General features: G+C 32.2%; 7 protein-coding genes, 1 long non-coding RNA gene and 1 pseudogene across 8 annotated transcripts; 4 read left to right on the top strand and 5 right to left on the bottom strand.

Annotated features, from left to right (window-relative positions):
* Positions 1-1,534, top strand: part of LOC106368382 — a 3,014-nt pseudogene extending 1,480 nt beyond the window's left edge.
* A 1,510-nt stretch (positions 1,535-3,044) lies between these two features.
* On the bottom strand, positions 3,045-4,596 carry LOC106366451 (uncharacterized protein C119.09c). The gene is made up of 3 exons (XM_013806051.3): positions 4,236-4,596; positions 4,024-4,172; positions 3,045-3,420 (listed from the first exon to the last, which is right to left on the bottom strand). The coding sequence occupies exons 1-3, from the start codon at positions 4,413-4,415 to the stop codon at positions 3,282-3,284; spliced, it is 468 nt and encodes a 155-aa protein (XP_013661505.1). The 5' UTR covers positions 4,416-4,596; the 3' UTR covers positions 3,045-3,281.
* Positions 4,597-26,976: 22,380 nt separating this feature from the next.
* LOC125577823 lies at positions 26,977-29,047 on the bottom strand. The gene is made up of 5 exons (XR_007316210.1): positions 28,906-29,047; positions 28,669-28,805; positions 28,488-28,604; positions 28,015-28,409; positions 26,977-27,304 (listed from the first exon to the last, which is right to left on the bottom strand). It is a non-coding gene; the product is annotated as an uncharacterized LOC125577823 (long non-coding RNA).
* A 245-nt stretch (positions 29,048-29,292) lies between these two features.
* On the top strand, positions 29,293-32,197 carry LOC106366450 (transcription factor bHLH157-like). The gene is made up of 8 exons (XM_013806050.3): positions 29,293-29,723; positions 29,893-29,982; positions 30,063-30,126; positions 30,214-30,255; positions 30,342-30,401; positions 30,508-31,290; positions 31,382-31,483; positions 31,656-32,197. Exons 1-8 carry the CDS (start codon positions 29,626-29,628, stop codon positions 31,989-31,991), a joined length of 1,575 nt encoding a protein of 524 aa, XP_013661504.2. The 5' UTR covers positions 29,293-29,625; the 3' UTR covers positions 31,992-32,197.
* Positions 32,198-35,848: 3,651 nt separating this feature from the next.
* On the bottom strand, positions 35,849-36,655 carry LOC125577822 (mavicyanin-like). Its single transcript, XM_048739732.1, has 2 exons — positions 36,423-36,655; positions 35,849-36,343 (listed from the first exon to the last, which is right to left on the bottom strand). The coding sequence occupies exons 1-2, from the start codon at positions 36,592-36,594 to the stop codon at positions 35,958-35,960; spliced, it is 558 nt and encodes a 185-aa protein (XP_048595689.1). The 5' UTR covers positions 36,595-36,655; the 3' UTR covers positions 35,849-35,957.
* A 7,535-nt stretch (positions 36,656-44,190) lies between these two features.
* LOC125577821 lies at positions 44,191-47,369 on the bottom strand. The gene is made up of 4 exons (XM_048739731.1): positions 47,188-47,369; positions 45,697-47,069; positions 44,554-45,626; positions 44,191-44,469 (listed from the first exon to the last, which is right to left on the bottom strand). Exons 2-3 carry the CDS (start codon positions 45,826-45,828, stop codon positions 44,565-44,567), a joined length of 1,194 nt encoding a protein of 397 aa, XP_048595688.1. The 5' UTR covers positions 45,829-47,069; positions 47,188-47,369; the 3' UTR covers positions 44,191-44,469; positions 44,554-44,564.
* A 1,268-nt stretch (positions 47,370-48,637) lies between these two features.
* On the top strand, positions 48,638-50,475 carry LOC106366448 (methionine gamma-lyase). Its single transcript, XM_013806049.3, has 3 exons — positions 48,638-49,109; positions 49,283-49,684; positions 49,794-50,475. Exons 1-3 carry the CDS (start codon positions 48,659-48,661, stop codon positions 50,342-50,344), a joined length of 1,404 nt encoding a protein of 467 aa, XP_013661503.2. The 5' UTR covers positions 48,638-48,658; the 3' UTR covers positions 50,345-50,475.
* Positions 50,476-58,036: 7,561 nt separating this feature from the next.
* On the top strand, positions 58,037-60,561 carry LOC111215923. Its single transcript, XM_048740297.1, has 10 exons — positions 58,037-58,180; positions 58,276-58,549; positions 58,633-58,723; positions 58,834-58,926; positions 59,027-59,107; positions 59,198-59,315; positions 59,394-59,551; positions 59,621-59,735; positions 59,823-60,002; positions 60,084-60,561. The coding sequence occupies exons 1-10, from the start codon at positions 58,037-58,039 to the stop codon at positions 60,273-60,275; spliced, it is 1,446 nt and encodes a 481-aa protein (XP_048596254.1). The 3' UTR covers positions 60,276-60,561.
* On the bottom strand, positions 60,325-63,034 carry LOC106392928. Its single transcript, XM_048739730.1, has 2 exons — positions 61,662-63,034; positions 60,325-61,576 (listed from the first exon to the last, which is right to left on the bottom strand). Exons 1-2 carry the CDS (start codon positions 61,772-61,774, stop codon positions 61,387-61,389), a joined length of 303 nt encoding a protein of 100 aa, XP_048595687.1. The 5' UTR covers positions 61,775-63,034; the 3' UTR covers positions 60,325-61,386.
* Positions 63,035-71,725: the final 8,691 nt, after the last annotated feature.

Below are 71,725 nucleotides of genomic sequence, written 5' to 3'. Positions count from 1 at the left end.
TGTGTTATAATTTCTTGATGCAGACAAGTGTAAACCAGAAGCAGAAGACTATTGTTACGTTCCTCACCAGTTGTAGAAAGGGAAAGAGACGTTCTTTACTCACCGTTAAATCAGTTCTGAACAATACAATACCAAGCTTCAAAGACAATGGAACAGCCGAGGAGCATTCAAAAATTCTTTTGGATAAACTCTTCGCTCGGACACATGAACATACGAATGAGAACTTGGTGTATCCTCCTGATGAGGCTCTGTCCTACTCAAGCCTTGGGGGCTTGGGTCTGACCTTCAAGCTGCGCTAATGGCTTTGTTGAAACGTGAAGAAGACTTGCAGGACGCAGAGAGGAAGGTTCTCTCCGAGAAGAAGAAACTAAACCAAGCAAAGGGAACGGTTGGAGAAACGGGAGAGAGTCATCCTCCAAGCTTCTTTGAAGCACAAGATTTTACAAGAGAAGCTGAAGCCGGCGAACGTGGAGTTAGCTTCACAGGCCAGAGAGATCGAAGAGTTAAAGCATAAGCTTAGGGAAAGAGACGAGGAGCTTGTCGTTATGCAAGCGTCATTGACTTTTAAAGAGCGTGAGCTGGATCGAATGCGCGTTGAGATCTCAATCAAAACCAAGGAGGTCTCTGTGGCGAGTTTTGAGTTTGAGAACAAGTCACAGCTCTTGAGCCAAGCCAAGGAGATTGTGGAGAGACAAGAAGATGAGATAGAAGCGCTTCAGAGAGCTCTCAAGGAGAAGGAAAAAGAGATAGAGATTGCTACGGCGAAGAAGAGACTTGAGCAGGAGAAGCTCAGAGAAACAGAAGCTAACTTGAAGAAACAGACGGAAGAGTGGTTGGTGGCTCAGGAGGAAGTGAGTAAGCTTCAGGAGGAGACAGGGAAGCGGCTTGGAGAAGCTAACGAAACCATGGAGGACTTTAAGAGAGTGAGGAAGCTTCTAACCGATGTGAGATTCGAGCTTGTTTCTTCTCGGGAAGCTTTGTTATCTTCAAGAGAGCAAATGGGAGAAAAGGAAGTGCTGTTAGAGAAACAGTTAGAGGAACTCAAGGAGCAGAGGAGAAGCGTGTTGTCGTATATGAAAAGCTTGAGAGATGCTCGTGGTGAAGTGGAGAGCGAGAGAGTTAAGCTAAGAGTCGCCGAGGCTAAGAACTTTACACTCGAGCGAGAGACATCACTCCAAAAGGAACTGCTCGAGGACTTAAGAGAGGAGTTGAAGAAAGAGAAGTCTCTGTTGGAGGAAGCTATGCGTGATGTCTCCACCATCCAAGACGAGCTTGACAAGAAAACAAACGAGTTTCAAGTTTCATGTCCTTCGTCCACCAGTTGCTTAACTGGGAAAAATCATCAACTGGTTTGCTTCTTGCTTACGCTGAAAAAAAAGAAAAGTCCATCTGTTTTGCTCTCTTCTTTTTCGGCTTTCTCAGTTTTATCGTTGCTTTTGTTTTATCATGTTATGGTCGTATGAACAACTGTTATCTACTGAACAATGATAATGTTATGAATTTATCAACTCCAATTACTTGGCGCAATGTTATCTATTTACATGTATATTTAAGTAGAGTTTGGCAGATGTTCAAACATTAATACATAGAATGTGTTTTTTTACTTTCTCGCAATCAGAATTTGAAAGTACAGAGAGACTGCAAGAACATGATCTGGAAGAGGTCCTTTTAACCAACCTGTGAATTGAGTTTTGATATGTCATTGTTATTATGATCCTCTAATGTGACAGCTCTTGATGAACCTGTCAGAGGAATCAAGATACTTAGCCCACAGAGGGCATAGATGAGGAAATGCTATATCAAGCCAAGGATTGGCTCTTCCATTGAAATGAACAACAGCTGCACTTTCTGCATCAGAAAAGGTTGTTTTCTCTTGGTACCCGAGACCAAGCATATGCCAGAACGGATCTATTGTCTGGACTTGGCCGTGGAAAGCTATCAACCCTGGAGGCAAATGGCCTAGCATGTACTCATAAAATTAGTCATTAGTTCACGATCCTAAATTCTTAATTGGCAAGAAAAATAATTCAAACTCGACTATACTAACAACTAACGGATACAAAATGAAACTAATGACATTCAAAAGAGAAATCAATGTCCGAACCCGGCGCGTAGCGCCGGAATACCCCTAGTAATAAATACTACATCCATGCTATGAAGATAAATGTTTTGAAAAACATTGTTTCACAAAATTAGAATTTTCTATTTATATAAATGTTATATTATTTAAGAATAGGACATTGTAATTTTTTTTAAAAATAATTGAATTAAGTTTCTATTATATTTAGGAAAAAATTCATAATTAAATATTCAAACTAAATTTCATTGAACTTTTTAATACTCATATTTCTTTGTTAACCGGTTTAATAACCAAAATAATTATTAATTTTCCTTTTAGTACACTTACTTTTAAATATGTACTTATTTTAATACTCAAACTATTTTTTTAATCAAAAATATAAGTAAGTTTTAAACAATTTTTTCATTACAAATATCTAAAACTCAAAAACAAATCTCAAAAATTCCAAATTTTGTTTTAAGTTATAGGAATAAAAGTAACTAAATTGTCGATAATCTTAAATGTTTTCATAATATTAGTTTTAATTTTATATTTAGTTTGTTTCATGAAGTTTAAACTATTTTATTTATTTATTCATAATTTGTTTTTCTAAAATTTAACCAAAATTTAGTTAATCGTATTCTTAAATATTAAATTAAAATTTGAAATATTTAAGATTTAGTTAAAAAATTAGAGATTTTTAGGTTTGGTTTAAAATTTATTAATGTTTTGATTAAAATAAACATTGTAGGGTATTAAATTTTACAATTTTTGAAGTAAGTTTATCAAAATGAGCAAAATATTTAGTTTTGGTATTAAACCGGATAGCAAAAAAAGTTTGAGTATTATAAAGCTGAGTTATAGAAATTTAGTCTGAATATTTTAATGGATAAGTGTGAACAAATGAAAAAAAAAACTATTTTTATGGAAAGGAAGGATTCAGATGAAATGCATATAAGCAATTTTAAAGTCGAAAATGACTATGTCGACTGTATATCATGTATATTAGTATTAGTATATGATTTTTGAAAAAAAATCACTAAACCACGGGTTCAGACTTACAAACCCACTCTTGAATGACTTATTTGGTTTTTACATAAATAAGTAAAAGAAAAAAAAATCTAAAGAGAAGAAGAAGAAGACAAAAGTGGCATATGTATTTCCATTTCAAGGCCTCATGATCAGATATTGATTTACCACAACATATCTCATTTGGTGCTTTTCACTGGTCTGCATTGATTCCAAAGATGCGAACCTTGTGCATGTGCGGGAACTTTGCAACCACCATTATAAATACAGCAAGCGTGTTCAGAAACAGCATGGGATTCTGATAGTCTGTCGTGTGCGATGCTATCAAGTACCTATGAGTAAAAAAACACACAATTTTCACTTATAAGACTTGTCACCAGTAATAATATGTGGTTATGTCCAAACATCCTAACAGTATATCTAAATTATCTTGTCTTGAGATGGGCAGAAGAACCCATATGGGAGAAGAAGCCTGGTTTAAGAATACTATATCTATAAATGTGTAATCCCACGAAGTATGGTTTAATATTCCTTACAGCTCTCAGAGAGCTTTCTGTGGGAATCCTGAGCAGCAACGCTAAAATCAAAGGCTAATAGGAGCTAGATCCTAAGGAATGAGATTGACATAAAACAAGGAGAATGAAAGAGGTTACTGATGCACACCAAAAAAGAAAAGAGAGGAAGTGAATAAAATAGCTATGGCAATGCTCTAATAGCTATGGCAATGCTCTAATAGCTCTCAGCAGTGCTATCCCAAAGGAAGACAATCATATATATAAAGGAAAGTGAGAAAAGGGAAAAGAAGGACATATATTGCCTCTTTGAGTAATTTGGAAATAATATTGCAAAGGCTTTTTATACTAATGATAGGCACATAACAACGAAGAGGTTCCCAATTGAGCTACACAAGAGAGAGAGAGAGAGAGAGAGCTTACAAGACAACGGGAACAAGAGTGAGGAACTTGCGATTGCGAGTGAGTTGCTTGCCGTTGTCAATCTGTTCCCACCAAGTCAGCCTATTGTAGATCCCCTGATCATCCCCAAACGGCGTTCCCTTCTTCCAGTGAAACAAATGATACGTTGCCTATAAAGAAGAAGAAGAAGATGAGTAATCGAATTGAATGAGATCTTTGTTTGGCTTGCTTACGGCGAAATGGGCGAGGTGGACGATGGTCCAGGCCATGCCAGGGGAGCAATTGAAGATGGATAGAACGAGGAGCCATGAGAAGAAGAGGATGAGGATGTAAGTCGTCCACACCCCTGGATACGTGAACCACTCCGTGTTCCGGTTCACGTCCGTCGTCGGCAACGCTCTCACGTACATCATTCCAACCCCCACACACACAGATCAATCAGATCTCTCTCTCTCTCTCTCCGATTTTTACGATCCTTTTCTTCTGGTTTTTTTTTAATCAATTTTTCCCCCTTCGTTCTCTGATCTCTCTCTCTCTATTCAGAGAAGGAAGGAGGAGGAAGAAGGAAACACGTATCGCTCTTCTCTCTCAGTTTTCACAGTCCGTTAGGTTTGGGCTGGGCCTTAAACTTATTGGGCCTTTCAATAGCACATATTGTTCAATCCCTCTTATTATTGGGCCTTTTAATAACACATACTCTCTCCGTTAGGATTTTTTAGATATATTTTTTTGTTCCATAGATTTTCTAAAATTTTAAGGTACTTTTAGTAGTTAATATTAAAAAGTTTGTATATTTTTAAGAAACATTAATTGAAAATATTTGAAATGATTGAATACTATTGGTTGATATTTATTGGAAAATATATAGTAAAATAAATAATAAATTCAATTGTAAAAAATTAATTGTTTTCTTAATATGTGTGAATACCCTAGAAAATCTTTTTTTTAGGAACAGAGAGTATTATTTAATCCCTCTTTTTTTTAACATCAAATATTATTACTTAACTTGAATGTATGTGATCAACATGTAACAGAGAATGTAGATATTGAGGTACATAATAATAAAATTTGAAATTTAATCCCTCTTATTATTAATAAAAAGCCCATAGTTATTGCTAAACTGAAACAGTGAGCCTTCCGCCGTCTGAGATTATAAATTTACTATATTTTACTATACAGCTAGCGAGTTAGTGACACTGTCGATTCTGCGGAAGAACAGTAAAAGTCCTTTTTTATTGTCTGGAATTATGATTTGTTTGGAAATTTGTTTTGGGGAAAAAAGATAATTTGACAGGCTGGGCTGAGTTTTGCCTCCTCATATCCGACACCTTTTACCCTCATTATCAACATCGAGCTCTCATTCTGCGGAGGAATCTTCGTCTTCGTCCCTCGTGAAACAGGTCCCCCGTTTTTTTCTCGGATACGTTGCATTTTTTTTTTATTATCTCTCTGACTCTCTCCCACTCTTCTAGAATTATTAGTATTCACATCAAAAGTATAAGTACATACTAGCTAATCATCAGTATATGTATACCTGAATACGTGAAAATAATCCATCAATCATCATATTGGATTATGTCCCTCCTTCAAAATATTTAACAGTAACATTTCCAAATTACTTTTGGCTAAAGCTTACAAGGAGTATTGTACTAAGCCTTTCGCAAAAATTGACAAATTTATGTTCTATATATTTTTTTTTGTCACAATATGTTCTATATATCTAAAACGCTATTTTAGCGGCTAACCCCTCCAAAAGTAAACAATTATGTCTGAATGAGAGGATTTTGAAAACAAAACAAAATAGACGAGGGTCAACATGGAAAAACAAATGTTCGGGAGTGTAATCGCGTAGATGATAAGCTATGGGGGCAGTGTGAAATCAAATGAAAATATAAAAGACAAAAAGAAAAATGTCACTCTCTGACAAACAGTGTCTTGTCCAAAGTAGGAAAATAATTACGATCTTGTTCCGTAACTCAACCTACTTCGATGTTTGTGAATATTCATCATAGATTTTTCTAAAATTAATGGGGTAAAATTGCTAAAACAGAACAAAAAAAACAACATAGTTGTTCTTATGGTATAAAATCATCACTAAGTTGTCCTTAAAGTATAATATTTTTTATAATCCCAAAACTAATATTTCCTTAATCAAATTAAATATAAATTAAAACCATTTAAAAAAGTTTAATGGAAAAAGATTAAAAACATAAGGTAATCCCATCATGTTTTAGAAAAGAAAAAAATGTAAAAATAATTTTTAAAAAAAAGAGCACATGACACAAATAAAAATTATCATGTAACCTAATTGCATTTGGTTTCTAAAATCCTCTAAACTATTCTTTTAAAATCCTCTAAGGTAGAACTTAATTCCAATAACAGTAGTCTTACCCCCTTTATCACCAGCCGAAAAAATCCATCTCGTACTTGTATTAAATTTCCAAACAATAAAGAAGAAAATCTAAAATCATTTTTTTTTGATAAAGAAAATCGACTAGAACACGTTTTAGGAAATTAGAATATTTTTAAAATATTTTCTTAACTGAAACTTCCTTAATTTTCGGGAAAATTATTTTTTTTTATCCGTAGAAAGCACCTTCTACACTGTGTAGAACCATAACAAAAAAATTTGAATACAATTTCTACTTTTTGTAGACGTTCGTGTTAAGTTTACACTTCGCATACCCGGAATTTTAAAATACTTCATAAAAGTAGAAACTGCATTCAAAAGAAAAGTAGCGATCTTTACAATTAGTAGAATTCACATTCTCCATATTTAAAATTTTAATAATTTTTAGATTGTTTCTTCTAAAAAAAGTAGATGGACTTGTTTATTCTGGAATTCGTTTTTTACAAACCCATTTTCCGTAGAATACGAATTCTACTTTTAGTAGAAAGTAATTTTAAAATTTTATTTATCATGTTTTTTAACCAAAACAAAATATGTGTTTGTGTATATAGGTGATTTATTAATTGTTTATTTTTTAATTTTTTTTTGGATTCATAAAACTATCTAATCTATTAAAACAGAGTCCTAATTTAAATATACTTAAAAATGTTCATTTTAAATTTTGGACTCTTTCAGTTTTGATAGTACGTTACATATGTTTGTTACATAATATTTTTCACCCATAATAAATAATATAACCAGATTACTTAAACTAAACCAAAATCTAACCTACTAATGTCATCCGAACTTATACTAACTAAACCGATAGGTTCTTTACTATTAGAATAAAAATACAATAACTCTAATTGGACCAGGTTAGTATAGGAAAATAATACAATAATTCTAACTGGGTATTATATTTGCTTCTCTTACAATCACTACCTGCCACAGGAAGAAATCAATTTCTTTCATAATTTGATCATTATTCACCATACCAAACATTCTCATTTATACAGAATTCTATTATGAACACAATATTATCTGCATATAATTTTCGATCATATAAATTACAAAAATTATCATTGTTCACCTATTACATTAGATATGATTTGTTTTTTTTTTATCTATTCAAGCCAAAGATACAATTCCGGACTTTCGTTCATTTCAATTTTTTAATTTCTATTAGTTAAATATCTATTGTTTCTTATCATAGTTTAGTTATTGTTGTCAAAAAAAAATATCTATTGATTATCAACACAAAATCAAGTGGAAAAGAATATTCTAACCACATTTAGAATAAATTTACTCAAATCTAAACTAACATGTCTTGCAAACAAAGTAACCTCTAATAACTTATTTCGATTTATTTATAATAACCTCTAAAATTAATACTTTTTCCCCAAGATATCAATACTATTAATACAGAATAAATTTCTGGGTATTTATCTGGACATTCCGATCTGTTTTTTTGGGTTTTCGGGTTTGATTAATAACACTTCAGGTTCGGATATGTTTTGTACCACCCTACAAAACTTATTCTGGTATATCTTACATTTAAGACTGGATACATATCGATTTTTTTTTGGGTTCGGTTCGAACATCGAATTACAGATTTTATGTCCAAATCTACTTAAATAAAAAAATTTGATTATATAAAAAAATTAGTCCACGCTTTTGAAAGCGCGTGTCAAAATCTAGTTTATTTCATTAAATTTCAGAAATGAAAAAAGATAAAAGGGAGAACAGATGAACAAATATGGTTTTATATCATAGGAACAACTATGTTGTTTTTTTGTTTCGTTTTGGCAATTTTTCCAATTAATCGCTCCAAAATATATTGGTAACAAAACATTTTCTTATAGATTTAATTGTGACTGAACTTTCGACCCAGATTGGAAATCAGAAAAGTACAAGGATCCATCCGATAAAATGGAAAAACATTGATGCCTAGGTTATTGGCTGAAATGAGGTATAATAGATTTATGTTTTTGACCGTAGAATTTAAGTTGCAGATTATTTTGTTGTATTTTTGTAAAACACTATTTTCTTGCTCTTGAAATAAAGCTCTATACAACTATATTTTAATTTTGTAGAGATTTTTTTGCTGTGAGTTTTTTAAATAAAAGAAAGTTTGATTGATAATCTATAGTCATAGACTAAATTTTGACTGTCTAAAATATTTACAGCCGCAACCAATCATCCTCAAAAATTATCAGCCTGTAGATCTGAGAGAATAAGAAGTAGGCATTGAAAAGAAGAATGGAAACAAAAACTTTCAACTTTGACGAACACCGGCTTCTAAAAGCACTTATCCATTGGAATCCTAAAAACACATGTATATGTATGTATAACATACATATATATATACACATGTTTAGAATTTTAATGAATAGAGCCTTCTATTGGAGGTGGTCTAACCAATCAGACTTTTCTGCATCATCCCAGACCGGCATGTAGATCCATCCACGGTTAAACCGTATGAGATATAACTACGGTGAACAGGTTTTGCAGTCACAACGCCGATTTTCAAAAGAAAATCCGACTCCCAAAACTCTAACGCCGCAAGTTATTTTGGAGCCTCGCCATCACACATGATCTAGAAACCGCGCATGACTCTAAATTCAACCAGGTCAAGAAAGGAATCCGTGGTCAAGAGGTTACAAATCCAAGAGAACCACCGTCTCCAAAAATAGACATGTCGTTACCATATTTCCCCATAACAACGGGTACAAACCCAAGCCATGATGTGTAATCTCAAACAGCCTCTCCATCATTCTCTAACAGAGAGTACCAACCGTCAATCGACGAGCCACCAGGACCATGAAGCTTTCGTAGAGGTTCACTGTGCCATATACCTACTAGTGTTTCAGAAAAAAAAAAGAGATTCACCTCCAAAAAACTACCAGACTTGTATATTCCGCCAGATCTAAGGAAAGACCAAAAAATAAAAAGAAAAAGGTTGGAGAAACCTCCACAAGGTCGTGCGAGAAATACTTTAACCAGAAAAGCCTCCATCCGAGTACAAGAAAAGTGAAGAACTCTAGAAAAAACCAGAAAAAGCATGAGATCCACGCCACTCATAGATTCCTTTACACCACTCTATTGTGGTAATGAAACGTTTGATTTTCACGATCCAATTTGGATGAGCTACATAGCTGGAGGGTTTCATAGATTTATCAACCTGGTACGAAAAGATACACTGTCACTATTTTGGAGCTTCTACAAGACTATGACGAAGGACACTGACACACAAGTCATTTGAATGCACCAAACAGCACAAAGACCAATAAAGAAAAATGTTTCATCAAGTTACATCATCTTTGACAAAAAGAGGACAATTCAAATTTTAAATTAATTTAGATGAACTTTCAACCAAAACTAATTGTTTATAATTTATAAATATATTGAGTAATATCTTCTATATATTAGTTTATATCTTTTCTAATTTGATTTGGAATTTATGTTCTTGATAAAAATGAGGCGATTGACTATCCATATAAACATTACACCCACAATACACATAGAGAAGAGTTTCACACTTAATCTTTCCTGCCAACGCACATATTAATACACCTTACAGCGGATGGTATTAGAGCTTTGAACTTGAGAGAGATGCGAAAGTTGGTTAAAATGTAAAATGATATATTGCTCAAAATTACCGTATACAACTGTACAATGTAGAGTAATTATACATATGGTTTAGTAAATGGAAGCTAAATCAATGGTTAGGCAAAAGGAAACCTTAACCAACTATCAATTGACTTAATAATCTAATAGATGGGAATCTTGATGCACGGACGAGATTCTTCAGTATTTGTATTCATTTTCTAAGTTACACTTCTCAATTAATCAAATTATATATATCTAAGATAGAGAAAAAATGGATGTAAAACCTATTACTTTTTTCCTATCGGCTCAAGAGAACTTATTCTTTATATGTAACCAACAAAGACGAGAGAAAACCAACAAAGACATGCTTAGCAATCTCATTGCGAAGCGATTTCTCGTTTCTTTAGTAGATAAACGCTTATTCTATGTTCTTCGGATTTTCATCTGGAAGTTGGTTCGCGCAAGAGTAAAACAAAAGATCAAAATATCATATACAGTTGTTGTAAATTTTATTTGCTTGCATTATCTACTAATAATAGCAATCCCAATTAATGCCAAAGGTTGTGAATCTCACTTATGTTGAAAGGTTGTGTCTTTTGAAAAAGATGTGTAAAGGGTTGTGTCTTTTCTAAAAGTCCTATGTTGTAAGGTTGTGTCTTTTATAAATAATTGTCTAAAAATTGTGACTATTCATAAGTATCTTTTAAAAAGTGAAAAGTTGTGACTATTAGATGAATGTGACTATTCAGATTGAAGGGTTGTGACTATTCAAATAGATTTTAAAAATCTATAAATAGTCTTTGTCATGCATTTTTCAAATTTAAATTTTCACTAATCTACTAATAATCTACTAATAATAAAATGGTGGAAGATAGAGTTTTCTCTGGAAGATATGGTTATGTGCGTTCGCTTTAACTTTATGATCAGTAAGATTCATAACAGTGAAGGAGACAACTTCTTGATCACGTCATATGTGATACATAGAATATTAGATTTTTTGTGTATAAAAAATTTGACCCAAAATTGTTTAAATAGAATTGAAAAGGTACGAATGGTAAAGTGTGTGAATAGGTATATATAAAAATAATATAAAGTTGCAACTGTAGGACTTTATAACATTTCGAAGTGAAAATGTACGATTAGTAAAATATGCAACTTTTTAAAAATCAAGCAGGTATTAGTGACATTTTTTCGAAGGATGTAACTTTTAGAGATATTTTTTCACAACCTTTAAGAATGAAAAAAACACAACTTCACTTCAGTTGAAAGGTTATATGTTTTCAACAATTAAAAGTTATGGCTTTTTATTTAAAATAACTGTTTATATTGAAAAGTTGTGACTTTTCATATATGTATCATTTCAATACATATATGTATTATTTCAATAAAAACAATTTTTATATTGAAAAGATGTAACTTTTGAGACAAATTTTTGAAAATCTATAAATAGTTTGTATATTATTTCTGAATGGTTGTATATGTGCGTGTTATACAACAATTTGGCTTGAAATCCCATTCTTTTAAACGATTTCTTTTATTAAAACTGATTTAGACACATGAAACCATGACATAACAAAATAATATTTAGGGTTTAGAAACTTACTGCCCAAGACACACATGAGGAACACTTAACCTTTACGACATGGACCTGGAACGGTGTATCTCTCGTACTACAGCGGTATGAGCGACAACTCTGATGGTTTACGGCTAGTGGTGGTGAAGATCATCAGTCCCGCTGGTGTCAAGATACGGTGTCTCCGGCTCGTATGTTTCCTTTCCCTCTCGGCTTACGTTCTCCACATACAAACCATATATGAAGCCTCAACGCCATGGACGGGATGGCACAGAACGAGGCATGTGATGGCAGGGGCTGATACTCCCGTGGTGATGACTCGTCGTGGTTAGTGATAAACAGCGGCGGATCCACACTTTCCCACGAGACACCAAGACAAAGTGGAGCAAGATGGGTTGGGGAGGAGAGAAACGATGGAAAGAGGGAGATGCATGTGGAGGTGGACCAGGTGGTGCTATGGAGGTGATGGCTCCTCACTCACACGCTTTCAACATTGGCGGCTTGCCACATGGAAGAAGTTCTCTCCATTATATAATTAGGTTTATGTGTGTACAAACACACGACTTGAAAAAAAAACTATAAGGCTTTGTTTGATACTAAATTAAAGCAAACAAAAAAAGAGCAATTCTCGGTTTGGTTTATAGAAAAATATTAATGAAAATAAATTAAACCAAATTTATGAAGTGAAGAAATGCAGTTTTCTTAATGCTACAAAGCACCCATTCAGATCATGAGTTAGCAGTCGTATCTCTTCCGCAAACAAATGCAACGTTTCATTCAATTGACATCTTCATCAATTATATATGTAACTGACTTCCAAATATTTTTAAACTCATCTTTGGAACTTCTAGAAAACTGACTAATTTTTCAGTAACTTTTATTTCAGCAAATGATTACTTTAATTTTAAATTTTGTGAAAGAGTTTATGAATATCACCACCACCAACAGTTTTCTTTTGCTTTTTTATGTCTTTCAATTTCTCAATATTTCCATCATACAATTACTTAATTTTTTTCAAGAATCAGATGTATCAAGTAGAAATAACTTATTTAGTTGCATTTCTATCATTTTCAATATTTTTTTTATTTGATAGGACAAAGTCGCAAGGCGATTATTTGACAGAGAATTAGACATAAATTATCAATTTTTTACATTTATGTATTACCTTTGAACATATCGATCGCATCGGGTATATATACATAAGAATTTTTTCTGTTGATCGATTTTTAAAGATTAAAAAAAAACACATATAAACGTAGAAAGCTCTATGTGTTATTTTCTGTGCATTAACCTAAATCTTAAAAATTTGATTGAAAACTTAATAGACTTCTGGAGTATCTCTATCTTAATACCATTTTGTCTTCCAAAATACTATTTACTACTCCAACAAAAGTCATCATATCTTCAAAAGGTAAATTCATAATTTATCAATTTAATTAACTTTTCCAGAAATTCAAGGTAATATTATAAATTTGAAAGGTTATTTCAACATATATTTAGTAAGATATCCAATCTCTTTAATATTCTTTCAAATAAATAAAGCAAATAAATAAATATATTAAAATAATAATATATTATTATTTACCAACATAGAAATAGTAATTGTTTTAAAAATTATGAACTAATAATTCTAATATTGTTTCTTAAATAGGAAAGTTATTTAAATATCATGCAAAAATAATAAAATCATGTAAAAAGTGATTGTGATATATATATGTATATATATATAATTTAGAACAACATTTCATTGATAATTATAAAGTATATTATGTGAAAATTGTAAGAATAAACTTAAAAAATGGAAATGCAATTGTTTGTAATATTTGTTCTGATAAAAATACAATCAGAACATTAATGTTTATATAAATATATCTTCATATACATTGTAAATCATATTTTAGTTATCAAAATTAAATATTATTTATATAATTTAATTATTACTAGCTATATCTTTATAAATAAAGATTGTAAGATATATATTTTTATGCAATATGAGTTCCCGTGCGACATCGCACGGGTTTCTTTACCTAGTAGTTATAAATAAGATAAGATATTAAAGGCGATATCTGATCAATCGATCGAATGACAAATCGACTTCTTTTTCTAATAGAAATTGACTTTCTTGGTGAATCAAAATCATCACGAAGGAATTATTACGTGTCGCATATGTGCTTGTGGTCTATATATTAAGAAACTTCGTCGATAAAGCACCATATACATATTCAAGAGAATCCCATGCATAAATTTAAAAACAAACCAAATTAAAGATGATCCATTTTGGATCGATCTACTAATCTCAGTCCATTTCGCATACATAAACAACTTGTTTAACCTTTTGCGGGCAATAACCACACTCTAATGTGAGCTATATATGTTTTTTTTTTTAAACTTTGCTATATGGTTTTTGATAGTAGTGTTTTGATCATGTTTCATACCAAAAACAAAACTGTATCTACTGTCTGTCAATATTCTTATTTTTATTTTAATCTCTAAGTAAATCTTTTCTTTTCTCCTAAGTAGATTTTAGTATTCGTAAGTGATGATAACAATTAAAATATCACTTCTGCTGAACTTCTTTACAAAAAAGTATTTGCCACTTTCATTCGGCTTCTTATAATTTCCTACATACCAAACATTTCAAAGGTGGATACTTATAATGAATATATTTTATATTTATCTTACTAGTAAAAATCTTCGCTATATCCACAAAATAGCTACAAATTTTTTGTGGTATCTTCAAAAAGCCAAAGAAAAACCACGAAATTAGAGGTAGAAATCAAATAGAAATGGTAAGTCACAAATTTGCCATGAAACAAAAAGTGGCTAGAAATATATTTTGCCACGAATAATTCATAACAAAATAAAAGGTGGTTTAAATTGTGGGTAATCCACACTAAATTTTTGTGGCTATTTGAATCCATAAACCTTAAACAAACTTTTAAATCCTAAACTTGAAACACAAAATTTTAAACTCTAATCTCTTCATATTTTAAAATTTTAAACTTAAATTCAAATTCTTTTATATTTTTCCAAATTTAATCTCAAATATTAAATTCAATATAAACATTGTACTACAAATACTAAACTTTAAACCATATACAGTAGATCATAAATCTAAACAACCAATATAATTTTCCAAACTCTTTAAAATTAAAAACCTTTAACTTTATAACTTTTATTTAAACTCTAAATATATCTTTACAATTCTAAACTCTAAAAACACAAACTTTAAAATAAAAATAAAAATAAAAATAAAATATAATTAATAACTTCTATTTATTTTTATTGGTTAATTACAATAAATTACAGTTCAAATTACTTATTTTTGGGTTTCTTCCCATCCCATCTCACAACTCTATCTTTTTATTTTCTTTATTTTATTTAAGTTTCCTTTTAAAAAAATTCCAACTGACTTATATAATAAAAAAAAATTATAAATTTAAAAGAAAATATTATTTATATATAATATTATTTAATAGAAAAGAAAGTTTACAAAAATATTCTTGATATTAGACTAAACAAATATTCTTCCATTTTAAAATTATCGGTTATGTTTATATGTAACTTTGTACCCATCATCACTTTATTTTTTCTAATAATTGTACTTTAATTTGAAATAATATATGCAACAAAGTATAACCGGAAAATAAATAATTGAACCTATCAATTATTTCATCTAAAATAAAATATTTAACGAAGAATAATATATTATTATTTATAATAATATATAAATATAAATTATAGAATGACTCAACATATCAATAATTAAATATGAAATTCTCAAATAATATTATAAAGATATTAATCAACTATGTCAATTAAGTTCTTTTGTATTACTTATACTATATATGCATGAGGTTCAAAAGAGTATTGCTGGTATATTCATTTTTGTAACTTTGATTTGATCAACACATTAATTTTTTTTACTATTTCATTCTCAAAACAACATATACTAAATTATAAAAAATCTTACTGAATATATTTACAATCTAAGATAAGAATCAAATTAAATGCAAATAAAAAACAATCAAGTTTTTGATCTATAAAGCAAAAATATTATGGTTGACTCGGAAAAAATATATGTGATCATATATCCATATAATAAACAAAAAGATGAGATATTATATATATGAAATTTTACGTATAATTAAAATAACATAATCTTGTTTAAAATAAATAATACATATTAATTAAAAAATTATGTTAAAATAAATTAAAATATTAATAAATTAGTATAATGTATTTACTTTTAAATTTTTTATATCCATGTACAAGCACGGAAAAATCACATAGTTTCATGGTAAAACACAATTTTTTTTCCACCAAACGATCATTGACTTTTTACAGATCTAGCCACAATTTAAATTTTCTACGATTGTATATCCACACTTTTTTATTATTGGCTTTTTGTGGCTAATGCTTTATATAGTTACAAAATTTCCTTCTTTTTTTGTAAACATTATTTTTTACGGGATTTCCAGCTTGGCTTAGTCATCTTTATGTTTAAAGTAGGCTTTGTCTACGCTGAAATCAAAATCTGTTTTCATTTGGATTTCGTATGATCTTCATTGTAATCAAAATCAAAATTTCCTTCATAGCCATAAAAAAAAATTTGTGGTTATACCCAATTTTTTTGCTTGTGCGGCCTTACCCAATATATCATAGTTTGAATCACAAATACAGTATAAACTCTTTAAATTAATATTCTATAAATTAATATACACTAAATTTTTTTATAAATAATATAATTTTATAGTCTCAAATTGAGTTTTTGGTTCAATTAGTATATCGAAAAATTAATATCTCTATAAATTAATAAAAAATTATAGTTTTGGTGTAGTCCCAACATTATTAATTTATAGAGGTTTCACTATATATATATGGTCGGATGTTATAATAAGGCAACTTTCGAATGTCCATCAACATAGAAGTATGAACATTACGTATCTGTTTACTTTTAATCCTGAAATTTTCTATTTTCCTTCATTCTATTTTTTTCTCTCATTTATAGTACTTTTGGAATGATCACCATTTGGAGCCTATATGGTTGAGTGTAATAACAATAACCATGTATATTCATGACAAGACTCCACAAGCCTTGAACATATCCTAGTTGGAGTTATGTATGTAAGCTAATTAATGACATGTCATACATACAAAGTTTGTGCCTCCATATATATAGATATGGGGTTGTGTGAAAAAAGGGAATGATGATTGTTGATGGTAGTGGGAAATAGCATGATGGTGTTACCATAAGAGTTTCTTAAGAAATATAAGGATACCCATTGAAATGGTCCTTTCTTTGGGGCAAAGCGTGCCGTATTTTCCCTTTTTATATTTATTATTTGAAAAACGTATTGTTTTGCATCTTGTGCAAACTTTGGTATTTAAACTTTTTACCTATGACGTGAAAAGATCTAATCTTGAAAAAACCGACACTCAAGATGCAAAGATAACTCCTAGCCATTGTTGGAGTGTCTTAGAATCTTCTATCAAAATATTCAAACCAAACCAATTTATATGTTAAGTTTAGGTATTTTGATATGTGTTATTCAAATTTATATGCAATATATTATTTTATTTATAGATTCTGCAAAAATGTAAAGTATATAATGAATTTTAAAATTTTAAAATTATTTAAATTAGTTATCCAAATCCAAACCAAACCCGCAAAAATCCGAACCGAACCCAAACCAAAATTTTAAAATAAATAGAGATAAAATCTTTGACCCAAAAAATCCGAAACAGGAATATACCATAACCAAACCCGAATGGGTGTCCCAGTGCCCACCCCTAACCGACATATTACAATGTGAGATATCATATGTACATAAGTAACATAACGATTGAGTGTTTGAAACCCTTCTATCATACTAAATAGTTCATACCAGTGTTTATAAACCCAATCCGAACACTGAATTGGATAATTTTTGGATCATCAGGATCACTGGATTGAGCGTTGTTGAACCGCAGATCAATAGATTAATAAATTGTAATATATAGTTATTTATGAAAAGAAGATTATTAACCATTAAAAATATAAGATGATACTAAATTTTTATTTACAAAATATCTTTAAATATTTTTTTTAATTTCAATTTTCATCCATCATGAAAATAAATTATTTGATTATTTTTAATACCAATAAAGAATTTTATCTAAAAATAAGATAATAAATAATTAGAGAAAATATTATAAAATTAACTTTTAAATCTAAAATAGATAAACACACAAACTTATAATAGATTATGAATAAAAACTAAAATAATAGTCTAATACTATCATATCAATAAATATTACCATTTTCTTCATTTTTTTTCGAATGAAAGTACAAAGTTCATCAAAGTCTAAGAATAAAAAATGTAATTTATTCAATTTTCTGTAATATTAAAGTGTTTGAACAGTTTAATCAATTTTTTTAAAAAAATATTAACCATTTTTGTAGTTTTTATCGGGGCAGCCGGTGTCGGATCACACGTTAATGTTTGTTTTGGGGGAAGGGGGAGGGGGAGGGGGGTTATCGGGTTTTATCAGATTTTAGTTAATGATTTAAAAAAAAAAATTAAACCGAATTATTTACGGATCATCAAATATACCGGTTTGACCATGAAACTGTATCGAATATGAAAACACTAATTTGTACCAAATATCGCAAGAAAAATCTAAAAAGATTGTACATGATTGTAAGAATAGTGGTATTATGTAATAGATAATTATATAAATATAAATTACTATATATTAATAATGTCAAAAACTATACGTGGTAGTTTATTGGTAGGCAAATTATAGGAGGATCCAGTTTTAAAATAACCTCACGACACTAAAATCTACGTGAATACAAATTAGTTTGGGTCTCTTCATGAGTTACGATTATACTACTAAAAAAATTATTATAAAATTATAAAATATACTCTACGTTTCATAATAGTTGATGTTTTACAAAATATTTGTTGTTTCAAAATAGATGAAGTTTTGATATATTTATATTATTTTTAAATTTACTGAAAATTGTGTAACCAGTTAGATTTTGCAGTTATTTTATAATTGGTTGAATGATTTTTAAATTATATTTGTGAAGTTATTTTTTGGAAAAAAATAAACTTCTTAATCTTTGTGCAATGAGTCAAAACATCATGTATTGTAAAACAGATAGAGTATGAAAACGATTGGTAAGGGTCGTAGCTTTATATTTTTTGATGTAAACTTTAATTTGTACATTTATTTACTGTAGTTTTTATTGATGTAGTTTTTTTTTTGCACTTTTTTTGCACTTTTTTTTTGCTGTAGCTTTCTAAAGCATTTTTTTTTTTTTGCTTTGAAAATAAAGTTCTCGATTCATTTTTAATTTTCATGAAAATAATTTTGTTGTAAGTTTTTTTAAACAAAGAAAGCTTGATTAATTGATATATATAATTTTAAATTAAATTTTAATTTTCTAAAACATCTACAACCACAACTAAACATCCTTTATATACTAAAGCACAAGTCACTTGGCCAATAAAAATTTGACACATGGCATTTGTTATATAATTTTTTTTGAAAAAATAAAAGCAAAATAAAAATTGAAAAACGTAAAAACAGTTCAGCTTATTAATTTTCTTTATTTATTTTTGATATAAATTAAAATCCCCTAAAATTTCTCACAGTAACCATGATCTCCTCACGATCTTTGAACAGTTAAATTTTTCCGATAGAAAATTTGACTCAACAATTCTATAAATTCATCTCTGCATGCATTTTCCTAAATTATTTGCAGTGGCTCCAATTAATCTCTTTTTTTTTCTCAAAGTGATGAAAATTCAGTTTTTAACTTCTGAAGATCGTACATGTCATTCTTCTGCAGTCTTATTTACTAGACATCTTCGCAACAATAGCCTTTAAGGATTTTTTCACCGAAGAAGAGAAAAGAAAGCACACATTTTCTATGGTAAAGCTTCCTGCAAAGTTTTTTTTTTGTTGGTAAACGCTTCCTGCGTTGATAGAAGAAAGTTAAAATTCTGGTTAGTGAAACTAAACACGTCTGGATTTTTTATGACTCAAATCGTAATTTGCTTCATGTTTTTTATGAACTTTTTTCCACTAACGTATTATAATTTTGTTTTATTCTTTTGTTCTTCTAGATATTAGCAAAATTTATGTACTTTCTGCAGTAAAAGGTATACCTAATAAATTAGGTCAATTCTGTTTTTAAAATGGACTAAATTAATTTTCATTTTTCGAACATAAGATTATTTGTTGTCGTGGTGGTAATTCAAGAAAAGAAAAATAATAAGCTCACGTTAAAAACACACACTTATTAAAAACCTCAGATCAGCTTGAGAAGCATCACAAGAGAAAAAGAGAAAATATGGTGATAACAAGAAGGTAAAAATGAGGCTTAAGAGACTCATGTCTACTTCTAGACGATTAAAAACTAACATCAGGTTGGTATTTCTTATTTTTGCATGCTTATATTATTTTTGGATTAACGTAAGCTTTTGTAGATTTTTTCAGAAACAAAAGCTTTAGAATCATTGAAATATTTAAGTCAAAAAGTACAGCACTGAAAGTGAAAAAAATAAATATACAGAGAAGATTTAAAACAGGTACGGATTATCTACAAGTAAAGTTGATATTTTAATGTTTTCTCTTAATTTTCCTATAATGATTTTGAAACATTTATAAAAATAATAATGCTTCTCTAAAACATGTAAGAGAATATTTAAAACACGCGAATTTCAAAATAAAATTTATTTTCACAGTAAATTATATATATTCTATATAATTAAAATATGTATAAAATAATAATGTCCGTGCATAGCACGAAATTTATACTAGTTCTCTATAAAACAACAAATTGTCATATTCTTAAATTGAAATGATGCTCAAGAAACGAGAAAAAGGAGAAATGTATGAGAAGATGATCGGTCGAAACCCCACAAACCCATTATTTTTGTTTTCTTTTTCTCTCGGTGGGGATCACAATCTCCATTTTTTGTGTTTAATAGTTTAATCATTACTAAATTTTGACCCGCACGTCCGTGCGAATGTATTTTTTAAAATAATATGATGCTATTTGCTTTTTATGTCACTATTTAGAGTTGGGCAAAAAACTCGAATTCGAAGAATCAAACCAATCCCAATCCGAATAAGTAGTACTAAATCCGAACCGGAATGGATTAAATAACTGAATTATTCAAAATGTTGGTATTTGAAGAATTGAAACCTAATCCGATCCGAACCGAATTAATTTGGGTATCCAAAATAGATTTATATACTTATATATATATTAATTATTTTTAGATTTAATATATATAAAAACATCCAAAATATATATGATACTTTTAAGTTCGCATAAATGCTTGAAAATATATACAAATAATTAAACGTAAATATCTTAAATAGTTAAAAAATACTCAAAACTCCAATAATACTTAAATAATTATTAATTCTCTATTCAAATATTTAAACCAAACCTATTTAAATTGGTTATCCAAATCATAACCAAATCCTCAAAGATCTGAACTGAACACGAAATCCCAAAAAGATTCGAAAACGAATTCGAACGCCCATCCCTAATCACTATTATATACTATATGTGTTATCATAGATTACAAAATATGTGTTATCATATAATTAATCGTATTTTATACGTACCATCAAATAAGTTTTCTTATAATTAATAATATTTTATACGTACAATCATATAAATAATCAAATATATTATATTTTAAAATTTAATGTGAAATATAAAAACTATAATTTAAGTTGATGTTTAAAATTGGGCTTTGTATTGTATTTTTATTATATATATTGAAAACATTTTTATAATAGTTATTGGAAAATATGTTAGTAAAAATCAAATTTTGAATATATGTAAATTTTTGAATGAATTTTTGATATAAATTAATTTTAAATTATTATTTTGATTTGAATATATATATCAAGTACCATAGAGTTATTACTTTTTAATATGATGTAATGGACTTTCAATTTTTTTAGTAGCATAAGCCCATTATTTTTTTTTAGTAGCATAAGCCATTATTATTTTTTTCTAACTTACTGCTATCCATGTTTCCAAACAGTACTATTTTTTAATTACTATCCATATTGCCAAACAATCCTAACGTGTACTTCTACTTTAATAATATAGATAACTAGGTGATTTTCCCGTGCTCATGCACGGGTATAAATGTTTTTGAAGTAAATATACTATAATAATTGATTGATATTTACTTTTAATTTTAAATTAATTTATAATTTGTAAGCATCATTTATATTTATAATATTATATTACTTTAATAATACACTAGATTCTGACCCGCCCTTTCAAAAGGCAGGAAAAATCTTTTGTTTTAAACTTTTGTTTAGAAAATTAATTTTCATATTTGTGTTTTCATTGTTAAAAAGAAGTTAAACATTGTTCGTAGTGCTGAATTTTGAACCTGTGCAAGATTTTATATTTAGAAAATTAAATAGGTTAAAATTATTAGTTTGTGTGTCCATAAATTTTGTATAAACATATAAAGTGGACAGTTAAATACAAACAATGCATCAGTTATATGTTCTCTACAATGCATCCGTCTTAATTTATTTTAGTGGCCATTCAGTTTAGTTTGTTTTTATTGTGAATTCAATGGAAGTGGAAGTTTTAATATTCTCAATATATAACCATCCACTAATATATGCATTAGAGTGAAATGGTTCCCGAGATTTTTGGGATTAAAGTGGAGGGTTAATAAAAAGTAGTTACAGTTATTTTTAAGTAGATCACGTGGAAAAAATGTTGGACTAAACTTATATCAATAGGTCATGTTTCTAATTTAATAGAATATATATGATTTTATATATGTTATATTTAATCGGTTTTGTTGTTTTTACAGTCAATTTAGTCATCATTTGCATAATTTGGAATGCATCTATGAATTCAACTATAATATTTTTTATTCTAAATATATTAAAATTTTGATTAATTTCTTATTTGCATTTAGGTGGTTATTGTCTTAAATATATAAATATATTTTATGAATATTATGTATAACTTCAACTATTTTGTGCTTAGACTAAAATAAAATAAAATAAACTAAAGTGTCTGATTCTAATTTACATAAATTAATATAAGGATAATATTCTGAAGTCTCATGCATATATATATAAATTTTAGAAAATAACTAAATTGTAACAGTTGTTTAATATTTTATTTTCATTTTAATATGTTTTGAGTTGTTCTATGATTTATATTTATAAAATAAATTACTATTCTTATAAAATTATATATTTTTATTTTAGTTAAATCTATGATTTTATATATAAGTTAGATTAGTCGAATCACTCATGTTGTGAGTATATTGAGTTATTGTTATTCTTTCAAATTCAAATGATATATTTTTATTTTTATTATAATCAAGTCAAATCAAATCAATTTTATTTATCGTTTAAACGTGCATGTATTTTCATAATATTTATCAAATTATATATTGATGTTTTTAAAAATAAATTATAAAAGAAAGTGATGCTCAATAGGAAGTTACATACATAAGTAGGTGATACATTTCTGGAAGCTCATGAACACATATTAATATTTATAATAATTAAAATATTCTATAAATTCTAAATAACTTTATGCCTTTGATTTATTGAATGGAAACTAAAATTTATTTAAGTTAATATTAAAAATGAGAATTCAGATTTGCTATGGTATTTTGATTATAGTTATATTAAGTTCCACAAACATAAAATTTAAAAGAAAATTTAATATTAAAAAACAAATAACTTTAATAATGATAAAATATAATATATCTATTTTGCAACTATTTGATTTTTTTTTTGTTTTCAATATCTCTTAAAAATAAGCAGTACACAAAATTGTAATTTTATTTGAAAATAATATTATATAAGTAAAATATAATTTATCGATATTATTTCTGATGTAATTGGAAGCTATTATAGTCAACAAAATATATGAAAAATAAACAAATCACTTCAATAATACTAATTATAAACTATTTTTAGTCAATTAAACATATATCAATTTATGTTTCTCAATTATTTTGTGTAATCTTCTAAGAAAATAGTTAGATATATAAAAATACTTCTATTAGTTTGAATTTTTTTTTGTATTGTTTAAAATTATGTTTTGAAAGAAATGTTATTTCTTTTTCTAATATCAAGATTGTCCGTGTAAATTTTTTTAATAAAATCACATTATATACAAATTTATGTTTTTCATCTACAAAAATATAAATATAAATAAAGTATTTTATTACTTCAAAACTATATTTTGTTTTATTTAAAAATATTTTTTAAATGTAATATTACTACTTTGTGAACTTTCTTTTTTTTTTGAAATCATATTATATATACATATATTTTCGTTTTCAATTTTTTTTTAACTTTATAAAAAATTTCCTTTTTTATTATATGTATATGTTTTTGGAAATTTTTTAAAAGGAAACTAAATAAAAAAATAATAATGTTTAATATTTTTAATTCATTAAGGGTATCAGTGTAATCAACTATCGTGAGAGTTAATATGAGAGCGACACATAGGAAACTGACTTCTCAAATAATATTATAGAGATATCTCTTAAAAATAAGCAGTACACAAAATTGTAATTTTATTTGAAAATAATATTATATAAGTAAAATATAATTTATCGATATTATTTCTGATGTAATTGGAAGCTATTATAGTCAACAAAATATATGAAAAATAAACAAATCACTTCAATAATACTAATTATAAACTATTTTTAGTCAATTAAACATATATCAATTTATGTTTCTCAATTATTTTGTGTAATCTTCTAAGAAAATAGTTAGATATATAAAAATACTTCTATTAGTTTGAATTTTTTTTTGTATTGTTTAAAATTATGTTTTGAAAGAAATGTTATTTCTTTTTCTAATATCAAGATTGTCCGTGTAAATTTTTTTAATAAAATCACATTATATACAAATTTATGTTTTTCATCTACAAAAATATAAATATAAATAAAGTATTTTATTACTTCAAAACTATATTTTGTTTTATTTAAAAATATTTTTTAAATGTAATATTACTACTTTGTGAACTTTCTTTTTTTTGAAATCATATTATATATACATATATTTTCGTTTTCAATTTTTTTTAACTTTATAAAAAATTTCCTTTTTTATTATATGTATATGTTTTTGGAAATTTTTTAAAAGGAAACTAAATAAAAAAATAATAATGTTTAATATTTTTAATTCATTAAGGGTATCAGTGTAATCAACTATCGTGAGAGTTAATATGAGAGCGACACATAGGAAACTGACTTCTCAAATAATATTATAGAGATATTTTATAATAGACTAATAATCATAAATTCGTATCGAGTATTCATTAATCCATATTTAAAGTAAAAAATCCCCTTCATAGACATTATACCTCGAAGATCCTCGGCCGTATTCTTTCCAAAAGAAAAAAAAAATCCTCGGCCGTATTAATTTGTAAAGATAACAAATAAATATCCCCATAAAAGCAATCAGACTTATGTTGACCGGTGATAGCCGGTGAAGTTATCGTCACTGGCAAAAGCGTGACTGGATACCGTCAAGCAAATTAAAATGCAAACATAATCTTTTATTATACTAGGGTCGGCCCGCCCTACGGGCGGGAATTTAATAATAAAAGTTGTTTTATATAAATTTATATTAATTTATGAAGCATTTAAAAATCATGATAGATTGAAAATTATATTATAAAAAATAATAATGAATAGAATTCTGAGATCATATTGTTATTTTTAATAAACATTTTTGGTTTGGAATTAAAATGACAGTATCATTCGTTATTCTATTCTCTATTTTCAGAGAATACAAAATTAGCAAAAATATTTCAGAATACTATGATAATATATATATGTTTTATAATTCGTGAATCTTATATATCAAAACAGAAGTCACAACTTTGATTTATGTGTGATTTTTTTTTTAAAATGGATCTAATGGACATATTCCTAAAAAGTCATGTTACATTTAATCTCTAATCTTATCATTTAAATTTTAAGTCTACCAGAAATTTTTATTGGGCTATTAATAATTGGATTTAAACAATAGATGATCTACTGGATTTATATATTGTATAAATTAAATAGATATAATTTAATGTTGTAATACTATACCTCCATATGTTAATTATTTAAATATTTATCGATGTTAACTTTTAAAATTATAAAGATTTTTTTAAAATAACAAAAATCATATTATCTAACAATGATTAATATTTACTACTTTGGACGAATGAAAACAAATTTTAAACTATATAGTTTATTTTAAAAATTAAACAAAAACTAAATGTTTAATTATTTACTCGATAATATAAATCTATGAAGCGAAAAGTTTATTTTTTAAAGACTTTCTAAATTTATGAAATGTTACAATGTTTTTGAATATGACAATAGAATAATATTTTACTAATCTTTATATATATAGTTACGATTTTAATAATGAAATACATATAGAAGAATATACAAATACATGTGAAAGTTTGAAACAATCTATTTAATGAAAAAATATACCGTAAGTTTATTATGTTTTAAAAATTGATAGAAACATATGTATTATAATATATATACCAATTAAAAATTGAAAACAAAATATTTATATAAAATAAATGAAAACAAAAACCTGCGCGCTTGCACGGATGGTGATTTAGTTGTTTTTAAGTTACTGCCACGTGGGAACGTGAAAATGAATAGTCCCATGTATGATGTTGATTTGTATTTTGTATGCATTTGTTTTACCTTTGTGTGTGTTGTGTATCTCGCTACCAATCATATGCCATTATTTTCCCCTTTGCAGTATAAGGGCTTACATTCTAGTCTTGCATTGATCCTTCATATTAGTGTCTGTTTACCAAGCTTTTTTGTTATGTTGGTACAGATTATGTGATCTTCACCCTTTTCTATGTTTTGTTCTGATGGGTAGGGAAACGCTTTGACCTTTTTGTTTGCAGTGAAAGTTGTGTTGGCTTTAATTTTGTTTTTCTTATTGATGATAGTGTGTGGGAAATCATATATATATTATGTCTCGAAAAGAATGTATCATATAGACGCAGCTATTACTATTACTACCAGGACTAATAAACACAGAAATACCATGCATCACGATGTCAACCCTGTAAAACGAAAACATATTTGTTTTTCATGGTCTTGTATTATATAACACTGATCCATCAACATCTCTTAGCAATTCTAAGCGCTATTAGCTCTCCAAATCGTCGATTTCAGAAGGAAACTAAGAACAAATCAGAAACGTAAAATGCGGAAGCATAAATTCAGAAACAAACTGGCGCAAACCATTTATGTAACCAATGGCGCAAACTCAAGAGCATATTAATTCAGTGTGTTCTCTAGCCTGAAAATATGAAAGTAGAAATAACAAATCAAAAGACAAAATGGAGAAAACAAACCAACTGTGATAATGAATATAAGAAAGAGTCTCATGTATTCAAGGCGTAGTTAAGTTAAATACCAAAAAAACAACAACACTGCTATGTTTATTGACAGAATAAAAGTTTTAAATAAAACACTCGTACGTAACACTCTTACGTCATAGGGTGCCAAATGCGAACAGTGCCATCCTCAAAACCTGTGGGTATTATTGGAAGCTCCGGCTGGAAACATACTGCAGATACATTGTGCGTGAGCCCTCCTAGCGTCTGGACACAACTTTTGGTTTCATAGTCCCATTCATGTCAGATTCCTCATCTTCTCTTGGACCTTCCCCTTAAAAATAACAACAAATCAATGATTGGTCAAAAACCAACATAACAATCAACCTATAAACAAACACTTGATTGACACTCTGTTTTATCAGTTAATAACACAATTCTGAGCAAGTACGCACACCATCTGTGAAGAATTTCCTTTTGTCTCAATAGCTTTTCCAACTTGTTTATTCATTCAAAGTTGTACGTTAGTATAACTTGGAAAAGGAACCTAAGATACATAATAACATTAATGTGAGAAGGAGTCACTCACAGTAGCTTTAAACATAGTGGAGGATTTAAATATGGATGAGGTTATAGTTTCAGTAATTAAATTCCGTTTAAGAAATGTTATTCACATCAGAACATTAGTTAATTTTGAAAGACATGTCCCACGCCATAACTCAATTTGTATAAAAACCATTCTACCACCCAAAACGAATATGATACAACCGCCATTGATGTCAATGTCATATACAGACTGACTTTACTGATTTGAGTTTCTGTCAAGGCAAAAGAGAATTTCTTCTATCGATATGAAATTCGTAGAAGAAAGAACATGTTATGGTTTCTCAAGATGATTCTTCTTTAACACACATTCAATCATAATCCGACCATAATCTACGGACTTTTAACTTTCCTCAACCTCAAGTCAAACAGCATGTAATTAAGAGGAGGGTCTAGCCGCAGAAGACCGACCTCTGAACCCAACAACACTTAGTTTCTTACCTGTTCTTTCTGAACCTTTCTTCCCCCTTGCAGCTATCGATCTGGATCCAACCGTCTTTAATATGTTTCTCTTGGGCTTTGTGGATTTTTTCTGGAGGAGATGATGCTCTTCCCGAAGTTGACCCTCTCACTGAAGTAGAATTTCTCACTGGTGTCTTTACACCTGCGATCTTGCAGGTGGAGATGATGATGTTCCTCTGTCTCTAGTGTTTCGTTGCTTGCTCACTGCTCTGATCTGCTTAACGCTCCTTCCTTTCTCTTGAGTGATTTGGGTCCTTGCATGCTTGTGTGCTTTGAATATAGCATGCTTGAGTGCTTCTCTAATGGCTATGTTCTCACATCGACTTGTCCTTCTCTGCCTTTAGTGCATTGTTATATGGTCTCTCATGTTGCGCCTACAGATACAGTATGAACAAATCTTATTCAGACAAAGTTTTAAACAAACAAAAGAGAGAGATATTAAGACACATAACCTTAAGCTGAGTTCTTCTGTTCTGGAACCAGAACTTTATTTGTCTTGGAGCCAAACCCTATTCTCTGCTAAGTTGGTTCTCTGCTTATCATCTGGATGAGGACACTCCTTGAAACTCCTGCAAGAGATTCAAACCATTATAAGAGTGTATGAATCAAAAAAAAGAGAGAGAGAGAGAGTACTTGCTTTTCATGACGAAACAAAAGAGACACGAAGCATATCGACCCAAAAAAGCAGAAGCCTAGCCTCCCAAAACCGCAGAAGCTTAGCCTCGACAACGGAGGAGCAGTTGCCGGACTTCAGATTGGAGAAGAAAACCCTAGAATTAGCCATATCACAATCTTTCTGTATGAGATACGAAGCTAAGATGAGATGAAGGAGACGAATACTCAACACTTATTTATACTGAAATCGACGACTTTGAGATCGAAAAAGAGCATTGAAGATGGGGAATCAATGAGATTAAACACGAAATCTTTACTCAAACCGTTTCAGAAGGTAAGAGAAAGAGGAAACAACATAGTCGCCGTCGCACAAAGAGGGAAGAGGACCTCGTTTCTTCTCTGCGTATCAGGAATAGAGACGACAGATACTCTATGGGCCCGACACATCTTCACACTTCACGGCCCAAACACTCAACACGCGACAAAGCCCACAAACGTAGAGAATAAATGAAACGATGCGTTTAGGACACGTGTCGGCTTGTCAGGCATCGACTTTCCATGTGGACAATGCGGGAGAGACTCCAACAATTCTTTATATAATTAGATAATACTAGTATTATTGTTTTATTAAAGTCCTGCAACTTCTCAGACAAAAAAAGTTCTTCCACTTCCGTTCGAATGACAGACATTTGCTTATATATAGAAGGACAGAAGCTTTAAACTCCCCTTTTTAATTGCTTGAACAAAAAGCAAAGGAATTATCTCTGTGTTAGTTATTTTTCTGCAGGTTAAAGAAAACCATAAAAAGACATTTCTTCTTCTCTGTTTCCCCGCTTTTATCTTTGAAGTTTGGTTTCTGGAGAAGACAAAAGTTTTCTACTTTTTGTAAAAGTTCGAGGTCTTACAAAAATAATTTACGGGGTCTTCTCAGCTCAAGTTTCATAAAAACTTTGTGAGCCTTTCTTAAGTTTGGTGATGATGGATATGGAGGTTAAACAGATATTGAAGAGTCTATGTTTCAGCTATGGATGGTCTTATGCTGTCTATTGGCGCTCTGACCCCATTAATCCCATGTAACTTCTCCCTCTTTTGCATGCTTCTTTCTTGAATTAGATTTCCATAAAACTAGTTTTTTTCTTTCCATTTTTATCTCATTGATTTGCCTTAGGTTCATTTTTGCATACTTTGAGATGTTACTGTGAATTAATTTTCTTGGATGGAAAATTATGATTTCATTTTCAGGTTACTGAGAGTTGAAGAAACACACAATGATGAACAATCAGCCACACTCGTTGATGATATGATTCTTAAGACTCATGTCTTAGGCCAAGGGTAAGAAGCTCAAATATTCATTCAATGGATATTAATATATTTATGTATCTTCATTAGTCTTCTCTCTTTAATTACTCCAGCATCGTGGGGGAAGCTGCTTTAACCGGTAACTACCAATGGCTGTTCTCAGACACACTTGTTCAGGTTTTGTTCACCTTCTTCACATTTATGTTTGATTCTCTTATGTCCAAATATTATGAAGAATAAGGATGTTTGAATGTTCTTCTGCAGTGTGAGCATGAGTTTCAGAATCAGTTTATCTCTGGCTTTACGGTAAATTTTTAATTTGTTTCAAAGTTAATAGGGTTCATATGATGTATTTAAAATCAGATTCTTATATATGGATGGTAAATTTACAGAGTATCGCAATCATTCCAATAGGATCAAGCGGCGTTGTTCAATTAGGGTCTACTCAAAAGGTTTTGCATATAAAAATAACAAAATGTTTTCCAATGAAATTTATATTGCTTGCTCTGGAAGTCAAAGGACTAAATTAGTGTTTTTTGCATGTATCTCTATGTTGAGATTGTTGAGAGCCGAGAGATGTTGGAAGAAACAGAAAGAGCTCTGCAGGAGAAGCATTCTTTGAAAGTAAAGGATCAGTCGGTAGATCTTGATACTTTGTTTGAGTCTCTAGTACCACTGGTAGACTGTGAGCTTGTCCCTGAATATTTTCAAGAACTCAGCTTCGATGACATCTTCACCGAAGAAGATAATAATCCCCCTTCTTTGCTCTTCGATAAACCAGCCTTTGAAGCATCCCCAAACCCTTCTTCTTCAGACATTAATGAAGATGATGATTCTGTGTTCGACATTCTCAACTCTTACTCTTTGGACGATCTTTACCAGCTGCTGGCTGATGATGATTCCCAAGAACAGGAATGCTCCATGGTGATCCAAGGAAACGACAAGGATCTTTTGGGGATCCATTCCTATGATTGTCCGCAGAAAGGACAGTTATTCTCTGAGCTCATAAGCACTAGGCTTAGCAACAGCACTAGTTGTCTCACAAATGTGCAACAAGAAGATTCTTATTCTGGCCTGAATCAGAGCAAAAGACGGAAACTTGACAACTCAACAAGCTCAAGCTTCTTCATGACTCAAGCGGAGACACTAACACCTCTTAATCCTCCCATGTGGATTGATGAAGACATGGCAGGGAATTGGAAGAAACCTCAAGAAGAAGGAGTGAAGAAGAAGAAGAAAAGAGCAAAGGCAGGAGAAAGCAGGAAGCCGAGGCCTAAAGACAGGCAGATGATACAAGACCGTATCAAGGAGCTACGAGGGATGATTCCAAATGGAGCTAAGGTAAAACACACATCTTAATTAACTAAATGATTAGAGATTAGCATTGAGATCATCACAAATTTTATTTTGAATCTTTCTTGTTTGTGAACAGTGTAGCATTGATACACTGCTTGATCTGACGATAAGACACATGGTGTTCATGCAAAGCATCGCCAAGTACGCTGACAAACTCAAACAACCATACCAGCCTAAGGTGAGTCTCTTAAAATGATGAAACAAATCTACTATTTGTTTTTTTTTTTTTTTTGGGCAAACCTTCATTATATCAAGTAAAGAAACATAGTCTTCACTCCAAAAGGGAGGAGTAAAACAAATATATATTTTTGTTCTTTTGATGATGATTAAATTGGCAACGTATGTGGCAGCTGGTGAAGGAGAAAGAGAGAACGTGGGCGTTGGAAGTGGGGGATGATGAGTCAGTGGTATGTCCGATCATCGTGGAGGATTTGAAGCCGCAAGGACAAATGCAGATAGAGATGGTGTGCCAGGAAAATGGGGATGAGTTTCTTGAGATTGCACATGTGGTGAGAGGTCTAGGTTTGAACATTTTGAAAGGAGTCATGGTAACGAGACAGGGAAGGATATGGGCACACTTGATCGTCGAGGCAAAGCCACACATAACTAGGCGTCAACTCTTCTACTCACTTGTTCACCTCTTTCAACAACAAAACCCACCACACTCCTTTGACCACCAAACATGACTTATAGGACTCAATTATTATTATCTGTTGATTGGTTAAACCTGATTCTTTTGGATTGGTGAACGGAATCGAAATCTGTTGATATATAGTTTAGTTCCACCAATCCTAAAGCGTTCGTTGTTAGAATCATTTACATGAAGGATTTTGGGCTTTACTGCGATTGTGTGTGTGTAATTCATGTAATGCAAAGTCCCGTAATTCCTCCGTAAGACATTCCAAAAATACCCATTAAAGTATTGAATGTGCGATTAAGACACAAAAGATATACCAAAAAAAAAAGGTCATTTTTTTTTAAAAAAAATATTAAATTAATTCAAACAAAAAAGTTGTTTTACTCTTTATGTTACATTGGTATATAATTTTTTTTGTAAAATCAGGATTAAAATTATCTCGTTCTGAACTAACATGATAAACCACATATGTGCACCTTATCACGAATGGAAGAGAGCCTGTTGCCAACGTTCTTATCCACCATTTTGATTACATATCCTGGTGTCATTGGTCCTTCTCCATGCTTATGTTAATTGTGTTCCTTCCATATAGCTTACAAAGTTACTTGGAACATATATCTCACAATAAAAGGCTTTGTTTTGTCTCTATTTTGATTAAGCAGCAGTGATATAATTTGGTCTCATTGGCAGGTATAGCACGTAGCTAACAGCTTATGGGTTAAACCTTTCCAAACCTCCTCTGAAAATTTGCATACGAAGAAAAGAAGATCTCTTGACTCCATCGGATCATTGCATAACACACACGTGTTGGGGTGTTGAGTGTTCCATTGTTGAATCATGTCTCTGTTGCAAGTCTGTTGAGTATTGCAAGCCAAGCCATGAAAGAGTATTTAGGTGTATTAAAAGCGAACCAGGTCCAGGGCTCCCATTTTAGTGGGTAATAATTAAATCAGAAAATAGATTACTGTTATTCAAAGGAGGTTTTTTGTTGTTGTCTTTAATATGTCTAAAGTGCATCATTATAAATGAACTCTTTTTAGGAAAACATACATCTACGTAGTGGCACCGGTTCGAGGAAGGGGTTCTCTACTTTCTCAGGGGTTGTGTTGCTTTTCTTCTGGTTTCTTGGGGTATGATGGCAAAGTTTGGATCTCTTTTGAAGCCGCTTGCTGGTTCTGGTGCTAAATTCCACTCCTTAGAATGCTAATGTGGATGGCTTACATGGTCTTCAGTTTCAATGGCAATTTTGTTTTGTTCTCATTGATGGAACGATGCTATGTGAAGATAGTTTCTTTAAGTTTATGGTATTGTTGTAGCTCTATAGCTTCTAGGGGCTGTCCAGTTTGTGGCTCCGGGTCTTGTTCGGGTTTTCTAAGGCTTTTGTTTAGTTTCTTTTTGGGAATCACTCTATCCTAGTATAGAATGGGATGGTTGTGTATCTTGAACTCTTGTACCTTTGGTGATTAAGATCAATTCAAAGATGACCAAAAAAAAGGAAAACATACATCTCCCATATAGTAGAATTTTCTAATGGATCAACTTTTCATTTATAGAAATATGTTCCATTCATTAAGTCAGAAGAGTCTTTGATGGCCAAACGAACACTCATGAGATCTGAAAACGGAGCTGGATGTGATCAAGTCACAGTATAACCACTTGTTCCACTGTCTCATGAGGCTGGATGCTATAGAGACAGAAGTGGCTTGTAGTGTTTATAAGCTTAGATTACTTGCATCAACTAGCCCATTCTTTAGCTTGTGTTGATTGATATACGTGTTTGAATGCAAGAAAGTAAGAACACACGATAATACAAGTTCCAAGGTTATTAACAAAACCTTGGTATTTCTCGGAGAAATAACAAATAAGTAACAAGTTCTTTAAGTGTTCACCTCACTCACCTTTTTCACCAACCTCACGCCACTCACCCGATGATCTAGAACATAGTAACTAAGTACACCCACAAAGAAGATGATCTCACACCCATTTCCCAGTGTTTATCTCACCCCTCTTTCTACTAGGCTTCAATGACATTACAATAATGAGGTACATTCATATCTTTAGATTGGTAGAACTGATGAAAAAACAGTAGAATTATGCTATAGAAGTAGTATATTTCACAAATGTAATGAACAAAATGATTGGTAGACGAGTTGATGCTTATATATAAAAACGAGTATATGATATATAATTTGTTTATTTTTGGAAAATATAGATATATTATATCTCTAATATATATTGTATATTAACTTTTATATTTTTTAAAATAATGAATTATATTTAATTATATTTTTAATATGGAATAATTTTATTTTCATTTTTAAAAAATAATATAAGTCTATGATATTATTAGATCAAATAAATAAATGATATTAAATTATTTTAATTTTTTAATATTCTAAATACAAATGTTCTACCAAACACTTCGTATGAAAGCATGTGTATTTGGAAAGTGCTTAAATATTCTAAATGTTTTTTTTATAAATAGCTGATTAAATAATAAAAAACATAATTATCATGCAAATGTTCTTCCAATCAAACTCTTAAAGTTTTCTATTTCTCTTATATACTCTGCTTTGTCGCCTTGATTCATTCTCCGTTGCTTTTGCAAGCTCACGACCGTCGTGCACATGGAGTGTACTTGTGTTTGTGTTAATACACCAAGATTTGGAAGCCAATACATTACTCGTTTATGAAATTTTTAAAAAAATCGAACTGACTAGAAATGGAGATTCCGAGATAATAATAACTAGATAGTAACCCGCGCAAAGCGCGGGATAAGATGTCTTTATTAATGTTAAAATTATATATTATAATTATGTATAACATTAAGTATATTTTAAGCGATAGAACTAAAGATATGATTGTTATCATGGATGAAGAGAGAGACTTTTTATAATGGGTGGACTAATATTAAAATTTGATATATGGTGTTTGCAAGTTTGAAAAGAAGCTTTGAAAAATATTTTTTTTTATATTTCGCCTATCACGTTGTAGTAGTTACGGAGTTAGGGATTTAACAAATAAAATTGAAAAAAGGTGGATCAATAACATATTATAAGCAAAACAATAACTATGTGAAATAAAAAAAAGTATAGTTCCTTTAAATTCAGAAAACATAGTTGCATAATAAAAGAAATTGAAGGTTATTCGACCATCAAAATTGTAAAGGTTGTTCCAGATGCGACCAGCACGTGAAACTTGCTGGTGGTTCGTTTCTAGAAGTTTCTTCCCATCTTCAAAATCGTCTAATGCATACCTCTCATGGTGGCAAAGGTGGTGGCATTCGCATGCTTATATTGCTTGATCGAGAAGACTAATACACTAAGCCGAGACGATTAATAGTGATTCAATCTCATCGAAACAGAGATCACCCCATCGAGCAGTATCAAAACACAATACGACACATTTATCTAGAAATAGATTCTCAACGTCCTCTTTCGGCAATGAGGGGCGGTTCTCAAGAACGTGAGTGCTCTGCTAAATGCATGAAGGCAGGTACGAAGAAAAATGGCTTTTTAATTGATACATGGCATCGTACTAAAGTTTCATTGCTTTGTCGTTTCTACGGATCTGTCGACTTAATGACGATAGATCAGATGGGTTACCGTTTTTAAAAGAAACGTATAGAGGAATAAGGAAGCTTTATTGATGCTATGATTATAATGAAAGGATTGATAAATCAACTAATCGAATTTGAAGCTGAAGGTTATTACGTAAAAGTGTTCGTCGAGAAAAGTGTAGATGGTATGAAGTTCTTTTAAAGGAATGTTAGTGTGAACGCATTAAATTCACTGTTTTGGTGAGAAACGTTCTCTGCGTGACACCTAACCGTTTTACTAAATAAAAGCTTCTCGTGAAACCACGTCAGTAAGTTTTAAAAATGATTCTCCTTTAATATATATGGGATAATAATAATAAATGATTTAAGAAATAATAAAATATCCGAATAAAGAGCCAATCACTGTTTGCTTTTTGGACAGAACAAAATTAATAAAAAATTCAATAATTGCCATTTTCACATGAGAGCACCGACGACGACGACAGCGCAGGCCAGCGAAGCAACGACAGTGGAGAATAGCAGCGATGAAGACGAAGATTTCTGAGAGAGCGGGATCGATCCAAATGCGTTTTGGTAAGAAGGAGCGTCGGCATCGGCAGAAGAAGAGGAGGGAGACAAGGCGTCTGCTTCGGCGGAGTAAGTGCCGACGGAGACAATGAGCTTCTGGTACTTTTGACAGTGGCCAGGATGTCCGCTGGTGAAGTAAAAGGTTCCGTTTTGGGTGAGGTTGAAGAGAGAGTTGCCGTCGTTCATGTACAGGATCGGATCTTTGGTGTTGCAGCTCTTGAAGTTGGAAGCTGTCACTTGAATCATTGAATCTTCGCTTGGTGGGTACAAGAACACTGTTTCAGATTAATGAGTTTAGATATCTTGTTTAATAATAAATTCATGAATTGAATTGAATACTTTTTTTTTACTTACAGAGGGAGTCACCGATCTTGAAAGAGTGAGATTTGGGCCATTTCGAGTAGACTTTAGCATCGGTCGGGATACCCCATGAGTCCAAGTCCCCAACTTTGTACTGCGTCGACGACACTTGCACTAATAGTATCATCACCAAAACCATAACGCTGCTCAAACTCATCATTCCCATCTCTCTCTCTCTGTCTTGATTGGTGAGTGAGTTTTGTCTCTGAAAAGCTTAGCTCATATAAATTGGTGGAAGTCAAGGAGTAAGGGAATGGCGGTTGTACCCCTGACTGGAGTATTGGGGCACATGGCCTCAAGTGGACATGTCGCATCCAATCAAAATTCATTTTTCTCTAGTGTCTGCTTGTGTTGTATTGTTCACATGGCCACCATTATACTCCCCCTCTGTTTGAAGTTTTAAGATTGTGAACGACTGTTAACAAACTTATTTTTTTATATTAAAAATATCATTAAAATATAAATTAAAAGTTATTCAACCAATCACAAAACAAACAACAAAATATCATTGGTTACACAGTTTTTGATAAAGTAAAAAGGTGCATTGATATAAGAAAACATCATCTATTTTGAAACATCAAAAACTCTCTTAAATGTCATCTATTTTGAAACGGAGGGAGTATTATTTATCAAGTTTACGACTACTCCCTCGCGTTGCAATTTCTATCATTTTGTGTTTGTTTTTCTTGTAAACGTAGAAATATTGGACTTCCTTTTCAACCACCAAAACCGTTTCTAGGTTGAGGACCAGTATCAGCTTCTAAATTTTTTTTTTCCAAAGCACAAATAAAAGTTGAAACAAGAATCCCAAATAAGCTGATTGAAAGTTGCACATGTTTTTTTTGTGTCGGCTACATCTGGTGAAAGCACAAAATCCAAATATAGCTAACGAGATATTTTGATCCAAAAAAAAAAACTAACAAGATATTATGGGGTTTGAGTGGAAAGGCTTCATGACTCAACGTACTAAGACAAGTAGAAAATCGTTAAGTGAAAGAAGCCGCCTGAGATCTTTTTTATGTCATTATGGGTTTAGAGGGTCAGCTTCCGAGGTCATCTCCTTAGCTGCTGACCACTCTGGTGATCCTGCAATGGTAAATAAGATACACTAGAATCACCAGATGATCCCCAAGATGATAAGATCAAACATGTTCACGACATGTAACGCCAATATTATTTCCTCTATTGAATATTCCCAAGTCCGCTAATTACTTTCTATGAACCCAATGAAAGCGTGTGTACCACATGGCTTTTACTTCCCATTAAACTGTTTCGTGAGTAGTGTTAGAACACTTACTTGACTTGTGGATCTCGGCTACATTCATCAACCTCCTCTGCAATATAGAGGCCACAAAAAGGAATACAGAGCACATCCCAAACATCACGGTCATTGGAAAAGCATACATATTTTTAGCATGCATATACAAAAAAACAAAAAAAGCTTGTTAAGTACATCTTTCTGGTACTAGTTTGCATCCAAATAATGAATCCATATGATGGAAATTGAATAGATAACTTTTAGTTGTACCTAACGGCTATACTATCCTTGAATCCATATTGAATGGATAGCTTTTATAATGGTACAGTATCGAAGCTATAGGTAATAATATAAACCACACTATACTCTAAGGCCGAGCTTAAGTATCTAAGCGATAAGTAACACTGTAAACGAAAATATACTCAAGATACAAGGCGGAGCATTAGTATCTTAAGCAATATGTAACACTATAAACGAGAATATACTCTAGATACGCTAAAGGCCGAGCAAAGATCTACAAAAAAATGTTTGCAAGTTCACGACACTAGGGATGTAATGAGAACTCGAAAACTCACATTGTACAAGACAAGGTAGACAAAGATGTTGAGTGGGATGCGGAAAATTTTCATGATGGTGCTTCTGGCTTCCTCTGGAATGTAATGCGATCTCATTTTCATTATAGATGGCAGCAGATTCCTACGCACGATTCAAATGTGCAGAAACCCATTAGCTGAATGCACCCAGAGAGACAATTTGGCAGTGTTAAGTGGACACAAATTGAAAATTTATGTATTAAAATGGTTAACATAATTAGTTGGAGTAAGTCGACAAGAGAGAAGAAAAAAGTATTTTGTAGCTTCAAACCGCTTCTATAGCTCCGACACTGACTTGATTGATTTGTTTTGTTTGTGTTCATTTGTTTTTTATTGTCAATTTATTTTAAATATGTCAAAGTTTTTGGTTATTCTTTTGTGTGTTTCTATCAATATATGCAAGATGTGTTGCTTACTTTGGCTTTGTAATAGTGTATCTATTTTCTAGTTTTGTTTCTCTAGTTTTTAATGTTTAGAATTTTTTTCAGACAAGGTTAACTAAAATAATCCAGCGTTAAATTTTTGTTCCTTAGAGTATTGAACTAAGTAAGAAATAAGTTCATTTATTAAAGAAATTTAGTTTGTATTGCTTCTTTTACAAAAGAAAAAAAAGGTAAAAGGGAATACCGTAAATATTGAGGTGAGAAATTAGTAAAATACAAGACAAAAACAGAAAGAGAAGATGAGTCTGAATGTTCCACTCACCTAACGCTTATCTAATCAGTACTATCACGAGTTTGAATATGACAACTTCACTTTATGTATATTGTATTTTCTTCGAGTACATATCCACTTTTGTGTCTAATCTTTTGATTTCTTTGCTTTGAACAACTAAATATTCAGAAATTTACAGATATTTACGGATATCACATCCACTTTGTTCAATACACACAAAATATAAAAAAATATACCATATTGTTTAAAAAAATATATTTTATATAATATAAAATAAAAAGTAAAGATTAGTGAAACTATATTTTCATAAATTTTAAAATTATTTAATTCTTGTATAAAACATAAAATTTTAGATATTTGAAATTTTTATGAAGATCTTATATTTCTTCTTAATTTAATATTTTTATAAGTAACTTTATAAATAAAATTATATGTACAAATAATAATTATATAAAATTCCCATTTAAATTTCTATATTTAATTGCAGATATATATATCTATTTGTATAAAAGTTAGAGCGGATCGGATATCCGAGTCTAATTTTTTTTAATATTTGTGATTTGCTTTGTTTTTAACGAATATTGATCTTTTGTATTTGCTTTGATTCGAAGATTTACGGATATCCGAATTTTTCGGATCGAATCAAAACGAATAACGAATCAAATCAAAATTTACGGATAAAATTCCCAGTCCTATTTCCAATAAAATCACCATTTGACATCGTGTTTTCGTCGATGAATTACTACATGCTAGCAAATAGATAAGAAAATTGTGAAAGTAGCCCATCATAAGATTCGTGATTATTAATTTCTACTTTTGTTTTAAGATGGCGTTTAACTTGATCTATGATTAGAAAGATAAAGGTAGCCAACATCATCAGATAGAGATCACATCAATTTATAAATATTTATCATATAAAAATGTTTGATAAATGACCCTGAAAGTATATATTAAATATTTTCAATTATAAGAAAATGTATATTAGTAGACTTAACTATATTAGGGCATCCACAACCGTGTTACTCATGGCTCCATAACCTAGGTAAATCTTTTATATTATTTTATTTTTTTTTTCAGTTAAAAAAAAAAAAAAAAGAAAAAAAGGACCAATCGCAGGTTTCCACCCGGCCATGGGACCCGCGCACAGTGACAAACCTAGCAAAGAAATGATCCTTACCTACGGACTCCAAGACACAATTATGGCACAGATTCCTAATTTTTTTGGTCCCCACATATTATAAAAATAATTTGTTGCTAAGGATTTTTTTGTAAGGACCAGCGTTGCAGCTGCTCTTAGTAGAATTGTTATGTTGATATAGGCTAGAGAACAATTCCATTCTAATGTGAAATTGCTAACTCCACATATATTATGCATATATGAACTCATTGCTTACCGTCCATCTGATACAAAAAAAAATCATCTGTAAGCTCACTTCTCCTTAGAGATTTACATAGGTGTAGAACAGTGGCGGAGTCAGAAGTCAGAAATGATTTTCAAGAGGGTCAATAATATTACCACAAGTAAATGATCAAACAGAAATGTTTATTGACTAGGTGCATAGAAAGTGTTTAGACTTAGATCATGAGGGTCATAATACCAAATTATCTATTAAATGTGACTTATATAAGCATAAAAATTCAATTTGTCAAAAGTCACATGGGTCAATTGACCCCGCTCATGTCAAGCTGGCTCCGCCACTAGTGTAGAATACCATGGAGGATACCTCAGGTTAACTAAACAAAATATTACTATGACAAAAATGAGAGACAAATCCTGTCATACTCCTATATCTCATAACACAATCTCAAAAGGACCCTTTTGTTCTTTTAATTTTATATATCAAACGAAAAATCATAAAATTAAAATGGAAACGCTAATATTTTTTATTTGATTTATAGAATTTGATAAAAATATTTCAAAAATCCAAAAACGTTGTTTTCCATATTTTAGAAAAAAATCATCAAAATATGATTAAAAACGATTTTAAAATATTTTTTTCTGAATTTGAAAGTTATAGAATTTAAATATTTGCCCATGGGTTCACTAATCCATAGGGGGGGATTAGGGTTTAGTTTTGATAACCGGGAATGATTTGATTTGGGAGTTTGGATTTTGATCAAAAAAAGAATTATGAAATAGGGGTATAGAAGACTCTAGGAGCCCATAAGAGATTTGGCATTGTCACATTTGGGGCACGCGAGAAGTTGACTCCGAAAATGAACACAGTAAATAATATGTGCGACGCTAATCCTGAAGCGACAAGGAAAGAGTATCTCCTTTTGACAAAAAGTCTCATCAAATTATATTTTAAAAGCTCGACGTCAATTTCCCAACTACAAATGATACTACAATATATCTTGGAGTTTCCTAATTATTTTGTAATCCTTAAATATGAAAACGTGCGTGGTCGGTATCATATTCATACATCCATTACATATATCAATACTATTAAAACAGAAGCAATTTTTATCTACTTACAAATAGTCTAGATTGGACCATTACATTTAATTATATTTACTATTATTTCTACTCATATCTAATTTAATTGTTAAATATACATCATACCTAAAATTAAGGAACTAACTAACTAATCTTATTTTTTAAACTAATAAATTTAATTTATATTAATTCGAAATTCAAATAACTTATCAATTATATTTTAGTTATTAATGTAATAAATAATATCTATTCATTCGTATATATACAACTATATATTAATCCAAATGCCAAAAAAAAACAAATTGTTCAAAACCCTCACCAAATACATAAAAATATAATTCTTATAGTTAGAGTATTAAAATATATATTATAAAATAAATATTAATAGTAATTATATGATGAAACATGTTACTATTGATAGTTTAATGAATATATTTTTTACGGGTTACTCAAACACACATGTAATACATTAACAAGATGGAATTTATTTTTAATACGCATCCACTCAAATATTAATCCATTAACAAGATGGAATTTTATTTAGACTAAAATTGTATTAAAATTGGAATATCAATTTCATAATATATTCACTATTCATCTGAACGTTCAGGAATATATATTACAATACTCTAAATATAATAATAAATTAAACCGGATTATATATTGGGTCATCTATCAGTTCAACCAGATCTCGGGTTTTAGCGGTTGTTACGGGTTTTGTAGAATTTTTAAATAACAGTTTTTTTTTTGAAAACTAAAAAGGATTAGATATGAACCACCGAATTTAGCAATTTAACTACGGGTCGGGTCAGATTTCAAAACATTGAATATAATGTTTCATTTGTAATATCTAAGTGTAGATACAATTAAAATACAAATTCATATCAAATAAATTTGGAATTTTTCAAAAAATAATCCCGCGCTATCAAAGCGCGGGTCAAAATCTAGTATTCAATTAAAACAGTAACATGACCTATTGATAAATGTTATGTCCAATTATTTATTTTCTTTAGATAAGTGGACATACATATTAGTTTTAAGCAAATAATATATCCGTAACCCACTAACCTTATATTTGTTTTTGTAAACTAACCCACTAACCCTATATTAAAGGAACAGATAATAGATATATCAGAGCAAGAAATTATAATAGGTTGACTTCTACCATTAATTCACGTGCTATATATCAATATCAACACTGTTAAAAACAAAGTATATCAGACATTGTGGACATTTGGAAGATTTCGTATTATGTTTTTTTATAGAAGGCTTAAATTTTCATAGATTATTATTAGAACTGCAATATTATAATATAAGGTCTATCTCCTATTACCTATAAGTATATCGTCTTAAAAATTTTATATACGGACTACTATAAGTAGACAACTATTCTTTTCGTGAAAATTTTGAAAATGAGGTCTAAATAACAAAAGTCATTCGAACAGGTTTTGATTGATATTTAAGTTCTAAAATTACAATCTGAAATATTCAATACAAAAACTAAATAAATTTGGATATATCAACAAATATATTAAAAAATTCTTTTACTATATTAAACTAATATATAAGGAAATCAAGTATGTCTAATACATCAAATATTAATCTTAAGATTTTGTTTTTCAATATATTTGTTTCATTTACATTACTCCAAATAATATATTATCAATATATTTAGTATTTTAATCAATATATTCAAAACATACACGCATCAAAAAGTAGGATTTTGCTATAAATTAAATTAACCAATGCATAGAAACATTCACATTTTTTTATTTAACCAAAAAAACTGTTTGTTTTCAACGCATAGTTCAAAAACTTAATAACTAACCACCCAATTACTAACTATCAACCTTGGATAAATCGGAATTCATATAAATGTCAGTTTCAATATTGTAATTCAATACCTAACAAAAAATATTTATAAATATATTTTGAATAAAAATTATCATATATGAGTTTTGGCCAAAGTTTTTACTAATAAGAAGAGCAAATAAAAAAGAACTATCTTATTTAAATTTTATAACTTTAAACATAAAACTAAAATTAAGTGAGATGACTTAAATAAATAAATTATCCTACTTTGATACAAATATAGTAATACAAATTGTTTGATCATTCTTAAATATTTCAGATTTATTTAAAATAACATAGGTTATTTAGTAAAAAAATATATCAAATTAAATTTACAATGACTGTATAGGTGACAATTAACAGATCAAAAACTAAACGTTAAGAATATTGAAAATTATATTTAGTAGGATTAAACTTTGATAATATTTGATAACATAAAATATATTCTCCCCTTCTATTTATAGATACAAATTCAAAAACTAAACGTTAAAATGAGAAATAAAACTGAAAATGACAATTCTGTAAATATTTAAATTAAAATAATATTATGTTTTCTGCGGGTCAAAACTCTCGCCTAAAAACTTAATCCATCTAATATACCAACTAAAATCGTTCATGTAACCATTAATTATATATATAATTAAAAATTTAGATAAATAAAAAGGTTATCGTCAAAACGTTAATCGGTAAGGTGGATTTTATTTCATTGGGTCAAAATTTACAAAATACATTTTATTTTGATGAATAGAATTACAAAAAAAAACACAAATATAATTACAAATAAATACATAAACTAAAAATATGTATTTCAGGGGATTCGAACCCAGGCCCTACGTATTATTTAAAAGCCTCTAACCACTTGACCACTTCACATTCGTTGTTAGGTAATACAAACACTTATATATATAACTAATTATCCGGATTTTATAAACAAGAAAACCAAGCAAGCCAGATTCGAACTTTGAACATTAATAACAAGAGAATGACAATCTGTTTCAGGTAGAAAAATAACATTCGATTAATTAAAAACATCAAGCGTTAAACATCAAACAACCTCCAAAACGTTAAACATCAAACAAGTTCCAAAAGCACTACATATCCCAAAAACAAAACAAAAAATTCTTCCTCTTCATGCTTCTTTAAAAACTCCAAACCATTTTTCATTCTTAGATATCCATCACCACTGACCAAAACATACATGCTTGTCATCTACAGCTGACCCATCTGCCATAAAAAAACCACCATAAAGAGCTTAACTTAGTTCATGCTAAAAACCAAAAATCAAATGCTATAAAACATATTAATAACCTTATAACAACTTAGTATTGTGTCGATTGACTTGGTCCATCTCCAAAATCCGACGTATCTCCTCCGTTTGTGTTTGTGGACTCATAACCATCTTCTCCAGTGTTTGAACTCATCCTCTTTCTTGGTTTCAAGAACTTTGGCACCCCAAAATTCTTACAATTCTTCGCATTGTGTCCAGCAATACCACAACACCCACAATGCATTATCCTTTTCTCTCTGCTAACCTTCTTTTTAGGAGACTCATTCTGTCCTTTCTTTCTCTTTGGCTTCGGTTTCCTTCCTTTCCTATTTTCTACCTCTTCAATAAGACCAGCAGGTGGCTTAACAACACAACCAAGTTTCTGCCAAAACTGCATACCGGTAACTGGACGTATCGAGTCACTAAATATTTGTTGCTGCTGTGAGTTAGAGTACCAGCTAGAGGTGTAGTCTTCGTAGTTGAGCTTCTTATCTGCAATCACGCGTAATGCATGACGACATGGAAGTCCACTCATTTCCCATCTCCGACAAGAACAAGTCCTCATCCTCATGTTCAAACTGAAGCTTGTATTACACTCTCTTACTTCACATCTTCCATCTGATCCTGGATACATCTTGCAGAACTTAATCTTTTCTTGCTCTAATTCTATGAACTGTGTAGCCCGAGTAGTGAATCTACTTTTATGTTGTCGTGCTTTCAGCTTTCTCAAATCAATCCTCACCATGGCACTTCTTCTTATTACCTCTAACATCTCAACCATTGGTGTATACCTTGCAGGATCGATGGCATTGTTGAATGACTCTGAAATGTTGTTGTGAACATCTATGCAGGAAGCAGTTGGTCCACAAAAAGCCAAGCTACAATTCTTTGGATTCTTCTCCATTATAGCTTCAAAGATACGCATATCATATTTCTGAACAGCTTCCAAGTTTTTCTGGTACTCAGGTATGGTATAACTTTCAGCTACTCGCCAAAACAGGGTCTTCATCTCACTTTGGCGAGGAAAAGCCTTTTTCAAGTTTGCGTAGATGTGGCGAGCACACATCCGGTGTTCTACCATAGGTAGCTCCTTCTCAACTGCATTCAGCAAACCCTGAAAATGAAAATATGTTTATAATCAGAATGATACTATATATCTCAAAAAAAATATAAATACTACATACCTTTTGCCTATCAGAGATCAAAGTAAAACCACGACCATTTTGAAGATTCAAGTCTGCCTTCAGATTTTGTATGAACCAGCACCAATTGGGTTCATTTTCTACATCAACAACCGCCCACGCTATTGGATACATTCCATTATTAGCATCTCTTCCAACAGCAGCTAATAATTGTCCTTTGCGTGTAGACTTTAGAAAACATCCATCTAGACCAAAAATAGGACGACACCAAGTTTTCCATAGTCTTTTGATCACTTCAAAGCAGACATAGAATCTGTGGAATGTTTCTGTCCCATCATCATTGTCAAACGTATCTAGCAGGACAGTTGATTCATGATTTGACTTTTGCAAAAATCCACAAACAATTGGTTAAAATGAAGAAAATCTTAGGAGTTCTAAGACATATAAAAAAAGAAGCATAAACTGAAATTTACCTTAAGAGTTCTAAGCGGTAATCTTTAAGCCTAGAAAATTGTTCCTCGTGGTCTTTTGCAATGATCTCCAAGGCTTTTGCCTTAGCCTTTTTAATCTTGTTTGGAGATACGATCAAATTGAAATTTTTTAGAATTTCATTCTGAATAGCCTTCGGTTTAATCTCAGGATCAGTCCTCCAGTCATTCAGAAACAGCTTTGTAATCACAGGAGATTTCAACATCTTACAATATCCATCCTTCACACAACTGTGTTTATCTTCAAAAACCTTCACCATCCACTTTCCAACATGTTCTTCATAAGAGCAGTGTATAAACCATGGACAGTTTTCTTTCTCTATCTCACACTTTGCTGCAGATTTATCTTTCCCCCAACGACAGAACTCAATATTCCTTCCTTCCTTTAGCACATATTCCACTAATACCTCTTTAAAGTCTTCTAAAGTGTCAAAAACTTGTCTAAGCTTCAGCTACCCACTGCCTCGTTTCCATCTGTAAACATTGTCCTCTTCTTCACCATCAGAGTTAGGAGGTGTGTTGTGATAGTCAAAATTCTCATCTTCATCAACAAAATTCAGTGTATTCCTTTCAACTCTAACCTCTGATTCACACGGCTCCGGACCATCAATATCATCTGGATGCTCACTTGGGTTAACTAAAAACAAATCAACAAACTTAACCCATCTAGCTGCTTCACACATTTTCTCAAAACTCTCATCCCCAATGCAAAAACTCTTCCGTTCCTTCAAGTCTTCAAAAGGCATCTTATACCACAAATTCTGTCCAGACAACCCATCACTAAACTCATTTGACAACCTAATAAATATTTCTTCGGGTTTGCTTTCAATACTTTTCATCTCCCCACCAAAATATGTGAATTCTCCATTATACAGCTTCACCCAATACCCACCATGGTACACACTGAATGCTACGTCACCTAAGTAGCTGCAATCCACTTTCAAAAATTTATTAAAACCAAAAATCTTTTCAATCAACTGAATCAAAAACGCAAAACTTTTAGTTTTTAATCGGATTGAACTAAACCCTAAATAAACTCAATTACCTCATTCTTCCTTCTCAAAGACTTCAGTTTGTAAAGTAAGGTTGTTTCTCTGAGATTTAACTTCGATTCGTTCTGAAAACCCTAAGCCCCACTTACGTTCGAACACAATTTTGGAGAAGGAGACGATAACAATGTTAATATTTAATTATGTTTCCATATTTTCAAAAAGTCGCTTTAGTCAAGTGGTTTAAGTGTTCATGAGTTTAGTACCTTTGCCCGAGTTCGAACCTTGCTTGTTGCGTTTTTAATTTTTAAGATCCGTGTAAATTATATATATATATATATATATATATATATATATAAGAATGTTTATGATGGCGTACAAGTAAGATGATGTGGTCCAGTGGTTGAGAGTATTATGTTGGCGTTATTGGCGCAGGTTCGAGTCACCTGAAACACAAATTTTTAATTTTACAATATTTTGCAAACGACGTCGTTTTAATTAGAATTGACATGTCATCAATCCAGTCACCAGCTTAAACGGTAGACTAACCATCGTTATAGTCAACATTAATTTACACACGATTTTAGAAGTTGGTATAGTGATTTTAAATTTATAACGAGTTCATAATGAAATCAGCACTGTAGCCAAGTTCGTGATGGAATACGCACGACACAAGAAGTTCAGTCTGAAATAGGCCATTTCCCCCTCTTTTAACATACTATTGCATGGATTCTTAAGCTTTTGAGATATCCACTCAATATAAAAATATTAAATTTTGTTTTTATACTTTTAAAATATTAGTATTGGTAAGTTTTCATATTAATTTTATTAATATATTAATATTTATAATAGTTTAATTACGTTATTACAATTTAATGGTGGAAAATGTTATCAATAAGAATTTTTCAACCGATAAATTATTGTTAAAAATCTCTTTTTTCTCCCTCTTCTAATTTTTATTTGTCTATTATTATTATTTTGATGAATTTTTTTTTTTAAAAACTACCAATGCAAATGCTCTTAAATACTCTATCATTAAGGCTGTATCTAGATCATTTTCAACCCATTTTTATTTTTAAAATATTTTTCTAAAATAAAGAATCTCTATTATAAAAGTAGATTTGATCCAGTTTTATATTTCTATAGAATTTATCTATTATATAGGAATATATAGAAAATGCTACTTTTACTTTGAAAATAGAGGTAAAAAATAATATTCTTCTGTATTTTCTCTAAGATAAATATGCATTGGATATTTTTATAACAGAGTTCTTTTATTTTAGAAAAAAAACATAGAGGGATAAAATATGATTGGATTGAAGATCGTCTTACTTTGAATATTTGATATCAGTAATAAAAAGATATGGTCAACACTAATTCTATATATAGAACCTTGAATATTTGATATCAGTAATAAAAAGATATGGTCAACACTAATTCTATATATAGAACCTTGAATATTTGATATCAGTAATAAAAAAGATATCGTCAACACTACTCCTATATATAGAACCCTCTCCTCGCCTTATGTTAACACCAAAATTATTTGTATTTCCCATTTCCAAACAGAGTCCCTTTATAATCAAAAAAAAAAAAAAAATCACTATGGCCCATATCCTCAACACCCAACATCTCCTCACAACCTCCGGGAAGAAACGAAACGACCGCGATGACGAAGACGGAGACTCGACCGTTGCAAAGAAATCTTCACTGATGGCATGTGAAGCTGACCCCGCTGTGGCTCTGGCAAGCATCCGCCACGAATTCGGGGAGCACGGCGGAGTGAACATGTCCATCGAGGCCTCCGCCACCTTTACGGTCATGGAACCCGACACCATGAGGCGGATGTTCGCCGGAGAACTTGGACCGGAAAATGACTTCTTCGTATATAGCCGACACTTCAACCCCACCGTGCTCAACCTCAGCCGTCAGATGGCTGCTCTCGAAGGCACCCAAGCCGCCTATTGTACCTCAAGCGGTAACTATACATTAAAAGAAGAATTATATTATAATATTTATTTAGATCATGGAACCTAGTTGAGTTTGATACGGAACCTTAGCTTTGGTAGAACTACAATTTTTAATGTTTATAACTTTTAATTAAAACTAAAAAGGGAGGCAAATCTTTAATTATTTTGATACTGACGTCAGGTATGGCGGCGATTTCGTCGGTGCTGCTGCAACTATGCAGCAGTGGGGGACACGTGGTGGCTTCAAAGACGCTCTACGGAGGAACACACGCTTTGCTCTCTCATTTCTTGCCACGGACCTGCAACATAACCACGTCCTTCGTGGACATAACGGACCATGGCGCGGTGGCAGACGCGATCGTCGACGGTAGAACACAAGTCCTATATTTTGAGTCGATGGCCAACCCGACGTTGACTGTGGCCGACACACCTGAGTTGAGCCGTATAGCACACGAGAAGGGCGTGGCGGTGGTGGTGGACAATACCTTTACCCCCATGGTGCTGTCTCCGGCCAAGTTTGGAGCAGATGTGGTGGTTCACAGTATCTCCAAGTTCATTAGTGGTGGGGCCGACATCATCGCAGGTAACGTGACTTAGTTTTGTCGCAAGATACGTATTTAGCATCTCTTTCACGTGAGGGAGCGATGCATAAAGTAACCGTACACGTGTTTTTGGCGTGGCCTAATAAGCAGGGGCCGTGTGTGGGAGCGAGAAGCTGGTGAAAGGGATGATGGATCTGCGTGGCGGGTCTCTGATGCTGCTGGGTCCTACCATGAACGCCAAGGTGGCCTTTGAGCTCTCTGAGCGAATCCCTCACTTGGGCCTTCGCATGAAAGAGCACAGCCGCAGGGCCCAAGTGTATGCAGAAAGAATGAGGGAGCTGGGGATGAAAGTTATATACCCGGGCCTCACGGACCACCCGCAGCACAAGGTGGCTACAGAAATGGTGAACCGAGAGTACGGATACGGAGGGTTGTTGTCAATTGACATGGAGACGGAGGAAAGAGCCAACAAGCTCATGACGTATCTCCAAAACGCCACCCAGTTCGGACTCATGGCCGTCAGTTTGGGTTACTACGAAACTCTCATGTCTTGCTCCGGTAGCAGCACCAGCAGCGAGCTCGACCCCTCTCAGAAAGCAGCCGCAGGTATCTCTCCTGGCCTTATACGAATGTCTGTGGGGTATGCGGGTACACTGGAGCAGAAGTGGACACAATTCGAGAAGGCTTTCATCAGAATGTAATGTCTTCTACCATGTCTATTGTGGCCAACGTTTTCTATCTAATGTATGGTTTACTATCTTTTTGGCGTATTTATTTCTCATGAATCTTGCTTATAACTTTTATTATTAATGATATATCTCTTATATATTAATTAAGAAGAATTATAATGTAAGCTATATACTAATATGACATCACCAGAATAATTTTTAGTCATTAGAAAAATAAATTAAAATTACTATAATAATAATAATTACAGTACATGTCATTCATTATTTAGTCTATTTTAAAATTTATATCTTTCATTGAACTAACCACAAAATTAATTAGTAATCTAAAAATAAATTCTCACTATTTCTTTAAATTATCTAATATAACTTAAAATAAAATATTAAAATTAATGATATTGAATAATAAAGTTTTGATAACAATTTGTGTATCATTTTCATTTTTTAGTTTTATATTAATAAAATAAATAAAATAATTACATTAATCATATTTTTTTTATAAAGGGACTATGATATTTTATTAATTTATAGAGTTATTAATTTACAAAAAGTTTCATGTTTTAGATATTTTTATTTTAAAATATGTTTTTTTCAAATATAAAAAATATTTAATTTAGTGTATAGAAATTAATTTTTATATTAATAAAATAAATAAAATAATTACATTAATCATACTTTTTTTATAAATTAATAATTTTGGGACTATGATATTTTATTAATTTATAAAATTATTAATTTACAAAAAAATTCATGTTCTAGATATTTTTATTTTAAAATATATTTTTTTCAATTATAAGAAAAATATTTAATTTAGTGTATAGAAATTAATTTTTGAATACAATAATTTTATTTTATTGTATTATTTGGTATATATAAAATATATTTTATAGAATTTAAATGTGACTAAATCTAATCAAAATATATTAAGTGTTAAAAAATATAAAGATAATTCGTTTTGAAATATAAAACAAACAGTATTGTACTTATGAAATATGTTTTATATTTTTAATGAGACTTTATATTTACGTAAGATTTTCTAAAAAAATTATTATCTTATTACCTTATCAATTTTTAACAAATTTTAAACCGGTCTACCTTTGAACAAGAAAATTTTATTTACACATGATTTTTTCCTATTTTGTGTATTGGACTTGTGAGAATTTGTGGTTCATTGCGTGAAGCTCAAGGAACGCAACGGCTATATCAGTCACACGAACTGGGCCGAACAGTTGCGGATCGACATAATGGAAAAGACTAATGGGCCTACGAGATATTGATGAAGCCCAAGAAGAGTAGTTAGCTCCTGGAGAGGAGTGACGAGCTGATCTGTTATATATGGTCACTCTCAGGTTGTTGAGAGTTGACTTGTACTCAAAAAAACGATCTGTCGATCATATAGTGAATTCCAGGAAAGAAGATCCTGAAGAGAGAAGTACCCAGAGAGATTCGCGGAACTCTATAATTCGCTTGTGTCTTTGCTTTTCTTCTTTAACAAACAAACGAGTGAGTGAGAGAGAGCGACAGAGATCAAACGAGAGAGAGAGAGAGATCGAATCAAATCAGGCGAACGAGTGAATCGATTAGTATCGGCTACAAGTGGTATCAGAGCGTAGGTTACGCATCAGCGATACAAGGAGTCGGTTCCAGATTCGAGGTCCTGGGAACTCACCGGAGGAAAGATCGCCGAGTTCTTACAGAGATAGATCAAGGCCATCGATCGAGGTCGCGCTAACGGAGATTAGGTCGAACCGATACTGTTATCGGGTGATCTTGAAAGTCTCGAGGTTCTCAGGGGAGTAATTCTGAAACCTTTCTCTAAATCTTGATAACTAGTTTCATTACGTTGACATTGAGCGAACTAGGGATTGAATCCTTCAAAGATTGTAGATCCGTGCGAGGAAGTAGATATCTACTGATTCCGTTACTACTTGTCTGTTATCTGCAGGTGATAGACAGGTAAAGGAGGGAGAAGCATGGATCCAACTCCGGGAAGATTCATCATGGAGAAGTTCGACGGCAAAGGCGACTTCAGTTTTTGGAAGTACAAGTTGCTGGGACAATTGGAGATTCAAGGGCTCTCCTCAGTCCTAAGGGAAGAGCCAGAGCAAACGACTGAGGTCAAAGATGAAGACAGTACAGAGCTGAAAGAGGATAAGGTTGATCCGAAGGCAGCTGAGAAGGATGTAAGGGTGCGGAATCTGCTGAGCACATGCCTGAGCGACACCATTCTGAGAAAGATAATGCATGAACCCACGGCACTGGGAATGTGGAGGGCTTTGGAGCAAGATTATCAAACCAAGTCCCTGCCTAATCGCATCTACCTGAAACAAAGCTTTGCAAGCTTCAAAATGGAGGAACGAAAGACGATCGAAGAAAATCTTGACACGTTCCTAAAGTTGATAGCAGACCTTGGCAGCTTGAAGATCACGGTCAGCGATGAAGATCAGGCAATCCAACTATTGACAAGCCTACCACCTGCATTTGAACCGCTGGTTCACACCCTGAAGTATGGGACGGGCAAGGAGACTTTGACAGTAAATGAAGTTGTCTCCTCGGCATATGCAAAAGAAGCTGAACTAAGACAGAAGGGAGCTTTAAACAAGTCTAGGCAAAGCTCAGATGGATTATATGTAGAGTCAAGGGGAAGATCTGATAAGAAAGGGCAGAGGGGATACAACAATCGCGGTAAAAGCAGAGACTATGATCGATCGAGATCAAAGTCTAGACAGAAGTTTGCTCCAAAGGCATGTTGGGTATGTGGAGACGAAAATCATTGGAAAAGAGACTGCCCTCAACGAAAACAGTATGATAAAGGGAAGACTTCCACATCAGCGAACGTTGCCTTGAGACTCCCAGACTCAATAGCACTGACCGCTAGCCCTCACGCATCAAACGAGGACTGGGTCTTAGACTCTGGATGCACCTCCCACATAACACCTAGAAGGGAAGTACTATCAGACTTCCAAGAAGTTGAGGGAAGCAAAGTGATGATGGGTAATAACACATTCTGCATGGTGAAAGGCATGGGCACGATCACCATAGACAACCCATATGGTTCAGTTGTCACTCTCGGATTAGTGCGGTACATGCCAGAGATGAGAAGAAACCTGATCTCTTACGGCCAGTTAGAAAAATCAGGGTGTAACTACCGTGGAGAAGGGTTTGAAGTACAGTTTTTCAAAGGAAACCAGAAGGTGTTGACTGGTAAATATGATCAAGGTTTATACTATCTACAGGGGTCTATCAGAAAGGTTACAGAGGGAGCGTCATGCAGTGCAGTTGACAGGACCATACAATGGCACTCAAGGTTAGCTCACATGAGTCAATCATCAATGGAAATCTTGGTGAGGAAAGGCTATTTGAATCGAGAATTCTGTGAAGCGTGTGCAATGGGGAAGTCTCATAAACAGAGCTTCCCAAAGGCAAAACACACAACCAAAGCCATTCTCGACTATGTGCACTCTGACTTATAGGGATCACCAAACGTGACTCCAAGTTTATCAGGAAGCAAATACTTCTTGACCTTCATAGACGACTTCTCGCGCAAGGTGTGGATATTTTTCTTACGCACAAAGGATGAAGCCTTTCAGAAATTTGAAGAGTGGAAAGCATTAGTCGAGAACCAGACGGGTCAGAAACTCAAATGCTTGCGCACAGACAACGGGTTAGAGTTCTGCAATCATCTCTTTGATAAAGTGTGTAGAGACTCAGGTATCAAGCGTCACAAGACCTGCCCCTACACCCCACAACAGAACGGCGTGTCTGAAAGGATGAATCGAACCATAATGGACAAGGTGCGAAGTATGTTGGTTGAGACAGGTCTTGATGCAGAATTTTGGGCAGAGGCAGCGTCCACTGCAGTCTACATCATCAACAGGTCTCCTATGTCAGCTACAGGTTTTAAGGTTTCAGAGGCTACATGGACAGGAACAGATCCAAGCTATAGCCATTTGAAGAGGTTCGGATGTGTGGCTTATGTTCACACAGTCGCAGACAAGATCAGTCCGAGAGCTACGAAAGGAATATTCCTTGGATATGCTCAAGGAACCAAAGGCTTCAGAGTTTGGTTACTTGATGACGAGAAAGTGGTAATAAGTAAAGATGTAGTCTTTCACGAAGATCACCTGTTCAAGCACAAGGATTTGGAGGAAACAAGAGTGCAAGCACTTGAGAGCCATTCGTCGCCGAAGGCAAAGAAGAAGGTTACTTTCAAAGATGAGCTCGTAGAACCACCGTCAGGGAGTTCAGTTCAAGGTGGAGCAAACTCAGGTAAGGAAGAGGTGATATGCGACTCATCTAGCAGCTCAGAGAATGAAAAGGAGGATGATCACAGTCAGGAGGAGGATCTGAGTGATTATATCCTAGCCAGAGACCGTGTCAGACGACAAATAAAGCCCCCATCGAAGTATGAAGATGCAGACTTAGTGGCTTACGCTCTAGCAAGCGCAGAAGATATTGAACTTGAAGAACCTAGATCGTTTGCTGAAGCAAAACAAAGCAAAGATTGGGACATTTGGAATGGTTCAATGGGAGAAGAGATGACTTCGCTTGAAGAGAACCACACGCGGGATCTAACAGAACGTCTGAAGAATCAGAAGGTCATTGGGTGCAAGTGGTTGTATAAACTGAAGCCAGGTATCCCTGGAGTGGAGAACCCGAGATACAAATCTCGTCTAGTAGCAAAGGGGTTTGCACAGATTGAAGGCATAGATTATAATGAAGTCTTTGCACCAGTGGTGAAGCATGTATCCATAAGGATTCTCCTCTCAGCAGTAGTCAATTTCGACATGGAGTTAGATCAAATGGACGTCAAAACGGCGTTTTTACACGGGGTTCTACAGGAAAGGATTTATATGGATCAACCGGAGGGGTTCGTGAAGAAGGGATAGGAAGACAAGGTCTGTCTACTACGAAAGTCTCTCTACGGGTTAAAGCAGTCTCCAAGAGAATGGAATCATCGGTTTGATGAGTTTATGATAAGGGAGAACTACGCCAGAAGCCAATATGATCCATGTGTTTACACAAAGGGAGATTCACTGCAAGTTAGAGTGTTTCTACTGTTGTATGTCGACGATATGTTGATAGCCTCAAAGAGTAGAGCTGAGATCAACGGGTTGAAGGAGTTACTGAAGTCAGAATTCGACATGAAGGACCTGGGGGCAGCCAGACGTATACTGGGCATGGACATCTTCAGAGATAAAGGAGCAGGCCGGTTAGTGCTGTCACAGGAGAGATATCTCAGCAAAGTTCTAAAGACGTTCAACATGGAAGAATCCAGAGAGGTTCAAACTTCTATTGGGTCGCAATTTAGGCTTAAGGCGTTAACCAAGAAAGAAGCAGAGGAGCAAGTTGCAGAGATGGAAGAGGTCCCGTACGCGAGTGCAGTCGGGAGCATTATGTATGCTATGGTCGGGTCAAGGCCAGACTTAGCATATGCTATTGGACTGGTAAGCAGGTATATGGGAAAGCCGGGTAGAGAACATTGGGCAGCAGTTAAATGGATAATGCGTTATCTTAGAGGTGCAGCGGGTTATAGTTTGGTGTTTACCAAGGGCTCAGACTTCTTAGTTCGGGGGTTTTGCGATTCAGACTATGCTGCAGACCAAGATAAGAGCAGATCGATCTCAGGGTTTGTGTTCACTGTTGGGGGTAATACAGTTAGTTGGAGGTCATGTCTACAGAAAGTCGTGGCACTTTCAACAACAGAAGCGGAATATATTTCACTGTCAGAGGCTAGCAGAGAAGCAATATGGTTAAAAGGGATCTGTGAGGACTTGGGGTTTGAGCAAGAGGCAGCGGAGATTCAGTGTGATTCACAGAGTGCAATATACTTGTCCAAGAACAATATGTTTCATGAGAGGACGAAACATATGAAGGTGAAGTATAATTTCATTCGTGAAGTGGTTGCAGATGGTCAAGTCAGATTTCTGAAGGTTCATACGTCAAAAAATGCAGCTGACGTATTGACGAAGGCTCTACCAGGTGATAAGTTCAGAGAACATATCAAGACCTTAAAGGTCTTGGAAGCTTGAGTTATTCGAGCAAAAGGGATCATCTCAAGGATTGGGTGAACGAGATGATGCAGTGGATCAGCAGAAGTTGAGGTTGTCACCTGGAATCAGCAGGATTTGTAAACAAGAAGCTGAGGTATGTATAACAAGTTCGGAGTCGTAGAACTTGTGGTTGCCAGGATCTAAGAGTTCACTATAAGTATCAAGAGTTGATACGAGCTTGAGGAAGGAAGCATGAACCAAGGTGGAGTTTGTGAGAATTTGTGGTTCATTGCTTGAAGCTCAAAGAACGCAACGGTTATATCAGTCACACGAATTGGGCCGAACAGTTGCGGATCGACAGAATGGAAAAGACTAATGGGCCTACGAGATATTGATGAAGCCCAAGAAGAGTAGTTAGCTCGTGGAGAGGAGTGACGAGCTGATCTGTTATATATGGTCACTCTCAGGTTGTTGAGAGTTGACTTGTACTCAAGAAAACGATCTGTCGATCATATAGTGAATTCCAGAAAAGAAGATCCTGAAGAGAGAAGTACCCAGGGAGATTCGGGGAACTCTATAATTCGCTTGTGTCTTTGCTTTTCTTCTTTAACAAACAAACGAGTGAGTGAGAGAGAGCGACAGAGATCAAACGAGAGAGAGAGAGAGAGAGAGAGATCGAATCAAATCAGGCGAACGAGTGAATCGATTAGTATCGGCTACAGGACTGGTAGACAAACCAGTTTTTGATAAAAATGCATAATTTTTTATTTAACCGATGAATCGACCTCAAATCGATGGAATTAGAAATCTAATTCAATTCTCCATATTTTGTAAAATTTTGAACTTATTTCCCAGTTCTACGGCGGAAAGTATTCAATCTATTGCTAAACTTCTGACTTATCTACACAGTTCTACATCTTCATTTTTTTGTATTAAATTATTCATGTTTATTTCAAGCAGACCAAAAACAGTAAAACCTTGATAAAGGAAAAAAAAATCTAAGTGTTTTGGCTCAATAAAATTGTAATGCCCTGACTGCCAATGAGTAATGGATCTTCCGTACCTGTTCATTCGACCGTGGACTCTATTCGGTGCAACAAACTGTGCACGCTAGGTCAAGAAAAATATTATCCAACCAAATTATTCAATATTTTAACGTTACATTCAAGTAAGCCTCTCCAAAACAGAAGTACTGAACCCAGGAAAATGTAATGAAAACACAAAAGTGAAGACCATCGTGTAAACCAAAACTATCTATAATAATAAAGTGGAGTTTTCTCCCACTACAAGCTTCCACGTTCTTTTTTTTGATGTGGGCATATGTCGCCACGTGTCGACGCTCAATTGGTTACTTCTTTTTTTTTATTTTTTTTTTCTATTATTTGGTTTGGGCTCTTGTGAATGTGGCCCATCTTAAAACACGATCTTCGTCTTCGTCTTCTCCCTTCTCATTCTCCAACGCGAGGCCCAGAGATTCAGTCTGTTCAGTATCCATAACGCATCCTCTTTCAATAACTCTGCAGCTTAACTCCACCTCACCTCTTTTAATCCACTCCTTCCACTTCAATTGTTCAATCAATTCCCCTCTTCGTATTCCATCGTACCTGGCTTAATCCTCACCTATAAATACGACATCTCACCATCTTGCAATGCACACCTCAGATCCGACGAAATTTAGCAGTAAACTCTTTTCTAGCAACCGATTTCGATTCCGATGGCGTTCACTCTTCTTAACGACTTGAGAGCCGGCCGATGCTCCAATACTGCCGAGGTCCGTCTGCTGAGGCTTTGGGAGGCTAGGAATATCAACAAAGGCGGAGAGCTTATGAGTCTTGACATGTTGCTCATCGATGAGAACGTGAGATCCATTTTTTATCTTCTAAAACCTCTTAATAGTTTTTTTAAAATTAATTTTCTATAGATTCTGATGTTTTATCTTCATTTCTCCATCAGTCTACTGTCGTGCACGGAACTGTCTCTGCCCTTCTCCAGCTTAGGTTCAGACAGCGTATGACCGAGGGATCTGTATACACACTAAGCGGCTTCGATGTGACGCGTAGCAGCCCGAAATACCGGCTATCCGATGCGCCTGTTGCCATTCGTTTCAATGATGGCACCGAATTTGAAAAGCTAGCAACGACATCTCGGAGGATACCCTCGGAGCACTTCCGTTTCCGACCGTACGACCAGATACTTGGACTAGCAAACACTGGGAGACAACTCCCCGGTATGTAGTAATTTTGTTATTTTATTATGGCCGTTGTTTACTTATGTCTTGCTCTAACATTTTCCCAATCCATACTATGTCAGACATAATGGGAGAGCTCAGTGCCATTAGGAGCACCATAGCGGACCGAATCCATGGGGCTCAGCGCGTAATGCTAAACTTGCGTCTTGGAAGGTATTTTCAAAATTTTGAATTCCATTTGTTATACTTTAAAACTCTAACGTATCACTGACTCACTTTTTTCTAACATCGTTTATATGAACCGATACTACTGTATGTGTTAGTATCTTTGGCTCCTTGGCCCTTTCATTCCATAACAAGCTCGATGGGTACGGAAGAGAGCCAAGGATCGTTGTTGTAACAGCCGTGAATCCTAAGTTGGTTTCTGGTGAGTTTTCGTGCTGTCATGCAGAGGTTTTTTTTTTTTTTTTGGTTTTGTTGTAATAAACTTATATAAGGTCCCATGTGTTTTTGCAGGAAAGTTATATTTGAATGGTACTTCTGCGACACGTATTTTTTTTACTCCGAAACTGCTGTTGGAGCGGATGCATTTGCCAGGCAAGCATCCTTTTCCTTATTTGATAACGCAAATTTGACTTTTTTTGCTATTGATTTGTCATAATCGTTTACATGTTATTATCTTCGCAGATTGCCAACTGGTGATACAGACCAGTCAGGGTCTTCATCAAAGGTGGTTCACGCACAGAAGATTGAACCCATGACGGTTTCAGAGCTTAACCAATTTATTTTCACCGCCGATCCTCAGGTTTTTTTGTTCACATGTTCTTTATTTTACTCCTTCCTAGACTGCGCTTAAGATTGTGATTTTCTCTTGATTTGACAGATAATTGAGTTCCTCTGTACAGCCAAGGTGACTGAGATTCAGCTTGATGAGGGTTGGTGTTACATTGGATGCTCCACTTGCTCCAAGAAACTCATCCGAGAGGAGACTTCATTCACATGCGTCCCATGCAATGAAACCAATGCTGTGGCTAAACTGAAGTAAATTATTTTTGCTTGGTGCGTCTTGGTGTCTGTAAAAAAGTACTAAATTTCATTCCAATCCGACAGGTATCGTGTGATTCTCTCCGTGTCAGATGACACTGGTTCAGCAGCTTTCCTTGGTTTTGATGAAGAGGTTGCTAGCCTGACTCATGTTCTTGCTTCTGATGCTGCACAGATCGTGGTATGCCCGCTAATCGACCTCTACGTTTTGAGCGTGAAATGTTTTATTGTATACTTAGTTTACTTATATTTTTCCTACACATTGCAGGGGATAGGTACTAATGCCCAAGTTGACATCGACCTACCTCGCTCGCTCGCTAATCTGGTGGGGAGTACCTACACTTTCCAGCTCAGGTTAAAGGACTTCAATTTTGGTCCAAATCACCGAAGCTTTACCATATCTCGCATTTTCCCCGCACGTGATCTTGCGCCAAAGCCAACTTTTTCTGTGAGTGTACCTGAGTTCTCTTTATTTGTAAGTGACGCTCATATATTGATCTCATATAAAACTATCGGGTGTTGCTAGCAGGAGGGTGGCGAGGATACCGATCAATCTCTCCCCCAATCTGTGGCAACAGGATTAGATGTCAGAGCTGGTATCATAAACAGTGTTGCAGATCAGCTCACCGAAGCTGGTGGTGCACGTCTAGCACATGAAGCAGTAGCATCGGGTGAAGACGCTGGGGAAGCAACTGCACGTAAGAAAGCACGTGTGGAATGAGTGCTAGCTTGGAACCCAAACAACCACGATTAGCCTATGTCATTCTCTGTTTTTTCATATCTGGATTTGCTTTTTTTTTACTTTAGTTTCTGCTTTTTTTTTTTTAAAGTCTTTGCTATGTCATTTTCCAAATATTTCTTAATGAAAACCTATGGGTCGTGGTTGTCCTAATTCCTATTTCTCATGTGCCTAGCATTAATTATTTATTATAGATTATTGTAGATTTAGTTATGTAGAGTTTGAACAAGCTAACTTAACCAGTGTATGAACCATCGTCCTTTATTTTTTTCAGAGTTCTAATGTAAAAGAATATGTTAACCAACTTAAAACATTTGTTTACGTCATGTTAACAAGGTAAATAAAGAACTATTAAAAAGTCACCTCAAATTGTGTGTTTAATTCCCTATAAAGTTTATAAATATTGGGTTTGTGCTATGGGTTATTCATGTATTTATTATTAAACAAATTTTTGACTAAGTTTGCATTGTAGAGTCATATATTACAAAATCAAAACATTAGTATATAAATAAATCCATTACAAAAGTGACTTCAGCGTGGGTATTTAAATTTCCCTCCCTTTCCTCTTATGTCAGTGGAAAAATTTATTTAGCGTGATCGAAAGATCCAAGTGAAACAAAGAGGATTGCATGTAAAAACATTGACCAGCGAATTTCCACTGCTTCTTCGAAGACCTAATGACAAGTACTTTATGTGAAGAACATTTGACAACTTTTAAGCTTTCACATACTTAATATTTTTGTTCTCCCTTATTACTATATGATTTATATATAAATATTTGATCCAGAATATTGGTCTCAGTATGCCATAACAATACGAATATTTTTGTGCTTAAATATAAGCACGATCAAGTCTTTGTTATTTTTGTCTCTACTGTTCCTTGTTCTGTTTTCTTCTCTCTCTCTTATGGATGAAAATGTGTTCTTCTGTTTTCATGGAATTGACAATTTCAGTGAGTAAAGAGTTCATTGTTTTACAATATAAAGTGCTTTTGTATCTTTATTGATGTCTATTTACACAAAGAAGTATGTAAAAATAAAATGTATCAGGACAAAAGAACGATTCAGAGGATTGAACCAATTAGAAGAAGAAATCAACGGGTATTAGCGAGAGCCCAGTTAGCTTCAGTTCCTCTCCTAGGGATGGCATTGATCTTAGTACAAGCATCCACTTGGAAGTTAGCTCCACATATCACACCTTCGCTGTCAATCATCGGCATTGCCTTCATGTTGTCCTCGGGATGTTCAAAACTCTTAAGCCCGATCTCACTATGTACATACTCCCTGCAAAAAAATCACACAACATTAAACACTTCATAAATCACATGTCTTTCTCTCTCAAATGTTGTTTCTTGTGTCTTTGACTTACCAGTTGGGAAAGGAGCAAATGATTTGGCACATCATTTGCTTTATGATCTGACCATCATCAGACATGACAACAGACCCGTCGCCGAGTATTCTCCAGTAAAGACTCTCCTCCATCAGAGCTCAAAGCTGAGAAAACAGAGAAGGTTTGAGTATCGTAGACGACGAAGGCGAAGGCGAAGCTTCCTTCGAGACATCTAATGACTTGATCTGCAGGGTAGGGACCACGATCACGTAGTGTTCAATAAGCTTTGATCACAAACAAGGCCTCGCTTGTGTTCTTCTCCGTGAGTCCGTACTGGCGGTTCAACGTGCAGAGATTGCTTAACCTCCCAAGAAAAATATAGTAGACTTCGTCAATCCCACAGAACAGCCTGAAACACAGATTGCAAGAATCAACATGTATTGTGAAACATGAATCTATGACATGTGTGTTTATATAATATACTCTCTGTTTCACAAAATGTGTAATGTGAAACGGAATGCAAAATGTTTAAAAATAAAAACACAACAAACAGAACTTACACATATCATCAGACTCGCATACAAAAACAATAAAGTGAAACTTTTGAAAGACTAAAATTTCGGTTTCGTTGGATAACAATTTTTTTTTTCAAAAAAACTCATAAACTGATTCTTATTCAAAATACATCACACTTGACCATAGATATTGAAGTTTATTACGGAAACTCTTTGACCTAAGCCACTTCAAAACAAAGTACGATATAACTGTCGGCTGACCTAAATATGATAAATTTGCATGGAGAAAATATAAAGAAGACAATGAATGATATTTAAAATATAACATCTGCATTCAGCTATGAAAAGAAATACAAAATACATAAATCATCCGAAATATTTTTTCGAAAATCGCAGGCTACAAGAAATGTGAGTCAAACAATATTTGACATAAAAAAAAACAACTCAAAAATAATTTATTATTTATTAGTGAATAATTCAACGTAATTAATTCAAGAAAAATAAATTCGGTGACATGATAGTTCATTATATTGCACCATAAAATTAAAAAAAAACCATCAAATGTAACATAAAAAAAAAACCACAATTATTAATATATCAGTAACCGGCTAACTGCCATCTAAAAAAGTTCAATATTATATCTTAACCAAAGAGAAAGACTCACAAGAAAACATATTTCTCCACTACATTCAAAAACCAAAAGCAAACAAATAAGATGGTATCAGATACTTCGGTAAACAATTATAACACATATGAAAGCACTGACAGTTCTGACGGAAATTCTTTGGTCTATTTCAAAAACCTTAGCCTACGATATTGCAGCCACTAAGGATGACGAATCAACACATTCAGTTAACGAACTAATATTTGGATAACGACAATCCGGAGGTTCATTACATTGAGGGGGTTATATCAGTACATTTCCACTACAAATCTATCAAATGACTCAACCATCTTTGCCAATCCGCAGATGAGAACTATGACAACGGTACATATCTTTATGATATATTAATGTTGTGCAGAAAAAAATTTGAAGAGGAAAAATAATATTTGAATAAGCTGTCTTGGAAAAATAGTCAATATAAATCCGATCAATAAAGAATAACACATACGAACCCGGCGCGTAGCGCCGGAAGACCACTAGTGTAGTTATAAAGAAAGCTTTCAAAAGAAATGCAAAATTTGGCAAAAAAAAAATTCAACCATAATCCAGGCGTTGCGCAAACAAAAAACTAGTATCTAGCTGACCAAAATTAAAAAAAAAAATAGATAGGACTAAGCAACATATTCCAACCTGAAAAACTAAACTGAATCAGACTCAAAAAAGTTATATTGAACCCGAGCCGAAATTAGTAAGATATCCGAATTGATTTAAAATTTTGGTATTTGATGAACCAAATCTGAATCCGATCAAACCGAAACATTTTGGATACTCGAAAAACTCCTAATCACGTTTTATATAATTAAATATGTTAATTATTTTTAGATTCAATATCTAAAAATATCTAGAATACTCAAAAATATTCTGAATTATCAAAAGTACTTAAAATAGCTAAAAGTAAATATCCAAAAATACTCAAAACATTGGAAATACTTTAAATTCCTAGTGGTTTATTTCCAAATATATAAATTGAACCAATTTTCATGTTAATTTAAAATGTTTAGCCTATATTATTCAAATTTATATGATGTATATTATTTTTATTTTAAAATTTTAAATGTTTAAAGTACATTGGGATTTTAAATGTGTTTACATAATTTAAATGGATATCGTATCGGAACCAGAGCCACAAAAATTTGAACCGAAATTTATAAATATGCGAATGAAACTTTTGATCTTTAGCACCGAAAACGTAAAGCCTAAATAGATTCGAACTTAATCTGAACCATATCCGAAAGCTCACTCCTATACTTAGTGACATTATATTTGATTTGTTGTGAGTAAATAGGTTAAATAATTAGCAAGTGTGATAAAATAAATAATAGAGGCATTTTTTTTAAATGCTAATAGAGGCATTTACAAGTTTCAAAAGATGTGAAATAATTAAATTAAAGACAACTCCCTACCGAACTCCATCGACATCGCATTTACAGCTTCTTTAATCTTTTGACCTTTCCTGTCACCTACGTTATATTATTATTATCAGTTACTCAATAGTCTCAATTGTCAGAAATCCAACCCAATTAACGCTACATGTTGAATGGGGTTGCACATATAAATTATGGCAGTCGTCGCTGACCACTGCATTACACTTGTGTCATTGCCTGTACGTAACTTATAGTTGTAGACTTGCAGCCAGCGGCGGAGACAGGATAATTTTTACCAGGGTCAATTTGATAACAAGTACTTCATCCATTTCATAATATATTATGTTTTGGTTTAATGTACAAAGATTAAGTGGTGATTTGGTTGTCTATATTTAGAAATATTCTATAAACATATTAGATTGTCTCTAAAGAACATTTATAGTGTATTTGAATATAATATTAATTAGTTAGAATAGCAAATTATTAATTAGTTTGATTAAAATATGAATTTGTTAGTGAGTAGACGTATTAATTACTTATAATAGCGAATTAGGTAAGTTTTATGTTATTTTAAATGTCAAAAAGATAATTAATGATGAAATATATGAGTGGTTAATATCTTAACGACATAATTTGTAATAAAAAAATGAAAAGAAAATTATTAAATATTTTCATAATTATTATGGTAAAAACAAATGAAGTAGTTTGGAAGAGTGAAAATGTAAAATATGTAATAAATCACTTAAAAATAGGTAAACTTTGTTTTATACTTCAGTTTTAATAAAACTAGAGATTTGACCCACGCTACGCGTGGGTTCATTTTCAATAAATGCTAATATCAATTAAAGTAAACTATATGTATTAAATATTTATGTTTTATATTACAAATCATATAATCTGATAAATAAATAATTAAGAAGAGTTCTTATTTTTATAAAAATGAATATTATTATATGAACCAAATAATTAATAACATCAAAGTTTTCTAAAATACATGTATATATAGTAAAATTCAAAGTAAACACTAATATTTAAAGAATTTAACACTCTACTTTTAAGTATGCTATTTAATTATTTATATTCTTTAAACCAATTCTTGAGCAACATAATCTAACATAAACTTACTCACTCCCTAAATATTAAACCTAAACAATACTCAATAAACCATAAACTCAAATATTATAGTATTTTTGATTGACTGTTTTTTTGAAAATAATATCCAATTTAATGTATTTAAACATTTTTATTTACTGAAAGTTAATATTTTAACACCTAATTGAAAACTAAAACATTGTCGTTGTTTACTGACTTTGTTTCGATTTGTTGTTCAATAAATTTTGTAAAATCTAAGTTACAAAAAAAAATTAGTAAAACCTGAACAATTTATTTTTTAATTCTGTTCTCAGTTAGGTGAAATTGGAAATAAGATATTTTCATTTAGGTAATAGTAAATATTTATATCAATTCTTTTGTGAATCTCTTAGCAGATTTTGTGATAGTTTTCCTTAAAATCAGTGAATAATATTTTCATTCACGATAGTATTTAAACATTTTGAAATTAATAATTTCATAATTTATTTGTCCCGGTTTTGAAATTACACTCTAGATATTTTTAACTTGAAAACTACACCATGATACAACTTCTTGGGAACCTATTTTAAAAATATCAATTAACTGAAATAATTTTATATTCCTAAACACTAATTAATACATCTAATATTTCTTAAAGTAAATTTAATTTCTGTGTAGACTGAAAATAAGGCTCTCTGATATTCATGGTACGTATTCTGAAATTTAGAGTCTATAATTATGTTAAATAAATTAGTAAACAATATCACTGATATGATATTTGTGATTTTTTTTGGTATAACATAATATAAGGTAATAAAAATAGATGGAAGGCAATAACTATACAAAAATATAGTACGGAGTTTTGATGGCACAAAAGATTATGTATCTGTAGGTTGATTGATCGTAAACATCCATGTTTTGTCTCTCTTCTCATTGTCTTATGTTGTTACTTCTCTGAAATAGCAACGTGAAAGCAATTGTTGCATAATCGTTGATAGACACGTTGATTACATCGTTAGCTACATCGAAGACCACTAATCATATCAGCTAGCCACACGCTCTAACTCACAACACGATACAACTTTCTACATTTTAAAATATTTTTCGTCTTTGAAAACAATTAACCACCAAACACTTTTAGAGAGATTCCTCAAAGAATTTAAAACCATACAATACAACATAGACAACAATTGAAATTTAATACTACACACCTCTCTCTGCACGCTATACATCACATTTCAAAAAACAAAACAAAATTCAAACCATAAACAGTTTAGCCTCTATATCTCTCAACTAATCTACATGATTCTTCTCACAAATCAGGGCCATGACAGAAGCACTTGAAAGCTCCTATTAAAGAAACCAATAACATCTAACTGATTTTTTTGGGATCATTCAAAACAAACTTTGTATACAGATCCATCAATGCAATCACCACCGTCCTTATCACCGGTCTTGTTATCCTTACCTCAAACAAAACAAACACCAAAAAGACATCAAAACATCGCCAACATAAAACTCTTGAAGATCCAATCTTTATTTTGTGACCTAGAGAGCAGAAGGAAACAGAGTCACTCCACTGATAATAATTAGTCCAGTAATGTAAGCATTAGACCCTGGAATGTCATCTTGCATCTCTGAAGCACCATATTGGTAAAACGGCACTTTGGCTTCAGCAATCACTTGTCGAGTCACCTTGATCCGTTCTATGAACCAGAAAGGATGGGTATTACCCACTCAAAATCCTTAAGACCGAGATCCCCGCTCCAGTAACCCCTCCATGCTGTTGCTGTTGGCTACTGCCCCAAGCCCTCTCATTCCAAATCTGACAAACAAATAAAAAGGATAATATTAATATCTTTTTTTTTTGTCAAACAGGATAATATTAATATCAAAACAGTGATAGAAGGCAGCCTCAGCTTACTAAAACCGTAATGTGTGTCTTGTTAAAGTTCTCCATTTTGTGTTGAAGCAGCCTCAGCTTACTTTAATACTCCATGACATCTGAGAAAAGCCATATCTATGAAAGTGACTAAGTGAGCACAGAAAAGTAGCGTCAATTAGTCATCAGATTCAGAGTTTTGTGTTACCTTGTAGAGTTCAAGTGGAAAGTTGCCTTGTGATTTAAAAAGGCAGTGATGATGGAACCAGTTTGGCCTCACACAGACCGAGGACAACATCATGGAAGAACAACCAAGCCCATAATTATTAATACCATGGTAGAACCAATACCTCTCGAGTTTGGCGGGATCACCATTCCTGCAAGAGTGTAAACCTCGAACAGAAAATAGTACGAAAACAGACTCTCTTGCCCTTAACTCAACAAACACAGCCTCAGTCTGGTGGTTAAGTAGAAATCCAATAAGAGAACATCTATTGATTCTTAATCAACCTAAATGTCTCTTTCGGGTCTGAACCACACCGACCACAACCGAGCACAACACTCAGCATTCTCAGAGCTGCGGAATGCTTCCTGAAGAATCAACAGTGACGTAACTGCACTCCATGTCCACCAGCTGCAGTGTTGTGTTCTTACTTCCCTCCCACTTTTAGTTCACTGACTCTATGGCTGTGTTTTTCATCTCCGCACTCAAAGCTTGGTATTAGTTCAATCCCTACACATGTTCAGGCCATCTATAAATCTGAGCAAAGTAAATAAGTCTTAAGATAGTAAATATAGTACAAACAGAAGAAGAGAGCGTACCACCTGTCTCATTCACAGACTTGTGAACCAGATCCATCAAGGTCGCATGAACTTGGTAGTAATAGAAGCACACAAAGAAACATAACAGGGACGGACGGGTGAGAAGAATCGCCATCTTCGACGGCTAGGTATAATTGTGTGATCTGGGTCGGATGGGGCAAAGTCAAGCAGTCTAACGTATGGGCTTCGTGCTTCGTATTTGGGCTTCGTGCTGCGTCGGATGAGGCAAAGAAATAAAACCCCAAGGCCCGTGAGTTTAAACGAAAGCAATCCGTGAGGCCATCTGACGTGGCAAAAAGCATGTTTCTGATTGGTCCGAATAAACTGTCCTACGTGTCATAGCTCTCTGCTCAGTATATTGAGCTTTTAGTATAGTATAGATAGATGCATGAGATTCATCTAATTAGTAAGTCAATTTATAGTCACACAATAAATAAGATTAAAAAGCAACAAAATAAATAAGGATAAAATTCTTTTTTGTATCTAATAATTAATTTTTGAAGGTATTTATGTTCTTCAACGATATATATTAAAAAATCTTATTTTAAACCTTCAAAATGATACTTACACGCATTTTAAAATTTGAATTTTTTCACTACCACATCAAATATTCGAATGAACAATTTTAACATAAGAAACCTTCACATATATTTTCCACCAAAAAAACAGATGACATGGCATGATAATACGAAAATGATGATGTAACAAGATAACTACATAAATACTAATGACATGATAAATTAAATTAATATTTATAATTGATTTTCAATTAAAATACTAAACAAAAATAAGAAAATTTTCAAAAGTTACAAAACTATATTTATAAAGTTAGAACTTAAAAAAAATTAACTAAAATTTAATTTTTGATATTAACTTTAGCAGAACATAATGACATGCTATAAACTATAAAATATAAATATATAGTATAATAAGATTAATTTAAAAAACATAACATTATTTTAAAACCTTACAAACTTCTACATGTTTCACTTACACGTCTTGAGGATCAGTTTGAAACATGTGAGCGGTTAAAAATGAAATTTATAAGAAAATATTATATGACAAAAATGTGTAATAAGTGATCCTCAAAGAGTCTAAGAAGTGATTTTCAAGACGTATAAGAGCATCTCCAACAGTTTTTTATCCCTTTATTTTTTAAAGGCTTTTGCATTCCAACATTCTTTCATCACTTCATCCTTTCAAATTATAAAAGGGTGAACAGTACACTCTCAAATTTGAAGGGACACTGTAGTGACCTTTAAAACATTGTTTACTTTTCACTTTAGTCCTTCTATTTATATATGTTTAATGATTGTGTACTTATTATTTATTATTTGGCATTCTACTATTATAACTATATTGGAACTTAAATATTATAATTGTGGTCTTATAAAATTATTTTTAAATAATAATAATAATATATTAATAAATATTATATATCAATATATACTAATATTAATAAAAATATAATATAAACATATTATTTCACATAATATATTTCAAAAATTTAACACAAATACAAAATTATAATACAATCATAATATTTTACATCAAAGTAAAAGATACATAAAAAAACTGAAATATTACACATTAAAATATATCTTACAATACTAATATTCAAGTAAATCCATAAGCTGAAATATTACACATTGAAATATATATTACAATACTAATATTAATGTTTATGTTTGAATTGTTTATGTTTTATTATTATATGTAATTTTATGTGTTAATGTTTTTTTTATCTTTTAGTATAAGTAATTTGATGTTATAATTAAATATGTTTACTAATTATGTTAATACCATATATTAATATGGGTTTATTGTTAATTTATAAAATTTCAATGACTATAATGAACTATTACTGAAATTGAGTACTAAATTGTAAAATATAAGTTTTTAAGAGAAAAAAAATTTGAAGGTCACCATTGGAGAATCACCCCTTCAACCTTTTAATTTAAGGGTAGACCCCATAAAAAATGAAGAGGCTTGTTGGAGATGTTCTAAGTGAAACATATAGATTTTTTCACTGTAAGATCATTTATATAATTTTCATAATTATAATATCATAATAATCCAGTGTTAAAAAATTAGTTACTTGCATTTTTACGGAATGTGGATACATTTTGACAACATAGTGGTAATCAACAGTGTTAAAAAAGTGTATACATATTGTACAATTGACTAAAAATGGGTCAGCCAGGAAACTGTTTAGATGGACCGGTGGACATTCAAAGTGATGGCTTTGAGTTAGATAGCCACATGTCACCACTGTTATCACTTCTTATTTCGCTATCAACATTTACAGCGCTTTCAACATTTACAAATTTCAATCAATATGCCACTACTTCAGTGATTTGATGTAGATTAGTTTCAGTTTCACATTAATTAATATCATATATATATTCGTACATTTAGTTGCGCTTTTAGACACATAAAGTCAGTTTGGCCAAATCTCTCATTAACAATCTTACCAAACAATGCATGCAGAGTTTCATATTGACTATCTACGTTTATTGTTTTTTTTTTTTTTGTAACATAAAAGGGTTAAACCCGGGTCTATTAAAGACACAGACCTAACCCCCGAGTGGAGGTACAGCCCACGGATAGACCCTCTCCTGGGTATTCAAATGAGCCGAAAGCAATAGCCCATATCCGTGTGGCCAGCGGGGTTCGAACCAGGGTTCGCATATAAAGAAACTAAACATGTTTTTGACCAAAAAAAAATTAAACATGTTTTTGACCAAAAAAAAGAATTAAACATGTTGTTTTTGACATTAAACGTTTTTTACTCTGATAATTTGTTTTCCATCAAATAAGTTTACTCTTGTTATTAGTTGTGATTGTTAACTAATTAAGAAACACGCTGATGTTGATTGGATTACATTAAACACTTAAACTTATTAGTATTCACTCCTGGCCTTGATACACTCCTTCCATTTCATAATGTCTGATGTTTTAGAAAGCTTTTGGTATTTTAAAATGTAAGATGTTTTGAAAATTTTATGTTAATTTTAACTCTATTGAAATGTGCAATCAATTATATTTTAAAATCTTTTAATGATTGTTTGGATAGTTTTTAAAATATATATTTTTTTTTAACTAAGTTTTTTAATTTTTGTGTGTGTTTTATAAATAATATCTTATATTATAAAATTTATTAAATGGTAACTGTTTGAATTCGATTTGTTTGCTCTTTTTATGTTAACAAGTTGGAAACATAAACGCAAAGGAACCCTTCATGCATGCTGGCTTAATTGACATTGTGTTGTGTGTAAATTAAGTAAGAAGCTACTATAATGGTTTGTGGATTGTATCACCCGACCAATGGACACCACATGTTGCCAAGTATTGAAGCTCTGGAACAAATAATAAATAAATAAAATAAATTTGTTGTCCAAAATAAATAAATAAATAAATGCAAGTGAAGTGTGGTGTGGTGTGTGCTGGATATGCGTGGGCGAGTGGTGAGAAAAAGATTCAACGACCACCCAATTTCATCATTTAAGAGCATCTGCATTAGTGAACTCCATGGGGAGTTCACACAGTTTTCGAAAAAAAAAAAATATTAAAATAAACAAAAGCAATGAACCTCCCTCTTAGAAGTTCACTGCACTGAACCCGGATCATCACTGTAGCGCGGGCCCCACGACACGTGGCGGCCCGCGGTTGGTCCGGTTATAAATTTTTTTTTTTTTTTTTTTTTTTTTTTAAAACAAAAATAAACAGAAAAAAAATAATAATAAAAAAATGCTTTGTGAACCCCTTCCAAGGGGTTCACTAAT

Source organism: Brassica napus, chromosome A9 (genome assembly GCF_020379485.1).
Source record: "Brassica napus cultivar Da-Ae chromosome A9, Da-Ae, whole genome shotgun sequence".
NCBI lineage: Eukaryota > Viridiplantae > Streptophyta > Magnoliopsida > Brassicales > Brassicaceae > Brassica > Brassica napus.
This window is presented reverse-complemented; position numbering and strand designations above follow the sequence as displayed.

What these genes read in the sequence shown, in the direction of transcription:
- LOC106366451 (XM_013806051.3), bottom strand. Translation starts at nt 4,415, where the DNA reads ATGATGTACGTGAGAGCGTTGCCGACGACGGACGTGAACCGGAACACG. An exon ending in TCCACCTCGCCCATTTCGCC is followed by an intron (nt 4,173 to 4,235) that starts GTAAGCAAGCCA and finishes TCTTCTTTATAG; the next exon opens with GCAACGTATCATTTGTTTCA. An exon ending in ACTCTTGTTCCCGTTGTCTT is followed by an intron (nt 3,421 to 4,023) that starts GTAAGCTCTCTC and finishes TTTTACTCATAG; the next exon opens with GTACTTGATAGCATCGCACA.
- LOC106366450 (XM_013806050.3), top strand. Translation starts at nt 29,626, where the DNA reads ATGATGGATATGGAGGTTAAACAGATATTGAAGAGTCTATGTTTCAGC. An exon ending in ACTCATGTCTTAGGCCAAGG is followed by an intron (nt 29,983 to 30,062) that starts GTAAGAAGCTCA and finishes TAATTACTCCAG; the next exon opens with CATCGTGGGGGAAGCTGCTT. An exon ending in AACAACCATACCAGCCTAAG is followed by an intron (nt 31,484 to 31,655) that starts GTGAGTCTCTTA and finishes CGTATGTGGCAG; the next exon opens with CTGGTGAAGGAGAAAGAGAG.
- LOC125577822 (XM_048739732.1), bottom strand. Translation starts at nt 36,594, where the DNA reads ATGGGAATGATGAGTTTGAGCAGCGTTATGGTTTTGGTGATGATACTA. An exon ending in CAAGATCGGTGACTCCCTCT is followed by an intron (nt 36,344 to 36,422) that starts GTAAGTAAAAAA and finishes AATCTGAAACAG; the next exon opens with TGTTCTTGTACCCACCAAGC.
- LOC125577821 (XM_048739731.1), bottom strand. Translation starts at nt 45,828, where the DNA reads ATGTATCCAATAGCGTGGGCGGTTGTTGATGTAGAAAATGAACCCAAT. An exon ending in TGATCTCTGATAGGCAAAAG is followed by an intron (nt 45,627 to 45,696) that starts GTATGTAGTATT and finishes TTTCATTTTCAG; the next exon opens with GGTTTGCTGAATGCAGTTGA.
- LOC106366448 (XM_013806049.3), top strand. Translation starts at nt 48,659, where the DNA reads ATGTTAACACCAAAATTATTTGTATTTCCCATTTCCAAACAGAGTCCC. An exon ending in CGCCTATTGTACCTCAAGCG is followed by an intron (nt 49,110 to 49,282) that starts GTAACTATACAT and finishes TACTGACGTCAG; the next exon opens with GTATGGCGGCGATTTCGTCG. An exon ending in TGGGGCCGACATCATCGCAG is followed by an intron (nt 49,685 to 49,793) that starts GTAACGTGACTT and finishes CCTAATAAGCAG; the next exon opens with GGGCCGTGTGTGGGAGCGAG.
- LOC111215923 (XM_048740297.1), top strand. Translation starts at nt 58,037, where the DNA reads ATGGCGTTCACTCTTCTTAACGACTTGAGAGCCGGCCGATGCTCCAAT. An exon ending in TGTTGCTCATCGATGAGAAC is followed by an intron (nt 58,181 to 58,275) that starts GTGAGATCCATT and finishes TTTCTCCATCAG; the next exon opens with TCTACTGTCGTGCACGGAAC. An exon ending in CTAAACTTGCGTCTTGGAAG is followed by an intron (nt 58,724 to 58,833) that starts GTATTTTCAAAA and finishes TGTATGTGTTAG; the next exon opens with TATCTTTGGCTCCTTGGCCC.
- LOC106392928 (XM_048739730.1), bottom strand. Translation starts at nt 61,774, where the DNA reads ATGGAGGAGAGTCTTTACTGGAGAATACTCGGCGACGGGTCTGTTGTC. An exon ending in ATTTGCTCCTTTCCCAACTG is followed by an intron (nt 61,577 to 61,661) that starts GTAAGTCAAAGA and finishes ATTTTTTTGCAG; the next exon opens with GGAGTATGTACATAGTGAGA.